We start from the raw sequence: 72,089 nt of genomic DNA on the forward strand, positions 1-72,089 counted from the left end.
CCATACTTGCTCCGGACACTGCGAGAGAGCTCAGCGGACACACCAGGAACCGCGGTGTTGGCCGTCGAATGACGCTAGCTGCGCAGCATTTGTGCACCGCCGCCGTCAGTGTCAGCCAGTTTGCCGTGGCATACGGTGCTCCATCGCAGTCTTTAACACTGGTAGCATGCCGCGACAGCGTGGACGTGAACCGTATGTGCAGTTGACGGACTTTGAGCGAGGGCGTATAGTGGGCATGCGGGAGGCCGGGTGGACGTACCGCCGAATTGCTCAACACGTGGGGCGTGAGGTCTCCACAGTACATCGATGTTGTCGCCAGTGGTCGGCGGAAGGTGCACGTGCCCGTCGACCTGGGACCGGACCGCAGCGACGCACGGATGCACGCCAAGACCGTAGGATCCTACGCAGTGCCGTAGGGGACCGCACCGCCACTTCCCAGCAAATTAGGGACACTGTTGCTCCTGGGGTATCGGCGAGGACCATTCGCACCCGTCTCCATGAAGCTGGGCTACGGTCCCGCACACCGTTCGGCTATCTTCCGCTCACGCCCCAACATCCTGCAGCCCGCCTCCAGTGGTGTCGCGACAGGCGTGAATGGAGGGACGAATGGAGACGTGTCGTCTTCAGCGATGAGAGTCGGTTCTGCCTTGGTGCCAATGATGGTCGTATGCGTGTTTGGCGCCGTGCAGGTGAGTGCCACAATCAGGACTGCATATGACCGAGGCACACAGGGCCAACACCCGGCATCATGGTGTGGGGAGCGATCTCCTACACTGGCCGTACACCTCTGGTGATCGTCGAGGGGACACTGAATAGTGCACGGTACATCCAAACCGTCATCGAACCCATCGTTCTACCATTCCTAGACCGGAAAGGGAACTGGCTGTTCCAACAGGACAATGCACGTCCGCATGTATCCCGTGCCACCCAACGTGCTTTAGAAGGTGTAAGTCAACTACCCTGGCCAGCAAGATCTCTGGATCTGTCCCCCATTGAGCATGTTTGGGACTGGTTGAAGCGTCGTCTCACACGGTCTGCACGTCCAGCACGAACGCTGGTCCAACTGAGGCGGAAATGGCATGGCAAGCCGTTCCACAGGACTACATCCAGCATCTCTACGATCGTCTCCATGGGAGAATAGCAGACTGCATTGGTGCGAAAGGTGGATATACACAGTACTAGTACCGACATTGTGCATGCACTGTTGCCTGTGTCTATGTGCCTGTGGTTCTGTCAGTGTGATCATGTGATGTATCTGACCCCAGGAATGTGTCAATAAAGTTTCCCCTTCCTAGGACAATGAATTCACGGTGTTCTTATTTCAATTTCCAGGAGTGTAGAAGGGCTGTATAACTGAAAGAGACTTTAAGACAATATCATGGAAAGGGAGAGGAAGCATATGAAGATAAAATGGGAGACGTGGCACTGCGAGACGAATTTGACAGAAGCAAGCCATCTGAAGTAGATGTTATTCCCCTCAGTATTATTAAGATATTTTGAAGAACCAAGTGCGACAAAATTGTTCCACTTGGATGCAAGATGTATGAGACAGGCGAAATACCCTAGACGTGATGGTGAATGTAATAATCCCAGTTGGAAAGAAGTCAAGTGCTGACGCTTGTGAAAATATTACCGAACCATTAATTAAATAATTCATGTTTGCAAAGTATTAACACGAATTATTTAAAGAAGAATGGAAAGACTGTTAGAAGGTGATCCCGCGGAAGATCTGTTTCGGTTCCTGAGAAATGATGGAAAGCGCGTAGTAAAACCCAGCTCACATTAATGTGAAAGGCCTGGTATTTCCATCAAATTCAGTGGTTTGTAATAACCCCTACTAAATGTGGCAAACGTACGTCATCGTGCAAACAGAACGATACATGTGTAGACTGCTGTGTACTATGTTTTTATAACAAAACCCTGTGCTATATAAGTTTGTTAAACCAGTAATGATTCTACATTAGGTAGATGTGGGAAAATTATGCGCTCATAAAACTGCAACCACCATAACGTTACGAAGAGCATTGGGGCTATGAAACAAAAATAACGAAACGCGACCATACACAAACAACGATTCAAATGTGCAGATGGAAACTAAAAGCCAACGAATGACGTCGGGTTAATTCGCGTTTAATCATTTTTTCCGGCTGGCTAATGGAACGACAAATGACGATGGCGGAGAATCTGACACAAATTATAGGATTTGGCTCTTGTTCGCCCTGGTTTAAAAACAGGAATGAAAGCCAATATGTATAATGCGAGTAACTGGAGGTGAAACGCCGAATATTAGCACTTCACGTTACACAAGTTAAAAAACGCAACGCACATGTTTTTGGAGCGGAAATACCGTAAACTGCCACCATTTTCCGAAGTTCGTTTCGTTAGTACTGCGTAAATGGCGGCAAAAATTGCTTCTAAAAATGGTCCGCAGCTCGTGGTCGTGCGGTAGCGTTCTCGCTTCCCGCGCCCGGGTTCGATTCCCGGCGGGGCCAGGGATTTTCTCTGCCTCGTGATGGCTGGGTGTTGTGTGATGTCCTTAGGTTAGTTAGGTTTAAGTAGTTCTAGGGAACTGATGACCATAGATGTTAAGTCCCATAGTGCTCAGAGCCATTTGAACCATTTCCAAAAAGAAGAAAGGATGGGTTCCACAAACTGGAGAAAAAGCTGGTGAAATTAATAATTTATTTTGCTAAACGGCTAATACGGTGCACAGTGACCTGGTCCCAACGAAGGGTTACCTATCTAACGTCTTCCAGCGGCAAAAAAGTTTGATTTTCAGTGTTCCATGTAGTTATTAACACAATTTAAAAATTCTAAATGCTGTCATAAGCTACGTAATAAGAGGTATAATATTACATTTAGTCAAGTATTACGGTTAGAAACTGTATGTGTCTGGAGATAGCGTAGCCCAGGACGTGCAAATTACTCAGACTCTATTCATCCAGTATTTGAGAGTGATGGCACTTGGCGCCTGCTCATACGACATCACTAATTTAAACAAGGAGCAAGTGATGTAGCAGCTCTATTTGACAGCTAAACGGCAAGTAACCAAGTGCGTGTTAACATATGCAGTGCAATGATACGCATGTAACAGAAGCCGTATCTGCAGAAAGTAACTCACTGTTACTGAGCGTTTTTTAAGGATCTACAGAAGTTAACTAATTCCTTATATCTTCGAGAATTCTGTGATGTTATTTAAGAACTGCTGCAGGAGTTCATCAAGGTAAGGACGGGGGAAGAATCGTCTCATATGAATTTATGTACTTATTATTTATTTTATTACGACTTACCTTAGACGAAAGATTAAGGAAAGGCAAACCTATGTTTCTAGCATTTAAAGACTTAGAGAAAGCTTTTGACAATGTTGACTGGAATACTCTCTTTCAAATTCTAAAGGTGGCAGGGGTAAAATACAGGGAGCGAAAGGCTACTTACAATTTTACAGAAACTAGGTGCCAGTTGTCAGTGTCCAAGAGCAGGAAAGGGAAGCAGTGGTTGGGAAGGGAGAGAGACAGGGTTGTAGCCTCTCCCCAATGTTATTCAATCTGTATATTGAGCCAGCAGTAAAGGAAACAAAAGAAAAATTCGGAGTAGGTATTAATATCCATGGAGAAGAAATAAAAACTTTGAGGTTCGCCGATGACATTGTAATTCTGTTAGAGACAGCAAAGGACTTGGAAGAGCAGTTGTAGGGAGTGGACAGTGTCTTGAAAGGAGGATATAAGATGAACACAACAAAAGAAAAACGAGGATAATGGAATGTAGTCGAATTAAGTCGGGTGATGCTGAGGGAATTAGATCAGGAAATGAGACACTTAAAGTAGTAAAGGAGTTTTGTTATTTGGAGAGCAAAATAACTGATGATCTTCGAAGTAGAGAAGCTATAAAATGTATACTGGCATTGGCAAGGAAAGCGATTCTAAAGAAGAGAAATTAGTTAACATCGAGTATAGATTTAAGTGTCAGGAAGTCGTTTCTGAAAGTATTTGTATGGAGTGTAGCCATGTATGGAAGTAAAACATGGACAATAAATAGTTCGGACAAGAAGAAGATAGAAGCTTTCGAAATGTGGTGCTACAGAAGAATGCTGAAGATTAGATGGGTAGATCACATAACTAATGAGGAGACACTGAATAGAATTGGGGAGAAGAGTTTGTGATACAACTTGACTAAAAAAAAGGATCGGTTGGTAGGACATGTTCTAAGGCATCAAGGGAACACAACTTTAGCATTGGAGGGCAGCGTGGAGAGTAAAAATCGTAGAGGAAGACCAAGAGATGAATACACTAAGCAGATTCAGAATGATGTAGGTTGCAGTAAGTACTGGGAGATGAAGAAGCTTGCACAGAATAGAGTAGCATGGAGAGCTGCATCAAACCAGTCTCAGGACTGAAGACCACAACAACAACAACATTATTTACTTTAGTAAGATATATTTTTAAAGTAATTATTGTAAGATCAAACAAGACATACTTTTAAAAGAAGACTTTATTACACATCGCCAAATGAAATCGAGATTATCGGCTGCCATTCCTGATGTAACAATGTCTGTTGGAAAATGTGTCGAGTTTAGTGACGAATGGGAAGCATGTCGTCGTGTTTCATTACGCCTTACCACTTCTTTTTCCGAGTTTAGTATATTCTGATAACATGTGATGCTTCCTCGATGAAAGTGAAGAGGAATTATGAATGTGTTGCCGGCCGTTGTGGCCGAGCGGTTCTAGGCGCTTCAGTCCGGAACCACGCGGCTGCTACGGCGCAGGTTCGATTCCTGTCTCGAGCATGGATGTGTGTGATGTCCTTAGGTTAGTTAGGTTTAAGTAGTTCTAAGTTTTAGGGAACTGATGACCTCAGAAGTCCCATGGTGCTCAGAGCCATTTGAACCATTGTTTGAACTAAATGTGTTGAATGGAATTAACAGTCTAATGAGTACAGAATATGGATTGATAGTACATGGAATAAATGGTTCAGATGGCTTTGAGAACTATGGGACTTAACTTCTGAGGTCATCAGTCCTTTAGAACTTAGAACTTAGAACTACTTATACCTAACTAACCTAAGGACATCACACACATCCATGCCCGAGGCAGGATTCGAAACTGCGACAGTATCGGTCGCGCAGTTCGAGACTTTAGCCCCTAGAACCGCTCGGCCACCTAGGCCGGCCACATGGAAGAAAGATGAAGGTAATGAGAAGTAGCAGAAATGAGAACAGCGATACATTTAACATCAAAATTGTGGAGCACGAAGTAAACGAAGTTACAGAATTCTACTACCTAGGCAGAAAAATAACCCATGATAGACGGAAAAAGAGGATACGAAACGCAGACAAGCACTGGGAAAGAGAAGTGTACTAGTATCAAACATAGGTCTGAATTTGAAGAAGAATTTTCTTAGAATCTACGTTTGGAGCACAGCATTGTATTGGTAGTGAGGCACTGACAGTGGGAAAAACGGAACAGTAGAGAATGGAAGCCTCTGCGATGTGGTACTACAAGTGAATGTTGAAAATCCGGTGGACTGATAAGATAAAGAATGACGAGGTTCGATTCTCCCGTAGAATCGGCGAGGAAAGTAACATATGTAAAATACTGACAAGAAGAAGGGGCAGTATGGTAAGACATCTATTAAAACATCAGGGAATAACTTCCAAGGTATTAGAGGGAGCTGCAGAGGATAAATACTGCAGAGGAAGAGAGGGATTGGAATACATTCAGCAAATAATTGAGGACGTAGGTTGCAGTTGTTACTCTGAGATGAAAAGTTTCGCACAGGAGAGGAATTCGTGGCGGGCCGCGTCAAACCAGTCAGAATAGTGGTGACACAAAAAAAGTGATGCTTCTCCATGCGAATCTACATCTACATTTACACTCCACAAGCCACCCAACGTTGTGTGGCGGAGGGCACTTTACGTGCCACTGTCATTACCTCTCTTTCCTGTTCCAGTCGCGTATGGTTCGCGGGAAGAACGACTGCCGGGAAGCCTCCGTGCGCCCTCGAATGTCTCTAATTTTACATTCGTGATCTGCTCGCGAGGTATAAGTAGGGGGAAGCAATATATTCGATACCTCATCTAGAAATGCACCCTCCCGAAACCTGGACAGGAAGCTACACCGCGATGCAGAGCGCCTCTCTTGCAGAGTCTGCCACTTGAGTTTGCAAAACGTCTCCGTAACACTATCACGCTTACCAAATAACCCTGTGACGAAACGCGCCGCTCTTCTTTAGATCTTCTCTATCTCCTCTGTCAACACGACCTGGTACAGATCTCACACTGGTGAGCAATACTGAAGGATAGGTCGAACGAGTGTTTTGTAAGCCACCTCCTTTGTTGATGGACTATATTTTCTAAGGACTCTCCCAATGAATATCAACCTGGCACCCGCCTTACCAACAATTAATTTTATACGATCATTCCACTTCAAATCGTTCCGTACGCATACTCCCAGATATTTTACAGAAGTAACTGCTACCAGTGTTTGTTCCGCTATCATATAATCATACAATAAAGGATCCTTCTTTCTATGTATTCGCAATACATTACATTTGTCTATGTTGAGGGTTAGTTACCACTCGCTGCACCAACTGCCTATCCGCTGCAGATCTTCCTGCATTTTTCTAATGCTCCAACTTCCCTGTATGTACAGCATCATCCGCGAAAAGCCGCATGGAACTTCCGACACTATCTATTAGGTGAAAAGGGGAGTCTCTCTCCCATGCCCAGAGCGCTTTCGGTGGAGTTGTTGCTTTCTTGACTTGGAGCATAAGGTGATGGCAAGCCCATCAAAGTGTGGGTGATGATGTCCATTCTGTTTTCCTCAATGCAGTTCTGTAATATTGTCAGCGAATCCTTTTTAGATACAGTTGGGTGTGCTCTTCCGCCTCCAGAGCCAATAACTATTGCTATTATTTTAGTTGGAGTGCAACTTGTTTCCCGCAAACATCAAACTCGGTTTCTTTAGACGAAAAGTTTAGATTCTCAGATATGTCTTTTAAATCGGAAACCATTTTATTTAGATTTTTTTTCTTGTTAGTCCCACTGACGTGTTTCGTTTGCAGAAAGTTGATGGCAGGCGAACAACTTGTTGCATTACCTACAATAGAAATAGAAGCTTCGTAGTGCTCTTCTGTATCGTCATCGTTTGTCTGAAAAAAATGTAAAAAGTGGTAGCATCTTATAACTACTACTCACGTTCTTACACATTGCTTCATGATTTCTGTGTAGAACTAAACTGCAGGTATACGGAAAGCAAGTCAAAGTGTAGAGCTTCAGTGTATTCTCGCCCGATGACTTCGATAACGCTTACATATTATGTTAATATTATAACAGTCATCGTAGCAGAGAATATTAGTATCATACACAGCTTTATTATTCAGTGAATTGCAGGCCATACGAATCGACACATTGTTGCAACATGCTTTTAGGTTACTGATGCAACTGAGTGGATTACTACTGATTATAGCTTTAGAAAACAATGGAGCTTCTCCAGGATGCTGTGGAGCTATTGATTGGAAACAATTGTCGTTAAGTACCCTCCTGATTAACGAAGGTTGTACTTCATCTACAAGAAAACAGTATCGTTTTAATGGAAGTTTTTGGTCATAACTAAGGTACTGCTTTTATGGACACTTCAAGCCTGGCATTTCCTACTTTGTCTGAGAAATTGTAAATAGAAGAAAAATTCATAAAAAGGGAGACGTTTTGCGGATAAAAAATAGCATAAAATTCCAAATTAAACTGCGAATATTATTTATTTGATTAAATGCTGCTCATTGTCATTTGCACAATTTGGAAGCCGAGTTGCGGTTTGAGTGCCACGAAATAAATCTATTTAACATATCATCTACATGTAGTTTATTGGTTATGTCGCAGTAAACATGAAAAACAGCGACATGACTATGTCGATCTTGCAACATTGTTGATCTTGAATAGATTTTGAGTCGACGTAAATAAGAAAAACTTAGGCCATTAGAACTTGATGATTCAGAAGTCGTAATAAGCAAAGTAACGCAGGGTTTAACTCTGGAATTAGTTCATTTGTCCATTCATATTTGTTAAATGCTCCACAGCTTCCCTTAAGTATCCTAACCGCTCATTTTATCTTTTTAGTACAAAAGATGACGTCTGTTCAAATTTCGCGCCAGTCGCATAACAGTGGCGCCAGTTGCACCACTGTGAAGAAGCAAATCAGGTTTGCTTTAAATACATCCTCAAAGGGTCGTGGGCGTTAGTTACCTTGGAAACTAGACGTGGTGAGTTGATGTTGCTCAAGAATACATTTAAGGCTACATAGACACCGTTATCAGTACCTCACTGAATTTGAACAGAGTCGTGTAATAGGGCTACATGAAGTTGGATGTTCCTTCAGTGACAATGCAGAAAGACTCGACAGGAATGCGGCCACCGTATATGACCGCTGGCAGCTGTTGTCACGAGAACACCGGGCTCCGCACCACCACGTGGAACTACTGAGAGTTCCGACCATCGTGTTCGGCTTATGGCTCTGGCGCATTGTACTACATCTGCAGCAGCAATTGCGCCGCAGGTGGAACCACAGTGACACTACCAACTGTCACAAATTGGTTACTTTAAGGACAGCTCCGAGCCAGATGTCCTGTAGTGTGGATACCTCTGGCCCCAACCACCGCCATTTACGAGTTCAGTGGTGTCAAGCCAGAGCTCAATGGAGAACAGTAAGGCTATCTGTTGTGTTTTCTGATGACAGCTGATCCTGCCTCGATGTCAGTGATGGCCGTGTATTAGTTAGAAGGAGGTCAAAAATGGCTCTGACCACTATGGGATTAACATCGATGGTCATCAGTCCCCTAGAACGTAGAACTACTTAAACCTAACTAACTTAAAGACATCACACAACACCCAGCCTTCACGAGGCAGAGAAAATCCCTGACCCCACCGGGAATCGAACCCGGGCGTGGGAAGCGAGAACGCTACCGCACGACCACGAGATGCGGGCAGAAGGAGGTCAGTTGAGGGTCTGCACACAAACTGCCTTCATGTTAGACACACTGTACCTACACCTCGAGTTTTGGTCTGGGATGCGATTTCGTATGACAGCAGGAGCACTCTCATGGTTGTCCCACGCACCCTGACTGCAAAGTTGTACGTCAGTCTGGTGATTCGATCTGTTGTGCTGCCATACATTAACAGCACACCAGAGGGTGTTTTCCAACACAATAATGCTCGCCCACCTACCGCTGTTGTAACCCAACATGCACAACAGAGTGGCAACACGTTGCCTTGGCCTGCTTCATCACCATATCTCTCTCCAATCGAGCATATGTGGGACATCATCGGACGACAACTCGAGCATCGTCACAACCAGCACGAACCGTCCCTGTATTGACCGACCAAGCTTAACAGTCATGGAATTCCATCGCACGAACTGTCATCTGGCACCTGTACAACACAACACATGCACGTTCGCATGCTTGCACTCAACACTCTACTGGTAACTCCAGATACTGATATACCAGCATATATATATACAGGGAGGTCAGAAAATGTGTGAAATGCTTGTAGGGATGTTACAGGGCAGGTTGTACTGAGGCATACATGTTAAGAAAGAATTTCGATACGTTGCGCCGTTTCCGAGTTATTTAGCATTGAAGTTAGCCAATCAGATAGTCGCGCGCGTAAATTTAAGTTTCTGCTAACCAAACAAAGCACTCGTTGGGCAACACTGCCCCTGGCAGGCCGCTAGAATGCGAGCGCGCGACGCCCCGATTGGCTAAATCCTATGCTAAATAACTCGGAAATGGAGAACTATCGAATTTCTTTCTTAACATTTATGTCTCAGTACAACCTGCCCTGTAACATCCCTACAAGCATTTCACACATTTCTGACCACCGTATGTGTGTGTGTGTGTGTGTGTGTGTGTGTGTGTGTGTGTGTGTTGTGTCTCTTCATTTGGGCATATCTGAAAGGAAAGGTACCCTGTCTGAACAACAGCTATATTACTAATTGTTCAAAGCTTTCACTAATATTAGCCACTTTTGAGCATTAAAATGAATCAGTCGTAATAGGTGAAAATTTGTTCCAGACCGGACTCAAACCCAAATTTCGCACTTCAAACGAGTAGTCACCTTAACCACTTCAGCCATCGAAGCATGCCTCTGCTCAGATTCAAATTCCCAGACTCTTACACACTGCGGATGTAGTGTTACCTAGCCATGAACCCCTTACCCACTGATCCATGATTCCCATAAGAGATCGGGCACAGTGTGCTTCTGTACTGAAAGAAAGGATCTTTGGACGCCATCACCTTGCTGATATACGAGGTGCATTCAAGTTCTAAGGCCTCCAATTGTTTTCTCCGGACTGGAAAGAGATAGAAACATGCGCATTGTTTTAAAATGAAGCCGTGTTCATTGTCAATACGTCCCAGAGATGGCAGCACCGTACGGCAGATGGAATTTTACCGCCAGCGGCGAGAATGAGAACTGTTTTAATACTTAAAATGGCGACGTTTTCCTTACTTGAATAGCGTGCAATCATTCCTTTTCTGAATTTGCGTGGTGTGAAATCAATTGAAATTCATCGACAGTTGAAGGAAACATGTGGTGATGGACTTATGGATGCGTTGAAAGTGCGTTCGTGGGTGCGACAGTTTAATGAAGGCAGAACATCGTGTGACAACAGACTGAAACAATCTCGGGCTCGCACAAGCCGGTCTGACGACATGATCGAGAAAGTGGAGAGAATTGTTTTGGGAGATTGCCGAATGACTGTTGAACAGATCGCCTCCAGAGTTGGCATTTCTGTGGGTTCTGTGCACACAATCCTGCATGACGACCTGAAAATGCGAAAAGTGTCATCCAGGTGGGTGCCACAAATGCTGACAGACGACCACATGGCTGCCCGTCTGGCATCTTGCCAAGCAATGTTGAATCGCAACGACAGCATGAATGGGACTTTTTTGCGCCGGTTGTGACAATGGATGAGACGTGGATGCCATTTTTCAATCCAGAAACAAAGCGCCAGTCAGTTCAATGGAAGCACACAGATTCACCGCCACCAAAAAAATTTCGGGTAACCGCCAGTGCTGAAAAAATGATGGTGTCCATGTTCTGGGACAGCGATGGCGTAACCCTTACCCATTGCTTTCCAAAGGGCACTACGGTAAGAGGTGCATCCTACGAAAATGTTTTGAAGAACAAATTCCTTCCTGCACTGCAACAAACAGGTCCGGGAAGGGCTGCGCGTTTGCTGTTTCACCAAGACAACGCACCCGCACATCGAGCTAACGTTACGCAACAGTTTCTTCGTGATCACAACTTTGAAGTGATTCTTCATGCTCCCTACCCACCTGACCTGGCTCCTAGTGACTTTTGGCTTTTTCCAACAATGAAATACACTCTCCGTGGCCGCACATTCACCAGCCGTGCTGCTATTGCCTCAGCGATTTTCCAGTGGTCAAAACAGACTCCCAAAGAAGCCTTCGCCGCTGCCATGGAATCATGGCGTCAGCGTTGTGAAAAATGTGTACGTCTGCAGGGTGATTACCTCGAGAAGTAACGCCAGTTTCATCGATTTCGGGTGAGTAGTTAATTAGGAAAAAAATCGGAGGCCTTAGAACTTGACTGCACCTCGTACATACATATATATACGGTGTCTATCCTTCTAGACATGTTCAAAAAGACAGACACCTTGTTTGATCATGCATATTCTCATAAATCAGGGATGCTGAATTCTTGCCAAACCGAACCCATTTTTCGTCAGATGTTGAAACTTCGCATCATCAGGATAGGCAGCTCTGGTGATATACATGTCCTCCTCACACAATGTATCAGCAAGTTTCTGAAGGGACATGTGCATGAAGTGAAGCAAATCCAGGAATCGGAGTGATACTCTTGGTGTTATACGCTGGGGGGGGGGGGGGGGGGGGGGGGAAAGTACTGTTCAAAGGTATCTGGAGTGACACCGAGTACATCATCCTTCAAACCGAAGCGCTGAACGAGAAAATGAGCACCATACCCATTCAAATTATGAAAGAAGATAAGTGGGTACCATGGCAGATTGTACTTCAAGTTCCATCTATTCTGATCTGCATTGCAGAACTTCCTCTTTAGATGACAATGGTCTCTACATAGAGTTTCCACTTTTCTATCCAATGGTAGCCCACAAATATTACACTCATTCTCCTGTGATTCGGTTATGAGAAACGTGACAGGATCTTGGTAGCCCACATTTGAGTTATTAGTGAGGACTTGTGAGATCCTGTCCCCATAAGCATCTTCAACCACAGCAGTCGCAGTCCAGTGTGTCTGCAGGACTTATTTGGTAATCCATAATAGAAACGGCAGGGGTAGTGCTGCTGCTGTTGCTGCTAGCTCCAAAGTGATGTTGAGCAGATGTTCAATACCACGAAGGTCCATGATGACTGAGAGATGCTCCAAGGCATAGCTGGAGTGGCAAACAAGCTGGCATCATCAACAATATCACATTGATGATGACGATGGATTCGGCTCCGGTGATGGTGTTTGTAGATGTGATGAGTACATCGTAGGCAAACTGGTCTGTGTGTAAGCGTAATGTAAGCAGTCTCTTTAATGACATGTTGCATTTTCTAAGTGTTTGTGGGAACATTGTTGTCATAAATTTCATCAATTTCCCAAGCAAGATTTTCGAGCTCAGAAAGCACCACCCTTGGAAGATTATCCCCAATGTAGGATGTAAGGTGTCAGGCAAATCCAACACCTTACATGAAAACCCTGACATGATAAGCAAATCCAGTAGTATGTCACATAGCTCGGAATAAATCGTGACATTAAATTAACCAAAGTAATACGAGTAACGAGTGAGCAAATGGAATACCACAGACTAACACAAGAATGCCTAAATGCATGTCGTACCTTCCCACCGTGAGGCAGACGCAGTTCCGAGGGGAGAAACGAGGACAGAAGCCGAGAGCAGAACCGTGTTAAGCTAGATAAGGGAGGGGCTGGGCACCCACGCCGCGAGCCTACCTGTACGACTATACAATCCGCACGTTTTAGCGTGAGACTGTTTCGCGTCTCAGCTACGTCAAGGACAGTCCCCAGACCACATTAAAAGCTAGAGCCCTCCAGAAAAGCAGTATAGATCTTACGGTAACACAAAAAGGGCCACTACCACCCGCAAGTTTTAGCGTGAGACTTTTTCGCGTGTCTGTTACATTAGGACAATCCTCCAGCCCATGTTAAAAGATAGAGCCCTCCAGAAGAGCAGTATAGATCTTACAATAACGCTAAAAGGACCACACTAGCTGCAGGTTTTAGCGTGAGACTTTTTAGCGTCTCTGTTACGTTGCAAACTTTAAAAACATTGCCCCACCACGAAAAGTATAACGTTTCTCATTGGATAGACAGAATTTTTGTAGGCGGAGCTTAAGGTTAACATTGAGACCCTGATTGGTCAGATGAAAACATAGCCAGATAGTTTTTTAAACTAACTTCGGTAAATTGTAGTAAGGAGAAGTTAGAGAAGAGTTGGTTCCGAGACGGCGAGCTGGATGGCTGCTGCGCCGGCCGCTGCCTTCCTGACGCTGCTTAAACACCGACAAGGTAATGAACGCACGCGATGCCGCATTTTTGAGCGCATAAGGCTTCGCTCAGAACTGCAGAAGTCTCATCTGTTACACCCCGTTTTTGCGTAATACTAGTATCGCTCATTAATTAAAACTCATGGTGTTCACATTTGCCACTTGAAGTAAAGATCTGAAACGCGATGATTTTTCTATTTTATAGTTATTGAGAAGCCGCATCAGCCACTGTAATTTACGACAAGTTAAATAAGTAATTGAAGATAATTGAGGGTCACTGTAGACCATTTTGATAGTTTTCTCTTTTGTGAAACTTAAATTAAACCTATATTATAGATGTGATATGGCATAGGTCATCCTTCGATCGATTTTAGAACTTGGAAACCCATTCAGGGAATATTCGTTCACATTTTTGTTGAATGCAGTTGGTTTTTACCATCCTGTATTAAAACATTTCCTTTTATCAATAGTGCAATTTATAAATGATGTTTTGTGAGTAGAATAAAGTTACCAATGGTAAACTTAACTGATTTTTCGACGTTATTTTACCAGCTAACTAAAAATAGGAAAGTCTTGAACCCTTTCCACTAAATTTAGTTAGTATTAAGATTCTTTTACAGGGAGTACAGTGGAGCTGACGCTGAGATCATTAAGCATTTGATTATATCATCGCCAGTCTCACTGAACTCTTCTGAATTCTACATGTCATGTGTGGTCTGGCGTCTCCTTACCAGCAACAGGTCCCAGGTTCAAACTAGTTCCCTAAAAAACACGCTCAGAGCGTCGTTGCGCGAAAGTTGTAGGGAGACACGATATAGTACAATCAGACACCACCATGAATGTTTAGAAGGATGTGAATTTGTTGCGACTAGAGTCATACAAGCATACAACTACAACTTGATATGATACCACGTACAGTATGCGTCATTGTGTGAATGGAGTATGGAAGGCAGACCGGCTGCCCCCTCAACTCACTACACAACAAGTAGGAGGCACTCAAAGTTTGTGTATCCAACCAACGGACATCATTCCAGGTGGTAGACACTCTGACACCTTACAAACTTTTTACTGTCGGTACGCATTTCCACACGTTCTGGTTCCTGGCTCAAGTAGTCAATGAGGTGCCTTTCAAGAATGCTCTCATGGTAAATGAGTTGAGGCACTATGGCAAAATGCTGTTTATATTCTTGTTTCCTCAGTTGTGCCGAAAAGAATCAGGACACGCTTTTCACCAATATGTAGTGTTACTTCTGGTCCTCAGAGAATAGCAACAAACTAACATATTTTGGCCACTGACAAGCTAATTTTGAAAAGTACGGAGATCTAAATCAGTTTTTGCTTAACTTCTTTACTCTACACAGGTCGTCTCCTGGTTTCTCATCATCCAGGATGTATAAATAAATTGAACAATCAGGATCCAGTATCTCGAATTTTCGTAGGTCCTGGGGTTATATAGGGAATTATATGCCTTTAAAATTGCATTGCTCTCCTCAGGATGACCTTATAATTTTTATCACTAACCCGAACAGACCATGCAAAGCAATATATATCTGTCTCATCTAAATCCTGGAGTTTAATGGATGCCTGTTTAGTAACAATATCTTTCAGAAAAGGGATGAAACTGGACCTCCCCCCTCCCCTTTTCAATAAGTGAATCATATACATGCAAGTATATATCGAAGTAGACTACATGGCTGAGTACCTTACTAAAGCCTGATTCCAACATTTTGCAAAATGTCTGAGTATGGCAATCTTGACAAAAGTTCCGAAACACTCTGTAACCAAATTGCGCTGTGACATCATAACAGTTCTCCCTAAAATTTGGACGATAGTCTTCTGATTGTCAGCATCACTGTCCTGTTTCAGGTTTGGATGAGTGCACAGTGTAGGGCTTTCTTACATTTAATGGCAGCATACTGTGGGTTGTTGACAATTTTGGGAAGCATCCCTTCCAAAACGCCTTGTTAGGCATTGAGGCATTGAGGAAAGTGGAAGGATCTTGGTAGTCTGCATTTGAGTTATCAGATAGGACTGGTGAGATCCTGTCCCCAAAATCGTCTGCAACCACAGCAGTCCAATCTACCTGCAGGACTTATTTGGTGATCCATAACAGAAATGGCAGGGGTAGTGCTGCTGCTGCTGCTAGCCCTAGAGTGATGTTGAAGAGATGTTCAATACCATGAAGGTCGATGATGATAGCAAGATGATCCAGGGCATAGCTGCAGTCGCAAACAACCTGGTGTCATCAGCAATACCACATTCATGATGATGAGGGATTGGGCTCTGACGATTGAGTTTGTAGATGCAGTGCGTACATCAAAGACAAAATGGGCAGTATATAAGCGTAATGTAATCAGTCTCTTTAATGACCTGTTGCATTTTCTAGGTGTTCTGCCAATAACTCACAGTCTTTTATTTGCTTTCCTCACAGCATTATGTACACTGCCAAAAAAAACATAGTACACCCTTTTAGAAGTCTCCAATTCACTCAAGATCTATTGTTGCAACAGTGCATAGGAATACATGAAATGATTACATTTACAGGAGGTAGGACGTCAAACGGGCCGACTTAGAACAGGACAGGCACCAAAGGGCATTTTAAATTCCACTGTCTATACTTCTGCACAGCATACAAATCATACTTACAGGTGTATGAAACTCTAGAATTTATTTAATTTGTAAAAAATGAATGAGCTGTTACATTTTAAACTTCATGTTTAGAAAAAACTCAAATTTTATAGTTAATTATCTCAATTTGTACCACAGTTTTTACTAGATTTGGAAAATTCTAGAGTTCCATACACATGCAAGCATGATTTGTCTGCTGTGCGACGTTAATCGAAGAAACTCTCTTACGTATGAAGAAAAGTCTACCTACAGCAACAAATGCAGCCAACAGTAAGTAAAAAAATGATGAAATTTCACATCTAAAAAAATTATTTTGTTATGTTTTTGAACTTCCACTGCTATGAGTGTGAATCCTGAAGCCTTCCTGGTCATGCTGACAAAGTTTTATGAATTTATTTGTGAATGTATAGACAGTGGAAATTAAAATGTCGTGTGGTGCCTCTCCTGCTCCAGGTCGGCCCGTCTGACGTCCTATCCTGCTTAGATATGTCACAGTAAACGCATGCTATACGAAAATTGGAGCCTCTTTGGATTGCAGAATAAAGGTTATAGTCAAAATGCTTTATGTACGTCAAATTCCCCCAATTTCTCTTACTTTCAATTTTATAAGAAGTCGCTTGTGAGGAACGTTGTAAATAGTGTTTAGGAAATAAAAAAATGTGAACTGAATTTGACGTCGTCTGTCGATAGCACTCATTACTCCGCGAGAATAAAGAACTAGCTGTGTTTCACAAGAACGATATTTCCTGAATTCGTGTTTGCTGTTTTCCAGTAAATTATTTTCTTCGAAGTAATCCACAATGTCCGAACACAGTTGTTGTTGTTGTGGTCTTCAGTCCTGAGACTGGTTTGATGCAGCTCTCCATGCTACTCTATCCTGTGCAAGCTTCTTCATCTCCCAGTACTTACTGCGACCTACATCCTTATGAATCTGCTTAGTGTATTCGACTCTTGGTCTCCCTCTACGATTTTTACCCTCCACGCCGCCCTCCAATACTAAATTGATGATCCCTCGATGTCTCAGAACATGTCCTGTCACTCGATCCCTTCTTCTAGTCAAGTTGTGCCACAGGCTCCTCTTCTCCCCAATTCTATTCAATAGCTCCTTATTAGTTATGTGATCTACCCATCTAATCTTCAGTATTCTTCTGTAGCACCACATTTCGAAAGCTGCTATTCTCTTCTTGTCTAAACTAGTTATCGTCTATGTTTCACTTCCATACATGGCTACACTCCATACAAATACTTTCAGAAACGACTCTCTGACTTTTAAATCTATACTCGATGTTAACAAATTTTTCTTCTTCAGAAACGCTTTCCTTGCAATTGGTAGTCTACTTCGATCGTCATCAGTTATTTTGCTCCCCAAATAGCAAAACTCCTTTACTACTGTAAGTGTCCCATTTCCTAATCTAATTCCCTCAGCATCACCTGACTTAATTCGTCTACATTCCATTATCCTCGTTTTGCTTGTGTTGATGTTCATCGTATACCCTCCTTTCAAGACACTGTCCATTCCGTTCAACTGCTCTTCTAAGTCCTTTGCTGTCTCTGACAGAATTACAATGTCACCGGCGAACTTCAAAGTTTTTATTTCTTCTTCATGGATTTTAATACCTCGTCCGAACTTTTCTTTTGTTTCCTTTATTGCTTGCTCAATATACAGATTGAATGACATTGGGGATATGTTCCAAAATACTACTACAAATTGACGTTAGTGATACATTTCTGTAATTCAAGATTACCCCTATTTTCTATCCTAAGTATTGGTGTGGCCTGCGCAACTTTCCAGACTTTAGGAATGGTTCTTTTAACAAGTGAGGTACTATATATGATTGCTGAGTGTGGAGCTATGGTAACGTCTTCATAGAACATCGCCTTCCGATCTCCTGGTAATGCCCACAGGCTCGTAATCAGGCTCTGTGCGATAGTGGTTGCCCAACACCTCTGGACGTTGTGCAAGGCCCTCGCTGGCAGATTAAAAAGATTATGCTTACTATCTTCCATTACTATCATTATTATTATTATTGTGGAAGTGGGCACGGAGCGATGTCGGACGATTACAGTGATGGCTCTCGTACCAGCTAGCGTCTGCAAATGGTGTGTAACTAAAATATGTATGGTATACTTTGACAGTGGCGCCTGATGAGTGGCTAGTGGGCTACAGATAACGGGCAAGGTGCGCAGAGCGTCTCAAAAGCATCAGTAATTCCTCTTCTGACTTTGAAGAGCAGAATCGGCGTTTTCGGGATGGATCATCGTGCGTACATGCATCGAAATACAGGGGGAGTCAAAAGTCCTTGAACACGTTCATAAGTTGGAAGATTAAACGGAAAATTGAAAGGTGATGATAGGAACATAGGTTTGATGTGGTGCCGCAACTTTTGGAGTGAAAGTCATTCATGGCCGCCATCTTGAAATCCGCCATTCTGGACTCAAGTCATTTTTTTTAATGGGAAGGGAGGTGTATGACACATCAAATAACACTCGCTTGAGCTCTGGAATTTAGTGGTGTAATTTGTTTTTGTCAATCTTGTACAGTTTAGAGGTTATTAATGTACACCTTATTAATGATCACCTGGAACAAAGAGAGACATGAGTCGGTATCAAGGTAACTTTATAATACAATAATAGACAAAAACAAATTGCACCACTCAATTCCAGAGCTCAAGCGAGTGTTGTGTCATACACCCCCCTCCCCATTTAAAAAAAATGACTTGAATCCAAAATGGCGAATTTCAAGATGGCGGTCATGAATGACATTCCCTCCAAAAGTTGCGGCCCCACGTCAAACCCATGTTCCCATCATCACATTGCAATTTTGCCTTTAATCTTCCAACTTATGAAGATGTCAAAAATGTTCCAATGTGTGTGTGAAATCTTATGGGACTTAACTGCTACGCATTCGGGAGGACGACGGTTCAATCCCGCGTCCGGCCATCCTGATTTAAGTTTTCCGTGATTTCCCTAAATCGCTCTGGGCAAATGCCGGGATGGTTCCTTTGAAAGGGCAGGGCCGACTTCCTTCCCCGTCGTTCCCTAATCCGATGAGTCCGATGACCTGGCTGTCTGGGCTCCTTCCACAAAAACAACAACAACAACTTAACTGCTAAGGTCATCAATGTGGCCGAGCGGTTCTAGGCGCTTCAGTCTGAAACCGCGCGACCGCTCCGGTCGCATGTTCGAATCCTGCCTCGAGCATGGATGTGTGTGATGTCCTTAGGTTAAGTTCTAGGGGACTGATGACCTAAGAAGTTGTCCCGTAGTGCTCAGAGCCATTTGAACCATTTTTCATCAGTCCCTAAGCTTACACACTACCTAACCTAAATCATCCTAAGGGCAAACACACACAACCAAGCCCGAGGGAGGACTCGAACCTCCACCGGGACCAGCCGCACAGTCCATGACTGTAGCGCCACAGACCGCTGGGCTAATCCCGCGCGGCTATGAAGATGTCTAAGGACTTTCGACTCTTCCTGTATAATCTATTATATCAGAATACCGGAGGAAGCTGTGTGAGATAGCCACCCTGCCTAAAACCACGTGACTAGAGATAAGTATACTCGGTTCCTACTAGCTGAAATAAGAAAAGGAAAGTTGCTTTCTGCCACTAATGTGAGCTGTTTCGGCGCGAGAGAACATTCCAGTCCCAGACTTTCTAGCACCAACGTCAACATTGCTCACAGAATCAGCAGAGATGAAACGGCGTTATGGAAACGATGATTCAACATCGATCCTGATTTGCTCCAGTAATACTACAAATATGTAAGTAGGATGATTTTATTTCTTTTTTTTCATGTTTATGTGCACTCATTGTAGCCGCATTCTGATGATTAATTTCTTCCTCTTAACAAATCTCTATTTGCAATGTGAATTGTGTCAGACATAGGGGATATAAGAATGAAAAAGCTGGCATAGTATTCTTACTTTCATTCCATAATGACATATGGGATTATTTTTTTGGGGTAATTCATCAACCCAAGCTAAAATTTTCCAGGCACAAAAACGTGCAGTAAGAGTTATATGTGGTGTGAGTTCAAGAACATCCTGCAGAAGCCTGTTTAGGGAACTAAGGGTACTAACTGCTGCTTCGCAATATATTTATTCCTTAATGAAATTTGTCATTAAAAATATATCACTTTTAGAAACCAACAGCTCAATTCATGGAATCAATATTAGAAATAAGAATGATCTTCACAAGGATTTAAAGTCACTTACTCTTGTACAAAAAGGTGTGCATTATTCAGGAACACACATTTTCAATAACTTGCCAACAGCCATAAAAAGCTGAACAGCCAATGAAATTTAGTTTAAGGGAACCCTAAAGGATTTATTGGTGGCCAACTCCTTCTACTCCATTGATGAATTTCTCAGTAGAACCAAGTGATTTATGTGTGTACAAAGTAGAATCTCCCCCCCCCCCCCCATGAACCATGGACCTTGCCGTTGGTGGGGAGGCTTGCGTGCCTCAGCGATACAGATGGCCGTACCGTAGGTGCAACCACAACGGAGGGGTATCTGTTGAGAGGCCAGACAAACGTGTGGTTCCTGAAGAGGGGCAGCAGCCTTTTCAGTAGTTGCAGGGGCAACAGTCTGGATGATTGACTGATCTGGCCTTCCAACATTAACCAAAACGGCCTTGCTGTGCTGATACTGCGAACGGCTGAAAGCAAGGGGAAACTACAGCCGTACTTTTTCCCGAGGACATGCAGCTTTACTGTATGATGAAATGATGATGGCATCCTCTTGGGTAAAATATTCCGGAGGTAAAATAGTCCCCCATTCGGATCTCCGGGCGGGGACTACTCAGGAGGACGTCGTTATCAGGAGAAAGAAAACTGGCGTTCTACGGATCGGAGCGTGGAATGTCAGATCCCTTAATCGGGCAGGTAGGTTAGAAAATTTAAAAAGGGAAATGGATAGGTTAAAGGTAGATATAGTGGGAATTAGTGAAGTTCGGTGGCAGGAGGAACAAGACTTCTGGTCAGGTGACTACAGGGTTATAAACACAAAATCAAATAGGGGTAATGCAGGAGTAGGTTTAATAATGAATAGGAAAATAGGAATGCGGGTAAGCTACTACAAACAGCATAGTGAACGCATTATTGTGGCCAAGATAGATACGAAGCCCACACCTACTACAGTAGTACAAGTTTATATGCCAACTAGCTGTGCAGATGATGAAGAAATTGAAGAAATGTACGATGAAATAAAAGAAATTATTCAGATAGTGAAGGGAGACGAAAATTTAATAGTAATGGGTGACTGGAATTCGAGTGTAGGAAAAGGGAGAGAAGGAAACATAGTAGGTGAATATGGATTGGGGCTAAGAAATGAAAGAGGAAGCCGCCTAGTAGAATTTTGCACAGAGCACAACTTAATCATAGCTAACACTTGGTTTAAGAATCATGAAAGAAGGTTGTATACGTGGCAGAACCCTGGAGATACTAAAAGATATGAGATAGATTATATAATGGTAAGACAGAGATTTAGGAACCAGGTTTTAAGTTGTAAGACATTTCCAGGGGCAGATGTGGACTCTGACCACAATCTATTGGTTATGACCTGTAGATTAAAACTGAAGAAACTGCAAAAATGTGGGAAATTAAGGAGATGGGACCTGGATAAACTGAAAGAACCAGAGGTTGTACAGAGTTTCAGGGAGAGCATAAGGGAACAATTGACAGGAATAGGGGAAAGAAATACAGTAGAAGAAGAATGGGTAGCTCTCAGGGATGTAGTAGTGAAGGCAGCAGAGGATAAAGTAGGTACTAAGACGAGGGCTGCTAGAAATCCTTGGGTAACAGAAGAAATATTGAATTTAATTGATGAAAGGAGAAAATATAAAAATGCAGTAAATGAAGCAGGCAAAAAGGAATACAAACGTCTCAAAAATGAGATCGACAGGAAGTGCAAAATGGCTAAACAGGGATGGCTAGAGGACAAATGTAAGGATGTAGAAGCTTATCTCACTAGGGGTAAGATAGATACTGCCTACAGGAAAATTAAAGAGACCTTTGGAGAGAAGAGAACCAAGTGTATGAATATCAAGAGCTCAGATGGCAGCCCAGTTCTAAGCAAAGAAGGGAAGGCAGAAAGGTGGAAGGACTATATAGAAGGTTTATACAAGGGCGATGTACTTGAGGACAATATTATGGAAATGGAAGAGGATGTAGATGAAGACGAAATGGGAGATACGATACTGCGTGAAGAGTTTGACAGAGCACTGAAAGACCTGAGTCGAAACAAGGCCCCCGGAGTAGACAACATTCCATTAGAACTACTGACGGCCTTGGGACAACCAGCCCTGACAAAACTCTACCAGCTGGTGAGCAAGATGTATGAGACAGGCGAAATACCCTCAGACTTCAAGAAGAATATAATAATTCCAATCCCAAAGAAAGCAGGTGCTGACAGATGTGAAAATTACCGAACTATCAGTTTAATAAGCCACGGCTGAAAAATACTAACGCGAATTCTTTACAGACGAATGGAAAAACTGGTAGATGCAGACCTCGAGGAGGATCAGTTTGGATTCCGTCGAAATGTTGGAACACGTGAGGCAATACTGACCTTACGACTTATCTTAGAAGAAAGATTAAGGAAGGGCAAACCTACGTTTCTAGCATTTGTAGACTTAGAGAAAGCTTTTGACAATGTTGACTGGAATACTCTTTTTCAAATTCTAAAGGTGGCAGGGGTAAAATACAGGGAGCGAAAGGCTATTTATAATTTGTACAGAAACCAGATGGCAGTCATAAGAGTCGAGGGACATGAAAGGGAAGCAGTGGTTGGGAAAGGAGTGAGACAGGGTTGTAGCCTCTCCCCGATGTTATTCAATCTGTATATTGAGCAAGCAGTAAAGGAAACAAAAGAAAAATTCGGGATAGGTATTAAAATTCATGGAGACGAAGTAAAAACTTTGAGGTTCGCCGATGACATTGTAATTCTGTCAGAGACGGCAAAGGACTTGGAAGAGCAGTTGAACGGAATGGACAGTGTCTTGAAAGGAGGATATAAGATGAACATTAACAAAAGCAAAACGAGGATAATGGAATGTAGTCAAATTAAATCGGGTGATGCTGAGGGAATTAGATTAGGAAATGAGACACTTAAAGTAGTAAAGGAGTTTTGCTATTTAGGAAGTAAAATAACTGATGATGGTCGAAGTAGAGAGGATATAAAATGTAGACTGGCAATGGCAAGGAAAGCGTTTCTGAAGAAGAGAAATTTGTTAACATCGAATATAGATTTATGGATCAGGAAGTCGTTTCTGAAAGTATTTGTTTGGAGTGTAGCCATGTATGGAAGTGAAACATGGACGATAACTAGTTTGGACAAGAAGAGAATAGAAGCTTTCGAAATGTGGTGCTACAGAAGAATACTGAAGATAAGGTGGATAGATCACGTAACTAATGAGGAGGTATTGAATAGGATTGGGGAGAAGAGAAGTTTGTGGCACAACTTGACTAGAAGAAGGGATCGGTTGGTAGGACATGTTTTGAGGCATCAAGGGATCACAAATTTAGCATTGGAGGGCAGCGTGGAGGGTAAAAATCGTATAGGGAGACCGAGAGATGAGTACACTACGCAGATTCAGAAGGATGTAGGTTGCAGTATGTACTGGGAGATGAAGCAGCTTGCACAGGATAGAGTAGCATGGAGAGCTGCATCAAACCAGTCTCAGGACTGAAGACAACAACAACAAAGTAGAATCTAAGTTCTGCACCATTTCAGTGCAATAATGTGTTCATTGTAAATAAGTGTGTGTGTGTGTGTGTGTGTGTGTGTGTGTGTGTGTGTGTGTGTGTGTGTGTGGTGGGTGGGTGTGTGGGTGGGTGGGTGTGTGGGTGGGTGGTTGGGTGGGAGTATGTGTGTGTGTGTGTGTGTGTGTGTGTGTGTGTGTGTGTGTGTAAGTACAATATAACTCCTTCACCATTTCAGTACAGTAATATGCTCATTGTAAATAAGTATTGTAGTAGTTTTTAATTTTAAATTCAGTGCATTAATGCGATCTCAGTAAATGAGTGTTTGTAAACTGATTTTGTTATATAGTGTTCATTAAAAGATGACGATCATTACACTTGGAACCTGTGGAAGGTACATTAGCTTATTTGTTTCAGTTGTAAATATTTGTCAGGTATTATTGTTTTTTTGCCATTTTCTACATGCTCGAGGACCTCCTCACTACGGATCAATTGGAATGAAAGTAAATGTAATCTAATATAATCTAATCTCTTCCTCCTCTGTTGGGGATGTGATGGGCGTGTGCAGAATCGGAGACGCACCTGTAACGACTATTCTACGACCTACCAAGATGATGACGCTTTCATTACGCTTGTCCGCCATGTTCTGGACTAGTGCTGTGCAGCGCGGAATCAGCACCAGATATGTTGCTGGAGGATACAGAAAAAGTTCTAAGAGGGGCACCTCGTTTCGTGTTATCGAGAAATAGGGCAGAGAGTGTCACAGGCATGATACAGGATATGGGGTGGCATTCATTAAAACAAAGGTGTTTTTCGTTGCGGCAGGATCTTCTCATGAAATTTCAATCACCAACTTTTTCCTCTGAGTGTGGAAATATTTTGTTGGCGCCGACCTACGTAGGGGAGAATCATAATAAAAAAAGAAGAGGAATCAGAGCTCGCACGAAAAGATTACAGTGTTCGCTTTTCGCTCTTTGTTCAAAAGTGGAATGGTCGAGCATTAGCTTGAAGGTGGTTCGATCAATCCCCTGCCATGCAATCTTGAGTTGTAGATGTAGTATATGATATAACTAGTCGGCACGTTGCATATTTTTCGGCGAGAAAGTGTACTAAAATTGTGAATCTGACTGATTTCACAAAATAGAGAGACGTCGCGGTTATGATTCGCGAAAAAATGTGAATTATTAACTAGCTATAAAATCATCTTGTATGTCTCAATGGAAAAAAAAATACAATACAAACTTTTTTGTGTCTCTTGCACAGCTGCGTCTTCCATTCTCTCCGTTGCGCCTTTCCCCTCCCACAGGCCAGCCCCCCCCCCCCACCTACCCCCCCCCCCCTCCGCAATGCTGATTATCCAGCCCCCAACCCCTCCCTCCCCCCTCGGCCAGCGAACATAACCCCCCACTATCTGTGAGAACGGTATTCTGCAGAAAGCGGTACACGCTTCCCTGTGAGTAACGAACTCAATTGGCTTTTATTAAATCGGACGGCCGATACACACACACTCACATACACACACACATACATACACACGTACACATATATATACTAGCTTGACGCGAAAAAGGGCTGAAAGGCACACGCTGCTGGCGCATGGTGTTGCCCTGCTACCCGGAAAAAAAATAAAAAGTTAAATAATACTGAGTTCGAATTTAATAAAGCCGGGGTCTAGTGTAATTAGCAGAGAAATCCTTTCTCCCCTTGCGAGGGAAAAAACAATAGCCGGGAAAACATAACAGAACAAAGATGAAAACGAAACTCGCCTCTATCACTGAGGGAAAATTAATTACTGCGTCAGGAGGGTAGCTTGTTGTGCCGAGGAATTGGGTGTTGGGCGAGCTGGCGAGGAAGGGGGAGGGGGGAAGAGGGGGGCGGGCAGATTGCTGAGGGAGGCACGAATTTTTCGGACATTCGAGCCAGACGTGTGGGCCCTCGGTAGACGCACCACAAGCTTCGCGGAAATGTACGCATCTTCCACTGCGTCCATTCTGGCTGGTAAATAATTAAGACATGGGTCGAAATTTCAGTGTGTTACACTCTTCAAGCTTAAATGCAGCCCAGTACGGATCACTGATCGCCTTAGGTTTCAGCTGCAATTATTTTTGCATGTTTCCCACGTATGTGTCCGCATCCGGTAACAGAAAATTGTTTTCTTTCTCTACAATGTATTTGTAGAGCCTGTTCTGGTAAGAAGAAGAAAGGCAAAAGACAGGCAAATAAAACGCACCCTGCTTCGTCCAGTAGCATCGATATTACCTGGACGCAAAACCCTGGTTTCTGGGAACAGAACTGACACGTTCTTGCGGGACCCCTGTGCTTTGCCACACCGAGGGAGGTGACGCAATGGTTAGAAACACTGGTCTTGTATTCGGAAGGACGACGGTTCGTATTCGTGTCCTGCCATCCAAATTTAAGTTTTCCGTGAGTTCCCTAAATCTGTCCAACCAAATTCCTGGATGATACTTTAACAAAGAGCACGGCCGATTTCTTTTCGCATCCTTGAAAGATTCGAGCTTGTGCTTCATCTCTAATGACGTTGATGTCGGTGGGATATTAAATCCTAATCTCCCTTCCTTTCTTTTTTTCTGCCATGTCATAGTTGAGCAAAAACTTCCCATCGACCTGTACGTGATTAAGGATTGAGGTTATAAACTCTATGCCATGGACTATAACAGGAACTGAAGCAGTCAAATGTCAGATCAGCAGGATTAGACTTTTGACATGAGAGGTTACATGAACAGGATTGCTACTCAAAACTCGGAGCACTGATATTCACTTTTTACAACTGTTACGGCGTTACGATTAACCCCACATTTAACAATCAACTCTACTCAGTAGTCGGCAAGTCAAATCAAAACTTTATTGGTGCACAGATAAATATGCAGAACCATTAAAAGTTGATGTTTGTAATGCGCCAAAAATTTTTGTTACGATTTTTTCGTTTCTCATTATGTAATAGAGCCGATTCAACTTAGTCTCGACAAGGAAATGGATGTTGAAACTTTGTAAAAGGTATGTCTTAATGTGTATTCCTTTGAGATGTTATAGTATCTAAAGACCGAGCGAAAAATCTGACGAAAAGCTGGTCGCAGTCAGAGACTGGAAAAGAGCACAGGCAGTCCCTGTCTTCAAGAAGGGTCGTCGAGCAGATAGGCAAAACTACAGACCTATATCTCTGACATCGATCTGTTGTAGAATTTTAGAACATGTTTTTTGCTCGCGTACCATGTCGTTTCTGGAAAGCCAGAATCTACTCTGTAGGAATTAACATGGATTCCGGAAACAGCGATCGTGTGGGACCCAACTCCCTTTATTTGTTCATGAGACCAAGAAAATTTTAGATACAGGCTCCCAGATAGATGCTTTTTCCTTGACTTCCGGAAGGCGTTCGATACAGTTCCGCACCTGATAAACAAAGTAAGAGCCTACGGAATATCAGACCAGCTGTGTGGCTGGATTGAAGAGTTTTTAGCAAACAGAACACAGCATGTTGTTCTCAATGGTGAGACGTCTACACACGTTAAAGTAACCTCTGGCGTGCCACAGGGGAGTGTTATGGGACCATTGCTTTTCACAATATATATAAATGACCTAGTAGATAGTGTCGGAAGTTCCATGCGGCTTTTCGCGGATGATGCTGTAGTATACAGAGAAGTTGCAGCATTAGAAAATTGTAGCGAAATGCAGAAAGATCTGCAGCGGAAAGGCACTTGGTGCAGGGAGTGGCAACTGACCCTTAACATAGACAAATGTAATGTATTGCGAATACATAGAAAGAAGGATCCTTCATTGTATGATTATATGATAGCGGAACACTGGTAGCAGTTACTTCTGTAAAATATCTGAGAGTATGCGTGCGGAACGATTTGAAGTGGAATATACACTCCTGGAAATTGAAATAAGAACACCGTGAATTCATTGTCCCAGGAAGGGGAAACTTTATTGACACATTCCTGGGGTCAGATACATCACATGATCACACTGACAGAACCACAGGCACATAGACACAGACAACAGAGCATGCACAATGTCGGCACTAGTACAGTGTATATCCACCTTTCGCAGCAATGCAGGCTGTTATTCTTCCATGGAGACGACCGTAGAGATGCTGGATGTAGTCCTGTGGAACGGCTTGCCATGCCATTTCCACCTGGCGCCTCAGTTGGACCAGCGTTCGTGCTGGACGTGCAGACCGCGTGAGACGACGCTTCATCCAATCCCAAACATGCTCAATGGGGGACAGATCCGGAGTGCTTGCTGGCCAGGGTGGTTGACTTACACCTTCTAGAGCACGTTGGGTGGCGCGGGATACATGCGGACGTGCATTGTCCTGTTGGAACAGCAAGTTCCCTTGCCGGTCTAGGAATGCTAGAACGATGGGTTCGATGACGGTTTGGATGTACCGTGCACTATTCAGTGTCCCCTCGACGATCACCAGAGGTGTACGGCCAGTGTAGGAGATCGCTCCCCACACCATGATGCCGGGTGTTGGCCCTGTGTGCCTCGGTCGTATGCAGTCCTGATTGTGTCGCTCACCTGCACGGTGCCAAACACGCATACGACCATCATTGGCACCAAGGCAGAAGCGACTCTCATCGCTGAAGGCGACACGTCTCCATTCGTCCCTCCATTCACGCCTGTAGCGACACCACTGGAGGCGGGCTGCACGATGTTGGGGCGTGAGCGGAAGACGGCCTAACGGTGTGCGGGACCGTAGCCCAGTTTCATGGAGACGGTTGCGAATGGTCCTCGCCGATACCCCAGGAGCAACAGTGTCCCTAATTTGCTGGGAAGTGGCGGTGCGGTCCCCTACGGCACTGCGTAGGATCCTACGGTCTTGGCGTGCATCCGTGCGTCGCTGCGGTCCGGTCCCAGGTTGACGGGCACGTGCACCTTCCGCCGACCACTGGCGACAACATCGATGTACTGTGGAGACCTCACGCCCCACGTGTTGAGCAATTCGGCGGTACGTCCACCCGGCCTCCCACATGCCCACTATACGCCCTCGCTCAAAGTCCGTCAACTGCACATACGGTTCACGTCCACGCTATCGCGGCATGCTACCAGTGTTAAAGACTGCGATGGAGCTCCGTATGGCACGGCAAACTGGCTGACACTGACGGCGGCGGTTGCACAAATGCTGCGCAGCTAGCGCCATTCGACGGCCAACACCGCGTTTCCTGGTGTGTCCTCTGTGCCGTGCATGTGATCATTGCTTGTACAGCCCTCTCGCAGTGTCCGGAGCAAGTATGGTGGGTCTGACTCACCGGTGTCAATGTGTTCTTTTTTCCATTTCCAGGAGTGTATATACCAGGTTGAGATTCATTGGGAGAGTCCTTAGAAAATGTAGTCCATCAAAAGGGGGTGGCTTACAAAACACTCGTTCGACCTATACTGGAGTATGTGGGATCCGTACCAGATCGGGTTGACGAAGGAGATAGAGAAGATCTAAAGAAGAGCGGCACGTTTTGTCACAGGGTTATATGGTAAGCGTGATAGCGTTGCGGAGATGTTTAGCAAACTCAAATGGCAGACTCTGCAAGAGAGGTGCTCTGCATCGCGGTGTAGCTTGCTGTCCAGGTTTCGAGAGGGTGCGTTTCTGGATGAGGTATCGAATATATTACTTCCCCCTACTCTTACCTCCCGAGGAGATCACGAATGTAAATTTAGAGAGATTCGAGGGCGCATGGAGGCTTCCCGGCAGTCGTTCTTCCCGTGGGGTTGACACTTTGGTTTTTTGTTTGTGTGGTTTTTTGTCTAGTTTGTTTTCCGATTCGAAGGGGAACAGTTTATATACAGCACTTGAACCAACCACTGTATAGCGTGACCACTGAGATTTTCAAGATAATAAAGTTTAAAACTCTATTCTGCATAAGTCACTTCTAGTACAGAGAAAGTACTGAAGAAAGTTTTCTTTCTTTTAATAAAGAGATAGAACGAGACAAAGAGGCTAAGATAAAGAAAGAAAGAGAGACAAAAGGTGATTTTTTCAGAGTTGCTTTAGGGAAAGTTAATTAAAATAGAGTTAATCCCATTCACTGGACTTGGCAAGGACCAAGAATATAATACAATACTTAAAGGTAGAAAACCAAAGATTTAGCTATACCTTATTTAAGACATATACAATAATAACCACAGTCTAACATATCAGTCGTGACACTCACTGCTGTAACTGCTGTTACAGTGTGACAGCTGGAGTGACACTAGCTTCAGATACGACGTAACCTTAAGTTTGTTTTGCACCCCTTTCCTACTTGATTTACGAAATACTTCAATTTTTTTTTTGCCTCCAAGTGTCTGTTTATTATCAGAAGACACAGATGCCTCTAAACATGATTCTAAAATAAGTGCAAGTAGGGATAAAAATCGTGAATCCAGTGGTAAATTAGAACAGATTCGTGAAGAAACACCTGTAACGTTGGCTAGAACTGCAACTTACCACGTTGATATCAACGGAATAGAAACAAATAGATTCACACATAAAGAAGCACAGACGTGTACCTCTATGTGCAAAAGCGTTCGACGCCCCATTTGTTGTTGGATAGGCCTACTGTGCTTTAGTCATTGTCGCCTGTTGCCACAAGTAAGGCCATCATCTCTGTATTATTCTAAGTGGGACGAACAACTGCCAGATAGTAGGAGAAATATACTCTGAGTGTAAGCCCCAGGTCCTCAAAACCAACAACACTGTCAGAAGTGCTGTCACATGTTAACACTTTCAAACTGCCCTCTTTACACCTGGCACTTGGCTGTGAACTGGCTTATTTAATGGATGTTTGACATTAGATTGCAAAGAACAGAAAAATGATAGGAATATGGTTCTTGCATTATTTAAAAGGAAAAAGTAAGAGCTTTACATGAATGTGAGTTTATTTTACAATATAAAATACAAATGGGTGTTGCAATTAAAAAAAGGAAACACCAAAGTGTCGTGGTCAAAAAAGTTTTACATGAACTCTCTCTTGAGTAATGCCATTATACTGTATCTAAGTTTTAAAAAATATCACTGGAATGTCTAACTGCAGGTACCTGTAAACTAGAGAATTTTAATAGTTCAGATGTAGTTAGACTTTGTGTGAAAAATCTTGGAAACACTGTGGGACGCAAAGGCCAACTTCACAGTCCTTGCACCACCATCTACTTTCCTTCCTGATGCGCTTACCGTCTCATTCTTCCCCCTGTCTGAACATACTTTGCAATACCTATTAGTATTCACCTTGTTTGTAGTGGGTGGGACCTTCACTGGAAAGTGCCTTGCAAATGCCTCTCAATTTGTGAGAATGAAGTGGCTTGTTGCTGAAAAATATTTCCGCCCTTCTCAGCCAATTTCTTCCCCACTTTGTGAATAAAGTCTACTAGGAATACGTTCCTCCTAGACTTCTCTTTATATAAAATAAAACTGTTGACATTTGACATGATAAAAAATGGGAAAACAGCTTTTTTCCACCACTTCAAAGTTTTTCGGGAAAACGGATAATAGCTGGAGAACTGATCTGCTCTGTCAACCCCAGCTTTATTCTTATTGTAATCAATAACAATGTCTGGCTTTACAGTTTCTGCTGTTCCACCTTTGGCCCTCACTTGAATACTAGTGCTGGTAGACTTATGCTTTGTGGAAAGAAAAAAACATCTCGTTTTGACCTCCACTTCACTGCCAAGAGATGGTGTTTACTTTGAAAAACTATCTGACCTTTCTTTAGTTTTAGTGTTTTGAATAGTCGTGGCAAACCTTTCCTGTTTTTCATTACAGTTCCCACTCCAAGAGTTTTATTTTCCCACAACATGTCCAAAAGAGATGGACTGGTGTAGTACTTATCCATATAAATGCAATGTCCTTTGCCAAAGTACTGCGAACACAACATTTTTACAAGGCCCTGGATACTATTGTCAACATTCCCTGCAGAACCTGTATATACATCACAGTTTAGCATATAACCAGTTGATGAATCGCAGAGATCATACAATTTTATCCCATATTTATTGGATTTGTTTTTCATGTATACTCTGAAGCCTATTCTACCACGAAACGGACACATTGCCTCATCTATTGTCAGATTCATGCCTGGATAAAAACTACTTTTGCTTTTATTCACAAAGAAATCAAACAAAGGTCTCACTTTGTGAAGTGGGTCGTGCTTTTCTTCGCCTCTGCTAATGAGCGTAGCATTGTCATTCAAGTGTAACATCGACAATATAACGCAAAATCGATCGCGACTCAACAGTTTACTCCCTAATCACATCTGCAAAAACGGGTGTGTTGACCAATAATCACTGATTTTCGGCAATTTGACGACGCACAAACGCAAAATAATACTGAAAAACCAGTAAATCTCTTGCAATTTTAATGCAGACCACTTATGCCAAATAGAGTTTATTTTCAGGCTACCTTTGCGTTGCATTGCCGTAATAATGTTACAAGCGTACCGATCAGTTTCACTTTTGATGAGCCGAATAATGTCATTATCAAAGAAAAAACTAAAATATTGAAGCTCCTCAGTAGCATCTGAAAAATGCGATGCTACGCCGACTACTTCCTGGAAATCCGGCAGTGCTGGCTGATCGTCTGGTTCCGGCCAATCTTTCTCTTTTTGCTCAGTGAAGCACACACGACCAGGTACCACAGAAGGTGACTGATGGTCTGTACCACTGTCTGCATAGAAAAATATAATGCTAAGATTGGTACTAAGAAGCACTAAATTCAAGTGAAGTAATGAACATTATTCACAATACAAAATGCGGCAATGAACTCTTCATTTTACAAACAATTGAGACATACACATACCTGAATCATCACTTGTACTTTCGTCTGGAGAGTACGAATCTTCTTTGTCAGAATCGTCAATTTCAGATCCTGCATCTCCATAAAGAATATCTAAGATCTCGGCATCCGTCAACTCGCTGCGCGCCATTCTCACGATCGTAAACACCTGTGAATGAACTGCAGATAACTTCGTCTTTGCAGTGCTCAAAACCGCTTCCATGATGAGGTAGTCGATAAATGCTGGCCTCTTGCGGAAGAAGAATGAACTACCTCCACATTAGTTGACGAAACTGCTTCGGAGACCCGCTAAACGCGCTTAAGGAGCCAAATAAAGGCTCGCCCGTACGGTACGGGGGCTGCTATATATATTTCTGGCCTAGGCAACACTAAGTGTTGCCAGGTGCAATCTGACATTTCCATTGGAAAGTTTGACAGTTTTTAGCATAAATGTACTCAGAACTTTTTGACTTACGACAATTTTTTTTTCTTTTATAGGGACTTGAAGAAATCAATTTGGCACAAAAATGGAATTAACTCGTGAACATTTTCGTGCGATCATTTTTCACAACTTTCGACGTGGATTATCACGACAAGAGTGCATCGATGAACTTAAATCTTTGTATGGCGACGAAGCACCATCCTATAGCACTGTGAAAAACTGGTACAACGAATTCAACCGTGGCCGACGTTCGCTCAAAGACGAATTCCGTGAAGGTCGTCCAAAAACAGCCGTTGTGCCAGAAAACATCGATGCCGTACGTGAACTGATAATGCAAGACCGTCATGTGACATACCGTGAGATAGAGGCATGCCTAGGCATTTCTCCCACCAGCATACATTCGATATTGCATGAACACCTGGCTGTAAAAAAGGTTTGTTCTCGTTGGATCCCGCACAATTTGACAATCGCTCAAAAGAAAGCTCGTGTGGATTGGTGTAAAGAAATGCTGAAAAAATACGATCGCGGTGCTTCAAAAGACGTTTATAAGATCGTCACAGGTGACGAATCATGGATCTATGCGTATGAGCCCGAAACAAAACAGCAATCGACCGTGTGGGTCTTCCAAGACGAGCCAAATCCAACGAAAGTTGTTCGTGGAAGAAGCACTTCGAAGCAAATGGTCGCCTGTTTCTTCGGCAAAACTGGTCATGTGGCGACTGTTCCGCTTGAGCAACGTAGGACGGTCAATTCTGAGTGGTACACCACCATTTGTTTGCCTGAAGTCTTCGGAGAAATTCGAAAAATGAACAAGAGAAGATGAATCATTGTGCACCATGACAATGCGAGCTGTCACACATCGGCTCAAACCAGCGCCTTTTTGACCGGCCAAAACGTCGAAGTGATGGGTCATCCGCCGTACAGCCCTGACTTGGCACCCAATGACTTCTTTTTATTCCCATACATCAAGAAAAAAATGCGTGGTCTACGATTTTCGTCGCCAGAAGATGCTGTTGCAGCATTCAAAAACCATGTTTTGGAGGTGTCTCAATCGGAGTGGAAAAAGTGCTTCGAAAATTGGTTTGAGCGCATGCAAAAGTGTATAAATCTTGATGGAGAATATTCTGAAAAACAATAAACCATTTTCGTTGATAAATATTCGTATTTTCATTATTAGGCCAGAAATATATATAGCAGCCCTCCTATACGGGCGCCGTCGCCGACGTCAGGGCGGCCGCGGCCGTATGGCATACGGGCACCGTGCTGTGAGTGTTAAATTTCCCATTAGAGACTTTTCATCCAGTGACATATGCACTAGTTTATCAGCATTGGCGAAATTCTGTACCTCCTGCACTGAAAGATGGAACATATTGTTACTTATCCCAAATTTTATTTTTATGTCTTCCATATACCTTTGTAATGTACGCACTGATGGAAATATAAAACAGCAAACAGCTTATTTTTGTCTTTCCATCTTGCAGATGGCACACTAACCTCACTTAACAACACGTCAAGGGCATCTTTTTTTTAAATATCGGTATCCTATAGCCTTCAAAATTTGTTTGTCCTTCTCCATTTGATCCATCTGATACAGTTTCTGTTGCTGTCTGTACTTTAAATGGTAGGCATTTTCCTAGTCCCGTAACAGTTTTGTATGAAGTCTTGCGATCTGCACATTCTGATACCCCACACTCTTTTTCTAGACGCAAATAACTACACTTAATTTTACCACTTCATCGTCAAAGAAGGTCCGAGTTGGCGATTCAGATAAATCTAACACTGATATATGGAGAGCTTAACTGGCTGCTTCTGTGCCGTAGGAGCGTTGTACAGCTTCAGACGGATTGTCGAATCTTTGTGGCAGTTTCCTCTTCATCATCAGTTGAGATGGATTATTTGAAATGTCAGTGTGGTTAACTGCATTCCACATGAGTTTATTATTGTCTGCATTCATGAACTGGTTTTGTTCGACGTGTAGCGGACAAAACTTAACATTATTACGAAGGTAAACAGAATATTTCTTCATAAGATGTTATCGTCTGCTATTCACTATCCATCTTCTACTCCTAACACGAAACATTAAACATCAATATAAACGTAGTTTGCAAGAGAATCCTGACAATACAGTTTAGTAACATGATGCTATATACCTCTCAGGGTCCTTATGAAACCTAAAAAAAAGAGAGATTTGGTATCTTCTTCTTTATTGCGCTACGCTACTTTTCCATTTGTTAAAATCACTGTACAAAACAAAATAAACAACTACTATTCGCTTTCGCCGAACTCAACAGTTTAACTTACTGGCCGCTTGGCACGCTTCTGGCGCAGTAGGCAACAAAATCGAGACGAAGTGTTGCGATTGTTGTTTTAGACTGTGTAATAACTGTATTGAGTCAAACTTGGGCAAAAGAACGCACCAAACCAATTATTATTTCTGATGCAAGTACAAATTACTTGCACTAACATAAAAATATATAAAGTTATTGTTTTTATTTTGTACTCAATAGAACGTTATTAATCACGATCAAATGTAAGAGTTTCTTTTTATTATTGATGAACGCGAAAGTTGTTTATGAATAACAGAAACATTTTGGACGAAGTACTGAAGAAGTGTTTGATATATTGTTGTTTTGCAATTGTTTTATTTTATATTTTTGTTGAGGAAATTGCTTCTTCTAGTGCTATACGATAAATCCGTATCGATTCCTTTATTTTTACTACAACATCACTCTGTTTCGCGTTACAGATGAACAGTTTTCGAATAATACCTGAATCCAACATTGACAACTTCAGTGTTGCTCTAAATACTCTTTATTTTTAAATAATAGACAGGAGGATAACTTTGTAGAACAAAAATGTTCTGCAGATTAGCCGGCCGTTTATATATCCTCACTCAGGTTCTAGACGATTCACTACTTCCGGCTTTAAGGCGAATCTAGCAAGACACTTACCGCATTTGTAAAGAAAGAGATCGTTATGAGGTAACACCCGGTAACTATGCAACACACCTGGCATACAGATAACATTGGTATTATATTTTCCCTGTTTCACACTGGAGGACTGTAGACTGTCATAAGTAAGTGTAGACTACAGTTTAGACTGACCACAGCTGCTAGGAAAGTTACTGTAGTCTACACTTACTTATGATGGTCTACAGTCCTCCAGTGTGAAACATGGTAGATGTTTGAACCTGACGGCGGTCGTGTTAAGTGGCGGAAGAGGGGCCGGGAGGGAGGGGGGGGGGGGGGGGGTTGGTTGACACAGTGTTCCGTTCTGCCCCGTACCTTTTCTTCCTGTATATCAATGATCTGCTACTAAACATGACAGTGACTGAATAATTTCTTCTGTATAGATGACACCAGTGTTATTGAGAAAGACACGGAACATACGAGGGTTATTGATTTATTAAGGTCTGATCAGTATATATATATTCCCTGTGGTCCATGCACGCCGTCCTACGTTGACGTTAGTTAATCCCATGTACTACAGATGCCAAGGGGTTTGCCTAAGCAGAATAGCGAAGGGGACTCCACACCACCAGAGAGGACAGACTGCTAAATGCTAAGATCAGCGCTTCAAAACAAATCCTTTACATCTATAACTGGTCCTACAGCTCGTCGCTAGAAAACTTTCTTGCTGTAGGATGAGTGCTGGATTCGGTTCCTGGGCTCACGGAAGGTGTCTGTGTAGAAGAATGGTTGTCTTTCATCAAAACAATACGCTGAAGGGCCAAGGCATATTAATCATCTGTTTCGAGCCGTATCAACGTACGACAGCTAATTTATTGACAACACATAATGCACCAATTTGTGCTTCACAGTTGGCAGTATTACATAAACTCTATCATATCTTCGATTGCAATGAAGAACAATGAATGTAATAAATATCTTAAATGATGTTCCTTTAAACCTACGTTATAGACTGACAGATCTTTGTAACATCATTGCCGGCCGCTGTGGCCGAGCGGTTCTAGGCGCTGCTGCTACAGTCGCAGGTTCGAATCCTGTGATGTCCTTAGGTTAGTTAGGTTTATGGGGACTGATGACCTCAGAAGTTAAGTCCCATAGTGCTCAGAGCCTTTTGAACCACTTGAAACTGGTCCAGTGATGTGGTCTCCTACAATGCCGCACCATACGTTAATGTCCCAGTGCGCTTGTGTGTTATGTGGTCGCAATCAGTGAGGATTTGCAGGAGAGCAATAATGTAGATAGAGTCTATTGACAGTGCCGTCATTCGCGAAATAGCATCCATCTCCACATAAAATCTGCCAGATGAAATCCGTATTTACGGCTACTTTATTTTGGAGACATCTGAAGAACGATATCCGAGTTTGCAAATCGTTTCCATATAGCTGTTGCTGTAGGTACAGCTTAAAGGGATGCCATTTTCGATGCTCCAGAGTTCTCTGTACCGAAGACCTCAGTATTTCCAGGTCCGCTACACCCCTTCTTTGTCCTAATTCCGATGAGAAATAGGTACCGCTTGGCGACAGCTAATGACTTTCATAATATTACTAATAATGACCATAATACTATTATTATTATTATTATTGTTATAGGTACAAATAACACTGCAACCTCAATAGCACGATAACACTTTTGTTTATACTTACTTGCAGACATGTTTATACTTACCGTGCACAGATGTGTTCCAAAATAATCAGTATCGTTTCAGGTAATATCGTGTGCGCCGCGGATTGGTCTTTCCACGACACGTACCTGGAAAGCTACCAGCTACCTCGGTTCTAAAACGCATCTCCCTGAGTCTAAAAACAAGCACAGAAGGTAGACATCGCGTTGGAAAACGTGGGTACAGTGTTCGGGCCTCAGCTGCAGTATCATATCGCTGTAGTCTTCGCTGGAGTACATTGCAGTTGTTACCTGTTTGACTGTAAGAACTGACCCGAACTACAAACAGACGGCCACGCTAACTTATCAGACAGGAATCGGGAGAAGAACGCACGCAGATGGCGACAATGCTCGATGGAGATTCGCTTGTGACTCCACTTCCCCTTCGGACGGCAGCGATGAGACAACCTGTCCTGCACCGATGTAAGCAGGAAACATAAAATTACAGAGGACGGCTTATTTCATATATATATATATATATATATATATATATATATATATATATATATATATATATATATATATATATACAATCAAAAGTATTAGGACACCTGGCTGAAAATGGCTTACAAGTTCGAGGCGCCCTCCGTCGTTAATTCTGGAATTCAGTATGGTGTTGGCCCACCCTTAGCCTTGATGACAGCTTCCACTCTCGCAGGCATACGTTCTATCAGGTGCTGGAAGATATCTTGGAAAATATCAGCCCATTCTTCAAGGAGTGCTGCATTGGGGAGATGTATCGAAGTCGGTGGCTGACGCCTCGTATGAAGTCGGCGTTCCAAAACATCGCAGAGGTGTTATATAGGATTCGGGTCAGGACTCTGTGCAGGCCAGTCCGTTACACGGATGTTATTGTTGTGTAACCACTCCGCCACAAGCTCCATCGTGTTGAAAGATGCAATCGCCATCGCCGAATTGCACTTCAACGGTGGGAAGCAAGAAGGTGCTTAAATCATCAGTGTAGGCCTGTGCTGTGGTAGTGACACGCAAAACAATAAGGGGTGCAAGACCCCCTCCATGAAAAACACGACCACATCATAACACCAGCGCCTCCGAATTTTACTGTTGGCACTACACTCGCTGGCAGATGACGTTCACCGGACATTCGCCATACCCACACCCTGCCATCGGATCGCAACGTTGTGTACCGTGATTCGTCACTCCACACAACGTTTTTCCGCTGTTCAATCGTCCAATGTTTACGCTCCTTACAACACGTCAGGCGTCGTTTGGCATTTACCGGCATTATGTTTGGCTTATGAGCAGCCGCTCGATCATGAAATCCAAGTTTACTCACCTCAGCCAAACTGTCATAGTACATGCAGTGCATCCTGGTGCAGTTTGGAATTTCTGTGTGATGGTCTGGACAGATGCCTCTCTATTACACAATCCTACCTTCTTCAACCGTCGGCGGTCTCTGTCAGTCAACAGACGAGGACAGCCTGTACGCTTTTGTGCTGTAAATGTCCCTTCACGTTTCCACTTCACTATCACATCGGGAACAGTGGACCTACATCTACATCTACATCTACATCTACATGACTACTCTGCAATTCACATTTAAGTGCTTGGCAGAGGGTTCATCTAACCACAATCATACTATCTCTCTACTATTCCACTCCCGAACAGCGAGCGGGAAAAACGAACACCTAAACCTTTCTGTTCGAGCTCTGATTTCTCTCATTTTATTTTGATGATCATTCCTACCTATGTAGGTTGGGCTCAACAAAATATTTTCGCATTCGGAAGAGAAAGTTGGTGACTGAAATTTCGTAAAAAGCTCTCGCCGCGACGAAAAACGTCTATGCTGTAATGACTTCCATCCCAACTCGTGTATCATATCTGCCACACTCTCTCCCCTATAACGCGATAATACAAAACGAGCTGCCCTTCTTTGCACCCTCTCGATGTCCTCCGTCAATCCCACCTGGTAAGGATCCCACACCGCGCAGCAATATTCTAACAGAGGACGAACGAGTGTAGTGTAAGCTGTCTCTTTAGTGGACTTGTTGCATCTTCTAAGTGTCCTGCCAATGAAACGCAACCTTTGGCTCCCCTTCCCGACAATATTATCTATGTGGTCCTTCCAACTGAAGTTGTTCGTAATTTTAACACCCAGGTACTTAGTTGAATTGACAGCCTTGAGAATTGTACTATTTATCGAGTAATCGAATTCCAACGGATTTCTTTTGGAACTCATGTGGATCATCTCACACTTTTCGTTATTTAGCGTCAACTGCCATCTGACACACCATACAGCAATCTTTTCTAAATCGCTTTGCAGCTGATACTGGTCTTCGGATGACCTTACTAGACGGTAAATTACAGCATCATCTGCGAACAGTCTAAGAGAACTGCTCAGATTGTCACCCAGGTCATTTATATAGATCAGGAACAGTAGAGGTCCCAGGACGCTTCCCTGGGGAACAGCTGATATCACTTCAGTTTTACTCGATGATTTGCCGTCTATTACTACGAACTGCGACCTTCCTGACAGGAAATCACGAATCCAGTCGCACAACTGAGACGATACCCCATAGCTCCGCAGCTTGATTAGAAGTCGCTTGTGAGGAACGGTGTCAAAAGCTTTCCGGAAATCTAGAAATACGGAATCTACTTGAGATCCCCTGTCGATAGCGGCCATTACTTCGTGCGAATATAGAGCTAGCTGCGTTGCACAAGAGCGGTGTTTTCTGAAGCCATGGTGATTACGTGTCAATAGATCGTTCCCTTCGAGGTGATTCATAATGTTTGAATACAGTATATGCTCCAAAACCCTACTGCAAACCGACGTCAATGATATAGGTCTGTAGTTAAATGGATTACCCCTACTACCCTTCTTGAACACTGGTGCGACCTGCGCAATTTTCCAATCTGTAGGTACAGATCTATCGGTGAGCGAGCGGTTGTATATGAGTGCTAAGTAGGGAGCTATAGTATCAGCGTAATCTGAAAGGAAACTAATCGGTATACAATCTGGACCTGAAGACTTACCCGTATCAAGCGATTTGAGTTGCTTCGCAACCCCTAAGGTATCTACTTCTAAGAAACTCATGCTAGCAGATGTTCGTGTTTCAAATTCTGGAATATTCCATTCGTCTTCCCTGGTGAAGGAATTTCGGAAAACTGCGTTCAATAACTCCGCTTTAGCGGCACAGTCGTCGATAACAGTACCATCGGCACTGCGCAGCGAAGGTATTGACTGCGTCTTGCCGCTTGTGTACTTTACATACGACCAGAATTTCTTCGGATTTTCTACCAAATTTCGAGACAATGTTTCGTTGTGGAACCTATTAAAGGCATCTCGCATCGAAGTACGTGCCAAATTTCGCGCGTCTGTAAATTTTAGCCCATCTTCAGGATTTCGCGTTCTTCTGAACTTCGCATGCTTTTTCCGTTGCCTCTGCAACAGCGTTCGGACCTTTTTTGTGTACCATGGGGGATCCGTTCCATCTCTTACCAATTTATGAGGTATGAATATCTCAATTGCTGTTGCTACTATATCTTTGAATTTGAGCCACATCTCGTCTACATTCGCATAGTCAGTTCGAAAGGAATGGAAATTGTCTTTTAGGAAGGCTTCTAGTGGCACTTTATAAATTATTTTGCGTTTGTTTCTGATGGATTTGGAAGAAATGGTATTGAGCCTAGCTACAATGACCTTGTGATCACTAATCCCTGTATCAGTCATGATGCTCTCTATCAGCTCTGGATTGTTTGTGGCCAAGAGGTCAAGTGTGTTTTCGCAGCCATTTACAATTCGCGTGGGTTCGTGGACTAACTGCTCGAAATAATTTTCGGAGAATGCATTTAGGACAATCTCGGAAGACGTTTTCTGCCTACCACCGGTTTTGAACAAGTATTTTTGCCAACATGCCGAGGGTAGGTTGAAGTCCCCACCAACTATAACCGTATGAGTGGGGTATTTATTTGTTACGAGACTCAAACTTTCTCTGAACTGTTCCGCAACTGTATCATCGGAGTCTGCGGGTCGGTAGAAGGAGCCAATTATTAACTTAATTCGGCTGTTAAGTATAACCTCCACCCACACCAATTCGCACGGAGTATCTACTTCGACTTCACTACAAGATAAACCACTACTGACAGACACAAACACTCCACCACCAATTCTGCCTAAACTATGTTTCCTGAACACCGTGTGAGACTTCGTAAAAATTTCTGCAGAACTTATTTCAGGCTTTAGCCAGCTTTCTGTGCCTATAACGATATCAGCTTCTGTGCTTTCTCTTAGCGCTTGAAGCTCAGGGACTTTTCCAGCGCAACTACAACAATTTACAACTAAAATTCCGACTGTTCCTTGATCCAAGCACGTCCTGTAATTGCCAAGCACCCTTTGACATTGCAGCCCATCCCGCACTTTCCCGAGGCCTTCTAACCTAAAAAACCGCCCAGTCCACGCCACACAGCCTCCGCTACCCGTGTAGCCGCCAGCTGAGTGTAGTGAACTCCTGACCTATTCAGCGAACCCGAAACCCCACCACCCTATGGCGCAAGTCTAGGAATGTTTAGGAGTGTGGAAATCCCGCGTACATACGTATGACACATTGGAAGTCCGTGAGTTCCGCGGAGCGCCCCATTCTGCTCTCTCACGATGTCTCATGACTGCTGAGGTCGCTGATATGGAGTACCTGGCAGTAGGTGGCAGCACAATGCACCTAATATGAAAAAGTATGTTTTAGGTGGTGTTCGGATACCTTTGATCAGATAGTGTATTTTGATGTAACATATATCTCATGACATACACTCCTGGAAATGGAAAAAAAGAACACATTGACACCGGTGTGTCAAACCCACCATACTTGCTCCGGACACTGCGAGAGGGCTGTACAAGCAATGATCACACGCACGGCACAGCGGACACACCAGGAACCACGGTGTTGGCCGTCGAATGGCGCTAGCTGCGCAGCATTTGTGCACCGCCGCCGTCAGTGTCAGCCAGTTTGCCGTGGCATACGGAGCTCCATCGCAGTCTTTAACACTTGTAGCATGCCGCGACAGCGTGGACGTGAACCGTATGTGCAGTTGACGGACTTTGAGCGAGGGTGTATAGTGGGCATGCGGAAGGCCGGGTGGACGTACCGCTGAATTGCTCAACACGTGGGGCGTGAGGTCTCCACAGTACATCGATGTTGTCGCCAGTGGTCGGCGGAAGGTGCACGTGCCCGTCGACCTGGGACCGGACCGCAGCGACGCACGGATGCACGCCAAGACCGTAGGATCCTACGCAGTGCCGTAGGGGACCGCACCGCCACTTCCCAGCAAATTAGGGACACTGTTGCTCCTGGGGTATCGGCGAGGACCATTCGCAACCGTCTCCACGTAGCTGGGGTACGGTCCCGCACACCGTTAGGCCGTCTTCCGCTCACGCCCCAACATCATGCAGCCCGCCTCCAGTGGTGTTGCGACAGGCGTGAATGGAGGGACGAATGGAGACGTGTCGTCTTCAGCGATGAGATTCGCTTCTGCCTTGGTGCCAATGATGGTCGTATGCGTGTTTGGCGCCGTGCAGGTGAGCGCCACAATCAGGACTGCATACGACCGAGGCACACAGGGCCAACACCCGGCATCATGGTGTGGGGAGCGATCTCCTACACTGGCCGTACACCTCTGGTGATCGTCGAGGGGACACTGAATAGTGCACGGTACATCCAAACCGTCATCGAACCCATCGTTCTACCATTCCTAGACCGGCAAGGGAACTGGCTGTTCCAACAGGACAATGCACGTCCGCATGTATCCCGTGCCACCCAACGTGCTCTAGAAGGTGTAAGTCAACTACCCTGGCCAGCAAAATCTCCGGATCTGTCCCCCATTGAGCATGTTTGGGACTGTATGAAGCGTTGTCTCACGCGGTCTGCACGTCCAGCACGAACGCTGGTCCAACTGAGGCGCCAGGTGGAAATGGCATGGCAAGCCGTTCCACAGGACTACATCCAGCATCTCTACGATAGTCTCCATGGGAGAATAGCAGCCTGCATTGCTGCGAAAGGTGGATATACACTGTACTAGTGCCGACATTGTGCATGCTCTGTTGCCTGTGTCTATGTGCCTGTGGTTCTGTCAGTGTGATCATGTGATGTATCTGACCCCATGAATGTGTCAATAAAGTTTCCCCTTCCTGGGACAATGAATTCACGGTGTTCTTATTTCAATTTCCAGGAGTGTAATATGCACTGATGAACCAAAACGTTATGACCACGTGCTTAATAGCTTGTTTCTCCGTCCTTGCAACAGATTCTGTGTATCACGATCCGACAGTCTGTTGATAGCTTTGTGAGGTATGTAGCATTAGATGTTTACGCATAGGTCATGGAGTTCGCGTAAATAACGGGTCACTAATTTGCGTACGTGGTGATGGTGCCTGTTAGCGATCCATAAGGGGTCCATAGGATTTACATTAGGCAAATTTGGTCCCCGATATATCAACGTGAGTTCGCCATAATGCTCCTCAAACCACTGTAGCATGTTTTGGGCTCAGAGACACGGACAATTATATAGCTGAAAGATGACATCTCTGTCGAGGGAGGCATCAAGCATGAAGCAATGCAAGTGGTTCACAGCTGTCAGCGTGTCTTCAAGAGCAGGAGAATGTCTCAGACAACGTAATACTGCTCCCACGGCCTACAAGGGGCGTTTGAAAAGTCCCTGCAAAAATAAAACCTACTTACGTGTTTGGGGTAAATCTTTTCTATTTTACGACATAGTCTCCTTTTAGACTTATACACTTCGTCCAACGCTGTTCTGATTTGTTGATCCCTTCCTAATAACAGGAATTGTCAAAGTCTGCAAAATCGCTATTAGTTGCTGCAATCACCTCCTCGTTTGAATAAAATCTTTGTCTCGCCAGCCATTTTTTCAAATTGGGGAACATATAGTAATCTGCGGGAGCCAAGTCTGGAGAATAGGGGGGATGTGAAACGAGTTGGAATCCTATTTCCATTAATTTTGCGACCACAACTTCTGAGGTGTGTGCTGGTGCATTGTCGTGATGGAAAAGGACATTTTTGCGGTCCAATCGCCGGCGTTTTTCTTGCAGATCGGTTTTCGAACGGTCCAATAACGACGAATAATATTCACCTGTAATGGTTTTACCCTTTTCCAGATAGTCGATGATGATTATTCCTTGCGAATCGCAGAAGAATGTGGAAGAAAAGCAAAAGGAATGGTGTTCGCTTTTTTGGTGCGGATTCGCCCTTGGTAACTCATTGTTTAGATTGTTGTTTTCTCAGGAGTATAGTAATGTATCCATGTTTCATCCACAGTGACGAAAGACCCTTAAAGTCGTGTGGATTCTTCCTGAACAGCTGCAAACCATCCTTGCAACACTTCACACGATTCTGTTTTTGGTCAAGCGTGAGCAATCGCGGAACCGATCTTGCCGATAGCTTTCTCATGTCCAAATATTTATGCAAAATACTATGTACCCGTTCATTCGAGATGCTCACAGCACTAGCAATCTCACGCACCTTGACTCTTCTGTCATCCATCACCATATCATGGATTTTATCAATGGAGTCGTAACCTCCACACGGCGTCCAGAACGTTCATCATCATTCGTGTCCATATTGTAAGGTGTCAGGCAAATCCAACACCTTCCATGAAAACCCTGACATGATAAGCAAATCCAGTAGTATGTCACATAGATCGGAATAAATCGTGACATTAAATTAACCAAAGTAATACGAGTAACGAGTGAGCAAATGGAATACCACAGACTAATACAAGAAAGCCTAAATGCATGTCGTACCTTCCCACCGTGAGGCAGACGCAGTTCTGAGGGGAGAAACGAGAACAGAAGCCGAGAGCAGAACCGTGTTAAGCTAGAAGGCCCTACGATAAGGGACGGACTGGACACCCACGTCGCCAGCCTTCCTCTAAGACTATCACCCGCATGTTTTAGCGTGAGACTTTTTCGCATCCCTGTTACGTCAAGGACCACCCCCCAGCCCATGTTAAAAGCTAGAGCCCTCCAGAAAAACAGTATAGATCTTACGATAACACAAAAAGGGCCACTACCACCCGCAAGTTTTAGCGTGAGCCTGTTTCGCGTCTCAGGTACGTCAAGGACCACCCCCCAGCCCATGTTAAAAGATAGAGCCCTCCAGAAGAACAGTATAGATCTTACGATAACGCTAAAAGGACCACACGAGCTACAGGTTTTAGCGTGAGACTTTTTAGCGTCTCTGTTACGTTGCAAACTTTAAAAACATTGCCCCACCACGAAAAGTATAACGTTTCTCATTGGATAGACAGAATCTTTGTAGGCGGAGCTTAAGGTTAATATTGAGACCCTGATTGGTCAGATGAAAACACAGCCAGATAGTTTTTTTTTAAACCAACTTCGGTAAATTGTAGTAAGGAGAAGATGAGAGTTGCTCCCGAGATGGCGAGGTGAGCGGAGCTGTGCTGCCCGCCACTGCCCTGACGCTGCCTAAACACCGACAAGGTAATGAACGCACGCGATGCCGAATTTTTGAGCGCATAAGGCTTCACTCAGAACTGCAGAAGTCTCATCTGTTATACCCCCCCTTTTTTTGCGCAATACTAGTGTCGATCGTCAATTAAATCACATGGTGTTCACATTTGCCACTTGAAGTAACGATCTGAAACGCGATGATTTTTCAGTTATATAGTTATTGAGAAGCCACATCAGCCACTGTAATTACGACAAGTTAGATAAGTAATTAAAGATAATTGAGGGTCACTGTAGACCATTTTGATAGTTTTCTCTTTTGTGAAACTTAATTTAAACCTAGATTATAGATGTGATATGGCATAGGTCATCCTTCGATCCATTGTAGAACTTGGAAACCCACTCAGGGAATATTCGTACAAATTTTTGTTGAACGCAGTTGGTTTTTACCATCCTGTATTAAAACATTTCCTTTTATCAATAGTGCAATTTATAAACGATGTTTTGTGATTAGAATAAATTTCCAATGGTAAACTTAACTGCTTTTTCGACGTTATTTTACCAGCTAACTAAAAATAGGAAAGCCTTGAACCCCTTCCACTAAATTTAGTTAGTATTAAGATTCTTTTACAGGGAGTGCAGTGGAGCTGACGCTGAGATCATTAAGTATTTGGTTATATCATCGCTAGTCTCACTGAACTCTTCTGAATTCTACATGTCATGTAGGCGTCTGTGGAGACGACTGTCGATCCCGTGTAGGAAAAATCGGATTCACCCGAAGAGTCGACACATTTCCATTGATCGACGGTCGAATCGCAATGGCCCCGTGACCACTGCAATGTAATTAACGATGTCGTTAGGTCAACACGTGAACACGTAGGGGTGGTTTGCTGCGGAGCTCCGTGTTCAACAACGTTCGATGAACGGTGTGCTCTGAAACACTTCAGCTTGCACCAGTATTGTGCGCTTTCGACAGAGACGCCACAGACGACCATCTATCTCACTTTGCAGAACAGACAAGCCTTCGAAACCCACGTTCTGTCAAGAGTCGTGTACCTCCAACCATTTAACGTCTAGTGGTAGTTTCATTGCACTTCTACCTCTTTCTATAAATTCTCACAGCAGTAGCACGTAAACATTCGACCAGCTTCGCCTTTTCGAGATAGTCGTTCACAGGGCCTGCGTAATAATAATCTGCCCTCTGTTGACGTCGCTTATCTCAATTGACTTCCCCATTTGCATCCCATATCTTCGCTAGGGTGATCCCCCATCGGTGTGTGCTTCGCTTACGTACTTTGCTTACCGCGACACGTACCCACGTCACCAGGCAGCATCCACCATCGCGGGGGAAGTAGTCATAATGTTTCTGCTTGTCAGTATAATGCTAACGCTGCGAAGTGGAACATCTTCATGTTTACCAGCAGAAACAGAGACTTTGGGTATTCCACAGTAACTGGTGAAATCTTCTTTTGTTACTTGACCAGTGGAAGCGTCGTCTTGAAGGAACATTTCAACGAAATTCCTTCTCGTTATCTTCAGCTGAAGATGATAGGCAGAGAAGATTTCTCCTGTGACGTCACTGAGAAATGCTACATTCTCTTATCAATAATTACCTTCTAAACTATTGGTCGACTTGCAAGACCATCGTCACGCGATTTTTGCTTTTCGGTACCAAAGACGACAGATTGTGGCTGATCACTATTAGGAAAGATATTACATTTGAACGTTGTACTGTCAAAACTACAGAGTAAAAGTCATCTTTGGTAGTAGCCCAATCGCGGATCCATAGTTCGGTTCTGAGGCGAGGAAGGATGAGATTGGGGGGGGGGGGGCTTGTTCAATTTCCCCCCCCCCCCCCCCCCCCCCGCTGTAAGGAGTACAACCACGGGTATCCACAGATAACACAGGATGGGCGAGAGTCTAAGACTACCATTTTTGACATAAATGAAGTGGTTAGTTTCAAAATGTATCATGCCATAAGAAATAAATTTTGCAGTTGACACAAAAATGTGAATCCCTGTGAATCACAGTTTGTAGTAATTGAGGAAAGTCATCGAGTAAAACAGAAGTGATTTCTGGCGTTCCCCAAGGTAGTGTTATAGGCCCTTTGCTGTTCCTTATCTATATAAACGATTTGGGAGACAATCTGAGCAGCCGTCTTCGGTTGTTTGCAGATGACGCTGTCGTTTATCGACTAATAAAGTCATCAGAAGATCAAAACAAACTGCAAAACGATTTAGAAAAAATAACTGAATAGTGGCGAAAAGTGGCAGTTGACCCTAAATAACGAAAAGTGTGAGGTCATCCACATGAGTGCTAAAAGGAACTCGTTAAACTTCGGTTACACGATAAATCAGTCTAATCTAAAAGCCATAAATTCAACTAAATACCTAGGTATTACAATTACGAACGACTTAAATTGGAAGGAACACATAGAAAATGTTGTGGGAAGGTTAACCAAAGACTGCGTTTTATTGGCAGCACACTTAGAAAATGAAACAGACCTACTAAGCAGACTGCCTACACTACGCTTGTCCGTCCTCTTTAGGAATACTGCTGCGGTGTATGGGATCCATACCAGATACTAGTCACGGAGTACATTGAAAAAGTTCAAAGGAGGGCAGCACGTTTTGTATTATGGCGAAATATGGGAGAGAGTGTCACAGAAAAGATACAGGATTTGGGCTGGAAATCATTAAAAGAAAGGCGTTTTTCGTTGCGACCGAATCTTCTCCCGAAATTCCAATCACCAACATTTTTTCTCCGAATGCGAAAATATTTTGTTGACACCGACCTACATAGGGAGGAACGATCACCACGATAAAAGAAGGGAAATCAGAGCTCGTACGGAAAGATGTAGGTGTTCATTTTTTCCGCGCGCTATACGAGATTGGAATAATAGAGAATTGTGGTTCAAATGGCTCTGAACACTATGGGACTTAACATCTGAGGTCATCAGTTCCCTATAACTTAGAACTACTTAAACCTAAGTAACCTAAGGACATCACACACACCCATGCCCGAGGCAAGATTCGAACCTGCGACCGTAACGGTGGCGCGTTCCCAGATTGTAGCGCCTAGAACCGCTCGGCCACAAGGGTCGGCAGAGAATTGTGAAGGTGGTTCGAAAAAACTCTCTGCCAGGGATTTAAATGTGATGTGATGTAGATGTAGATGAATTAATAGTTATCGACTCACTTCTTGGAGTGTTTGAGAATTCTGTAATTAATAAGAACTCTGTACTCCAGATTCCAGGATGTAGGTTGCAGTAGGTACTGGGAGATGAAGAAGCTTGCACAGGATAGAATAGCATGGAGAGCTGCATCAAACCAGACTCAGGACTGAAGACCACAACAACAACAAGTACTCCAGATTCCAGTGGCAGTAAATGCCCCTTTTGCCTTTCCCTCCCCTTCTTATGAGCGCCTCTAGGTACCAGTAACTACTGTCAATAGAGCTATGATGTAGCATAAGGGGCAATCATAAAGTTTTCTTTTGATGGCGCTGCTGCAGCGTGTGCGTAGCGTTGCGCGACTCCGATGAGGGTATACAAGCATCGAAATGAAGGCAAGGGATTCGTGCCTTTCCGACGTACGTGCGGTAAATGCGGGAACGTGAACTAAGATGACGTTATTACCAAATGCTTCCAAATAGAATCAACATGTTGTTATTCTTTTCGTGGCTGCCAAAGGACAAACACGACTGACATCCATCGTAGAATGAAGAATGTGTACGGGACTGCAGCAACTCTGTCGAAAATCGCCATTGTGGAATGGTGCGCCAAGCTCCGTGCCGGTCGCGATGCTATACAAGACTTAGGTCGATGTGAGAGGCCAGCCTTATCCGTTATGCCAACTCAGGTGTGGGACACTTGAGCAACCGCTCTGTAGTCCTCACCTCTCCTCCTCCGACTATCACGCCTCCGCTCCCTTCACCCTCGCACTACTGGGTGAGAGTTTTTTATGCCCATCATTTGAAAAAAAAAGTGTGATCTAATCAGTTACATTGAAAGATTACCGTCAAACCTCCTTGCCTAGGGACGCCAGATGAAAGTTGATGTCGTCAAGCCCTGAATGAAAATTACGCAACGGATAACTGGGGAGGGGGGCTTGAGAGCGCTACCTAGAGAGCGTGCCCTTTCTGTACGATACTAGGCAAGGGGCTGGAGGGGCTCACACGCTGATGTGTAGGTCCCTGCATTCTGTATCTTTTATTTTAAATGAATTCCTTTAACTTGACTCCTTTGTGATTTTTAGGGTATGCTAAAGATCGATGACAATTGATTACCTATTTATTTTGAACATTATCACTCGACTTTACAGCGATTGCAGCAATTGTTCCAGTTTACAGATGTTATAATTTTACAACTTATAGCTCGGGTGTATTATATACTAATCTGCACGCACATTTCTAAGGGCAAGACGGACTTGCGATGGCCAAATGTATATCGCCAAAGTCTCCCAATATTTTACATGGGACATCCACTATGTGAGGAGGATAACGGGCAAACTGGGGACCAGATACCTTAACACAGGGGGTCAAATTTCCGAAATTAAACAAGAACATTCATTTCCTTACAGAATCCGAAGCTGGAAATAAAAGAAGTAGTGCAAATATTCAAATACCTCTCTTCCACGCGTGAACATCGAGATAGACGCATTGAGGGCACGTCTGCTCACTTACCCGTCTTCTGTAACACTCCCAGAATATCGCGGGCACCCGGAGGTCTTCATGGACCCCGGTGGAGGGGATGGTCGAACCACTTGGCCGTTACCAACCTCTCCACCCCAAATCTTGTGACGCTGGAACGTCTTTGACTTCGTCCCTGCTTGTGCTGTCTCTCTGATCCCCTACCCAGGAGTAAGGTTGGCACGCTTTATAGAAAGATATGGCCACGCTTTATGGAAAGGTATGAGGAGGTTTAGGAAAGTTCATGTGCAGATTCACATTCACGTACAAGAAATGCATAATACACGACACATATAAATACGTATTATGAAGCCTGACATATTTCTTTACACCCGTCCACATGGGTTCTGTTGCACCCGCGGCCGGCCGCGCCGTGCAATAAAATTGGCGGCGGAGCCGCCTCCGTTTCTATTTCCCGGTGCGAGCGAGCAGCGAAACCTGCTGCTTATGGAGCAGAAACTACTGTACCGTTTCAACCTTACATTTTAAAATAAAAAAAAGATTTACTGTTTTTAATTATTTCTTCTAACAGGTCCCATTTATGTTTTAAATTTTTCAGTTAAATTAACTCCAAAAATTTAAGTTTCTGTAGCAGATGTCACTTTCCCTAGTGAATTTTGTATTCAGTATTTCTAGGTTCAGAGCCTTAGCTACACATCAAAATTTCTTTAAGAAGTATATCGAAAGTAAAAGTCAACAAAAATGAACGACATTTTCATTTACAAAATTTCTTATGGTGGTCATGAAATCAGTAGAACAGGTAACTGAAAGTGCATTGTTATTGCTAAGAGGGTACTAAAAGGTATGTTCAGGTTCTGCACAATACTTACACGTCAGTACCTCTTTAATAAGTACGTTACAATATAACAGGACAGCAATTAACGAATTTTTTAAAAAAAAGTCTTGTATGTGCATTAAGTAACCTACCCTTGGTAATGCGAGTTATAAAAAATACATTCGGATTGCTAGAGTTAAAAAAGGCCTCTAATTGCCGACGATTAATATTGGACGAAGACGCGCAGCAGGCAGTCACGGACTTCTTCACGGAACAGGACATGGTGCTTTACAAAACAGTTATCTTCAACCTGGTGCGTCTATGGCATGATGGCCTGATTGACGTACCGCCCCCTATAAAGCGCGCCGTTGACGCGTCGTTGGTTCCCTGCAACTTTCGGCGCTGCGCATGCCTTTTCACCCAGCAGCAGTATTGTATCACACTTTTACGTTTAACGATGCCGAAGCGCTAGCGACCACGTGATACGAGGACGTACGACAGAGTCGTCGTTCGGGTTTCGCCCGGAAAGACAGCGCGAAGTTACGTCGCAAAAAATTTTTTGTACTAAATTGCTGATGCTAGAAAATCTGAACCTGGAATTTTTTTCGTCGAATGGTATGCCAACAGCTAGTGAATACACAGTTTTTTCGTGGAGAAAGCGTGTAATCGCACGCGAAGTCAATGGATAAAACAGTATCGCCTTGCTTAGCCCGCAGCATCTGTTGACGGCAAATGATTACTCGAAAAGTTATGAAGACCGCTGTGGACTACCATAGCGTGAAAGACTGATATGGAAAAGCTATACAGGAACGGCAAAATTTCAGTGTGAAAGGGAAATTAAAATTTAACTGTCAGTACGAGTACGATTGGGTGTTGGCAATTTTAGAACTGTGCAACTGATGAAGTCAAATAAAATGGTATGGGCTGTTATCCTTCCAAAGCGACAATGTTGCCCCTGAATTTGAGGAACATCAATATTCATAATGTAATGAGAAATGTTTTCGAGGAAAGGCTATTTTTATTTTATGTTGGAACAAAAGGTTCATTTGCGTGTAGACATAACAATAGTGTTCGCACAAATGACAACACACCACATCAACTGCCAACAAGACTACTTAAACTTTGCAGTCTGTCTTCTCTGCCCACAGAAACCGCTAAAATAGTATAAGAAGTGGGTTAAGAGTCGATCCAGCACGCCTCACTGCAAGAAATTGCAAGGGTTATTTGCTTTTTAAATTAGAAAGACAGTGTCAAGAATATTCAGAACAAATTTACATCCCAGCTAAATAAAATTCCGGAGACGCTGGGAACAGAAGCCAAAAAAAGGAACTGTCCCGTTTTCTTTACGAGACGAAATCCAGCCGGCAGGTGTGCTTCTACTGTTCATTGACAACAGACAAATAGGCGACAATGAAATTAAATTATTCTGCATCGTCGTTCTCTCATAGCACAGTTTCGTCGAGTAATCCGAGTTGGTTAGTTCATCGCTCCGTGTTTAAAGGAAAAATCTTTGTGCTCGTGTGCTGAGTTTAAAGTAAAAAGCTTTGTGCTCATGTGCGGTATAATATGATTGGAACTGGATACAGTCTTCCGTTTTACGGTTTTTTTTCTTTGTTTTAACTTTTAGTTGACAATTTTGTAAGTCCTCTAACATGAATAACGGTGAAAAAAGCAAACGTGCAAAATTAAGTGGAGCGGCATTTCGGAAATTATCGAAGGAAAGGCGAGAGCGAGAAGCCAATGTTCTAAAACCGCTCGGCAGAGTAGATAATTTTTTTGCTAAAAATGTTGCTGGTTCGAGTTCAAGTAGTACGGATTATATTTCTGGCACTGCAGCTGTTGTGGTGGATCAAGTTTGCGTGCTTTTCTTGTATACTACTGTAGCACCGGTGCTATTTTATGTGCACCGAGTAAATTTTCGGAGGTAAGGCAGCCATTGCTACTAATAGTTCTCATAATGAGAATACAAAGGCTGTATACATGAAAGAAGCCTGGAGATAATGACAGGTATCAGATAGAATATATAATGGTAAGACAGAGATTTAGGAACCAGGTTTTAAATTGTAAGACATTTCCAGGGGCAGATGTGGACTCTGACCACAATCTATTGCTTAAGGCCTGTAGATTAAAACTGAAGAAACTGCCAAAAGGTGGGAATTTAAGGAGATGGAACCTGGATAAACTGACTAAACCACATGTTGTACATAGTTTCAGGCAGAGCATAATGGAACAATTGACAGGAATGGGGGAAAGAAATACAGTAGAAGAAGAATGAGTAGCTCCGAGGGATGAAGTAGTGAAGGCAGCAGAGGATCAAGTAGGTACAAAGACGAGGGCTAGTAGAAATCCTTAGGTAACAGAAGAAATATTGAATTTAACTGATGAAAGGAAAAAATATAAAAATGCAGTAAATGAAGCAGGCAAAAAGGAATACAAACGTCTCAAAAACGATATTGACAGGAAGTGCAAAATGGCTAAAAAGGGATGGCTAGAGCACAAATGTAAGGATGTAGAGCCTTATCTCACTAGTGGTAAGATAGATACTGCCTACAGGAAAATTAAAGACACCTTTGGAGTTAAGAGAACCACTTGCATGAACATCAAGAGCTCAGATGGAAACCCAGTTCTAAGCAAAGAAGGGAAAGCAGAAAGGTGGAAGGAGTATATAGAGGGTCTACACAAGGGTGATGTACTTGAGGACAATATTATGGAAATGGAAGAGGATGTAGATGAAGATGGAATGGGAGATATGATACTGAGTGAAGAGTTTGACAGAGCACTGAAAGACCTGAGTCGAAACAAGGCCCCCGGAGTAGACAACATTTCATTGGAACTACTGACGGACTTGGGGAGCCAGTTCTGCAAGACTCTACCATCTGGTGGGCAAGATATATGAAACAAGCGAAATACCCTCTGACTTCAAGAAGAATATAATAATTCCAATCCCAAAGAAAGGAGGTGTTGACAGACGTGAAAATTACCGAACTATCAGTTTAATAAGTCACAGCTGCAAAATACTAACACGAATTCTTTACAGACGAATGGAAAAAATAGTAGAAGCCGACCTCGTGGAAGATCAGTTTGGATTCCGTAGAAATGTTGGAACATGTGAGGCAATACTGACCCTACGACTTATCTTGAAAGCTAGATTAAGGAAGGGCAAACCTACGTTTCTAGTATTTGTAGACTTAGAGAAAGCTTTTGAAAATGTTGACTGGAATACTCTCTTTCAAATTCTAAAGGTGGCAGGGGTAAAATACAGGGAGCGAAAGGCTATTTACAATTTGTACAGAAACCAGATGGCAGTTATAAGAATCGAAGGGCACAAAAGGGAAGCAGTGGTTGGGAAGGGAGTGAGATAGGGTTGTAGTCTTTCCCCGATGTTATTCAATCTCTATATTGAGCAAGCAGTGAAGGAAACAAAAGAAAAATTCGGAGTAGGTATTAAAATCCATGGTGAAGAAATAAAAACTTTGAGGTTCGCCGATGACATTGTAATTGTGTCAGAGACAGCAAAGGACTTAGAAGAGCAGTTGAACGGAATGGATAGTGTCTTGAAAGGAGGATATAAGATGAACGTCAACAAAAGCAAAACGAGGATAATGGAATGTAGTCGAATTAAGTCGAGTGATGCTGAGGGAATTAGATTAGGAAATGAGACACTTAAAGTAGTAAAGGAGTTTTGCTATTTGGGGAGCGAAATAACTGATGATGGTGGAAGTAGAGAGGACATAAAATGTAGACTGACAATGGCAAGGAAAGCGTTTCTGAAGACGAGAAATTTGTTAACATCGAGTATAGATTTAAGTGTCAGGAAGTCATTTCTGAAAGTATCTGTATGGAGTGTAGCCATGTATGGAAGTGAAACATGGACGATAATAGTTTGGACAAGAGGAGAATAAAAGCTTTTGAAATGTGGTGCTACAGAAGAATGCTGAAGATTAGATGGTTAGATCACATAACTAATAAGGAGCTATTGAATAGAATTGGGGAGAAGAGGAGCTTGTGGCACAACTTGACTAGAAGAAGGGATCGAGTGGCAGGACATGTTCTGAGACATCGAGGGATCATCAATTTAGTATTGGAGGGTGGCGTGGAGGTTAAAAATCGTAGAGGGAGACCAAGAGAGGAATACACTAAGCAGATTCAGAAGGATGTAGGTTGCAGTAGGTACTGGGAGATGAAGAAGCTTGCACAGGACAGAGTAGAATGCAGAGCTGCATCAAACTAGTCTCAGGACTGAAGACCACAACAACAACAATGAGAATACACTTGAACACAAAAATTCTGAGTTTTCACTCCAACAAGAAAAACGTTTCTTGGAACAACAGATAACCATTTCGAGTCTTATGTTGAGACAGAAAGCATGTACTGGCGCAGTGTGTTGAAATGGGTGTCCGCATTAGTGAAGAAGCTAACAAGTCGCGGACTTCCCCTACGTGGACATGTTGAAAGATTCCATTCATTATATAATGGTCTATTTATGATGTCCCTTGAACTTATAACCGAGTTTGATCCTTTTCTCGCAAGGAACATTGAACGATATGGAAACCCAGGGCAGGGACATACAAGTTATCTTTCTTCAACAATCTGTGAGGAAATAATCGAGCTTCTTTCTGAACGAATAAAAAGAATTATCATAAGTGAAATAAAACAGGCCAAATAGTAAATTTTACTGTGGACATTTCACATATTGATCAATTATCTTTCATATTAAGAAATGTGAACGAGAATGGTGAATCTGTTGAACGTTTCCTTCTGTTTTTACCAAACCCGGGATACAATTCCAAAACTTAGCCGTGGCCGTACTAAAAGTCCTGTCCACAAATTCCATTGATATTACTGACTGTAGAGGCCAGTCATATGACAGCGCAAGCAATATGTCACGAACATACACTGGTTTGCAGGCACGCATTAAAGAATGAAATCCGAAAGCGCATTATGTGCCTTGTGCAGCACATTCTTTGAATTTAGTTGACTCTAGTGCTGCAAACTGTTGTTGGGAAGCATGTTCGTTTTTCAGTGTAGTGCAAACCTTTACAATTTTTTCTCTGTTTCTACACAGCGCTGGGGTAACTTTCTTTCATGAAACCAGGAAGCAAAACGGTAAAAAGTTTATCAAAAACACGGTACCAAGAGATGAAGCGTGTGTAAGTCTATATGAAAACTGTATGGCGTTATCAATGCCCCACACATATTGCCAATAATACGTTCGAAAAGGCACTTGAGCGAAATGAGGCTTCAGCTTTATTGAATCAACTCAGCAGACTAGAAACAGTATTCATACTCCAGAGATTTAATAATGTAAATCTGAAATTGCAAAGTGTAAATATTGATACTAAAATAATGGACGAATTATATGAATCACTTGTTGGATTTATTGCATCTATTCATAGCATGTCGACTATTGTGAAAATAGATCCATGCAAACTGTGTCTGATATAGACTACGAATGCGTCTAAAAAAATCACGAAAAAGCAAACTTCATGATGACGAAGAAGCGGACTCTGAAGAAGTTTTTCTGACTGGAAGGGAAAAATATAGAGTCGAAACATTTCTCCCAGTACTTGACAACTCGTACGCCGAATTAGTGAAGAGGCAGGAAAGCTACAAAATACTGTTGGACTCCTTCACAGTTTTCAGTACACTTAAGAACAGTTCACTGACGATCTTTCTGAATGTGCAGCAAAACTCCAAGCATCATACGACACAGATTTAAAGCCTTCCTTCCCTAGTGAAAGTCTACATTTCGCTAAACTTTTAAAATCTTCTGAGATTAGCGATGTATCAGTCGAAATGTGTATATTTTTACGAAAAGAGAGGTTACTGTTCGTGTTTCCGAATGTTGACATTGCTCTTAAAATATTTCGAGGGAAGATGTAGTTCATCTGTAAAGGAGACCGCTTATAAAACACTAATACGACCTATTCTTGAGTACTGCTCGAGCGTTTGGGATCCCTATCAGGTCGGATTGAAGGAGGACATAGAAGAAATTCAGAGGCGGGTTGCTAGATTTGGTACTGGTAGGTTTGATCGTCACGCGAGTGTTACGGAAACGCTTCAGGAACTCGGGTGGGAGTCTCTGGAGGAAAGGACGCGTTCTTTTCGTGAATCGCTACTGAGGAAATTTAGAGAACCAGCATTTGAGGCTGACTGCAGTACAATTTTACTGCCGCCAACTTATATTTCGCGGAAAGACCACAAAAATAAGATAAGAGAGTTTAGGGCTCGTACAGAGGCATATAGGCAGTCATTTTTCCCTCGTTCTGTTTGGGAGTGGAACAGGGAGAGAAGATGCTAGTTGTGGTACGAGGTACCCTACGCCACCCACCGTATGGTGGATTCCGGAGTATGTATCTAGATGTAGACGTATGGCACTTACAAATGGTTCAGCAGAACGTTCCTTTTCGGCTCTTAAAAGACTGAAAACGTACCTACGTTCTACGTTGTCTGAGGAGAGATTGAACGCCTTGTTCATTCTTCACATCGAAACCAACCTCCTAACTGATAACCGCCTGAACTATGAAGATATTATCAACGAGTCCTCTGTCGTCAAAGCAAGACGCAAACTTTGCTAACTGGTGAGTTTGTTTTCCAATTGCCGATGGCAGAACGCGGAACTAAACCTCGTTTACGTGCAGCGTGCTGACGTGACCGAAGGTGCCCGACAACACTACACAAATACACTAATGACCCTCCGGCCGGAGTGGCCGTGCGGTTCTAGGCGCTACAGTCTGGAGCCGAGCGACCGCTCCGCTCGCAGGTTCGACTCCTGCCTGGGGCATGGATGTGTGTGCAGTCCTTAGGTTAGTTAGGTTTAATTAGTTCTCAGTTCTAGGCGACTGATGACCTCAGAAGTTAAGTCGCATAGTGCTCAGAGCCATTTGAATCATTTGAACCCACTAATGACCCTGGCCGCTCGGCGCTGTGCAGTCAGTTCATACTGATATTGTAGTGTATAACAATTGATGTTTATTCTTGGCGTGTGCTGAAATGTCTAGTTATCGCGGAAATATACGTTATCGGAGAGTACGCTCAGATGAAAAAGTGCTAATAAGTAACGTAGTTTAGTTCTGTCGATAAATACTAAATAGCTTTGCTAATACTGTTAGAAAGGGCTATGTTGAGAGCAGTAGCTATAGTACAAAACGGTTCAGCTCTTACATGAAATATCATACAGCATCTATCTACACAGACCCTAATGTTTTACACGTTAACTATTAGATTGTAAAACAAATTTGATTTTTCCACAACAGTCTGTAAAATTACGTAATAGCAAATACAGTTGTTCGTCTATATTTAGTTATTAATTCGTGCACCGAAATCTCTGTTTCATTTTCATTTCTTACTCATTCCTATAGATTCACGTATTAATACCGAACGTGTGTTTTTATCTGCTACACATTCAAGTTATTAGATCGTAAAACGACATTTTAATTTTGAACGCATCCCTGTAAAAGTATGTATTAATTTCTAATGTATGACACGTCCACTTTCAATTTTTAGTCCGTAATTTTTCAACAGTTTCATGTAAAATAACATAAAAGTGAATCTATAACAAAAACCCATTGTCTCCTACACGCTCTGCTGAATTTTAGGCCAAAAAGAAAAGTTATTCTCCTTGTGTTCCTTTCTGTTGTCTTTCGAAAGAAGAATGTGTTAACACGATGCAGTTTTAAGTTTGTTTTATCTGCTGCCGTACACCAAGTACAGTGCAGAAACCATATTACATCTTGATTGAGCACGACTAAACCTCTGATGCGTCCTTCAAAACAACGAATAGCAGAGTACGGAAACAGCTCACAGCGCCCCACCGAAAACGGCAATTGTGAAGTGATCGGGTAATAGTTATTATTTAAAATGTGTTTTTTTTGGGGGGGGGAGGCATATAATTTGGTGTGCCTAAGGGGACAACATTTTTAAATCCGACAGTGATTGTATAGATATGTTGTCTGTTCTTTCAGCAATGTCTGATAGAACAAACATCACTTTTATGTAACTATCAATAAGGTACGACTACCGAAGACCCATTTTTTTCAATATGGATGCAAACGAAGACCGATATATTGCGGGAATATGAGATGTTGAGTGAGGGGGTCCATTGGCTGGTGAAGCTACGCTAGTTGAGAGGAACGGGCTGGGTTGGATAGGAAGCGGGCTGCGGTGGCCGAGCTGTTAAGGCGATCGCTCGCGTTAGGCGGGAGATCCGGGTTCGACTCCCAGACCGATGAAAAATTTTCACTTGTAGCCTTGATTCATTTCAGTGCCCGAAAGTGACTGCTGTCAGTAAATATCTTTGAATAGATGTCGTTGGGATAAATTGAAGAGAGTTCGTTTTTTATTAGTCTATATTTTCCGGAAATAATAGCGGAAGCAGAACTGACATAGTTCATAATTATGACGTCAAGGTCAAAAATCTAAATGAGCTCAGACGAAGCAACCACACCAAATGACTTGAGTGCGGGAAGTCAGGTAGCTGAAGTCTAACCAGCTAGTTCTACAGAGTACAGCGGGAGCATGGAGATAAATCACAGGATCACAGACCAACCACCGACCAAACAGGAATGAAATAAGGATCTGATAACCCAATCGACTGCTAGTTGCGACGGTAGCCCCACAACGTGAATCTACGATTGCATCAATTGTCGAATCGATCGTGCGAAGTCGAAAACAAATTAAATGTCGAAGCATACGGATCTATAAACAGAATATATGATTCACAATTTTTACAGATGCGAGAAAAACTTTGCCAAACATATGAAAGATCTACTGAAAGAAAATGCTCAAAAATTAAGGTTTAAAGAACACTCACAGCCACGGAACAAAACTGCTTTGGGACAGCATTTATCTGAAACTGGTCATTCCCTAGGGAGCACTGATAATTGCATGCGAATTCTTCACAGAGTGGAAAAAGGTCATGCTCTTAATTTGTCAGAGGAGCTTGAAATTTATAAAGCAAAAGAACCAACAAAACTGCTGAAATAGCAGACTCACTTTATGCCCAATGCCTACTTTGCATTATCTGACAATGTTTTACCCTAATCACTTTTTTTCTTTATTGTGGTTTTGATCATCTTATTACAAGGCGGGCTGTCAGCAGCAGAGTACGCCGCTCTTCAGCCTTGAGTTTGACAATAAGTATTTACATGAAGGAGGCACAGAGAAGACAATCATAACGGCGGGCAAAAAATGAAGACACTAAAAATACAAAAAATCATGGAGCCGTTCACACTGGACGAGAAACATCATGAACACTAGTTGACACTGTGCACATAACACGAATGACGGCGACGGTACACGTGAACAGTGGTGGCGTGACGGCGGTAGAACACTGAACATATCGAAGGCACACACACGAGACACTGATGATGATGATCTCCTGCGCGCGAATGTTCACTGAGTGAGTGCGAGTCCGGGGACCTGCCAAGGGAGGGGGAGGAGGAAGGGGAGGGGGACAGGGAGAGGGGAGGGCAGATGCCATGGGCAAGGGAGATAGGGGGAGGGGAGGAAAAAAGGGGGGAGCCCGAGGGAAGAGGGGTGGAGGAAGGGGATGGGGGAAAAGGAAAGAGAAGGGACGGAGGGTACCTAGAGGAGAGGACACAGGAAGTGGGGGCGGGGAGGATCAAAGTTGATAGGAGGGGTAGATGGAGGGGAGGAGGACATCATCAGGAAGGGGGAGCTGGCGAAAGCCACCTTGGGAGAGGGTAAGGAGTGTGGAGAGATGGAGACTGGGTGGGACGTGGGAATACAAGTGCGGCAGCAGCGGGTGGGAGAGGATGGGCGAGACAAGCAGGTGAGGAGGGTCGAGTTTGCAGGAGGTGTGCAGGATCCATATCCTTTCAAGGAAAAGGAGGAGGTGGGGGAAAGGAATGAGATCGTGCACGATCTGTGTGGGGGAGGGGAGACGGATGCGATAGGCGAGGCGGAGAACATGGCATTCAAGGATTTGAAGGGATTTATAAAAGGTAGGGGGGCGGAGATCCAGGCCGGATGGGCATAGCAAAGGATAGGGCGGATGAGGGATTTATAGGTGTGGAGGATGGTGGAGGGGTCCAGACCCCATGTACGGGCTGAAAGGAGCTTGAGGAGACGGAGTTGGGAGTGTGACTTGGCCTGGATTCTCCGGAGATGGAGGGGTCCAGGAGAGGCGACGGTCGAGGGTGACGCCAAGGTACCTGAGGGTGGGAGTGAGGGCGATAGGGCGGCCATAGACGGTGAGATAGAAATCAAGGAGGCGGAAGGAAGGGGTGGTTTTGCCCACAATGATCGCCCGGGGTTTGGAGGGATTGACCTTGAGCAACCTCTGGTTGCACGAAGTAGTGAACCGGTCAAGATGGGATTGGAGAAGATGTTGGGAGAGCTGCAGTGTGGGGGCGAGGGCAAGGAAGGCGGTGTCATCGGCAAACTGGAGAAGGTGGACGGGGGGTGACGGCGGCGGCATGTCCACCGTATACAAAAGGTACAGAAGGGGGGACAGGGCAGAGCCTTGGGGCACACCGGAAAAAAGGTGTAGGAATCCGTGTTATGGATGGTGACGTACGAAGGATGGTGGGAAGGAAAGGAGAAAATCATACGGACGTAGTTAATGTGAAGGGCGAAGGTTTGGAGCTTGAAGAGGAGACCGGAATGCCATACGCAGTCATAAGCTCGTTTGAGGTCCAGGGAGAGGAAGATAGCGGAGCGACGGGAATTAAACTGGTTGGATAGGAGATGAGTGAGGTGAAGGAGAAGGTCGTCGGAAGAGAAGGACGGCCGAAAGCCACACTGGGTAACGGGAAGGAGGTGGTGCTGGCGGAGATGCTGGTGGATACGTCGGGTGAGGATAGGTTCCAGGACCTTGCTGAAGGCCGAGGTAAGGCTGATGGGACGGTAGGAAGAGACAGCGGTATGCCAGGTTTAAGGAACATCAGGATATGGGAGGTTTTCCACAGGTCAGGGTAGTAACCGGTGGACAGGACTACATGGTAGAGCCTGGCCAAGGTGGAGAGGAAAGAGACAGGAGCTTCACGAAGGTGATGGTAGGTGACCAGGAGCGGTGTTGCGTTTTGTGCGGAGTGTAGCAATGAGATCCTGTGTAGTGATAGGGACATTGAGTTCCGTGTGTGCAATGTTGTCCAAGTACTGGAAACTAGGTGTGAGGGGAGGGAAAGAGGTGTCAGTTCGATCGCGGGCACCCGTGAAGAGGGAGTAATCGAACTGGGGATCATCAGGGATGGAAAAGACATCAGACAGGTAGGAGGCAAAGTGATTGGCCTTACTAAGGGTATCAGGGAAGGGGTGATCATCATGGAGCAGAGGATAGTAGGGGGAGGGTTTAGTTCTGGTAAGGCGACGGAAGGCTGACCAGAACTTAGAAGAGTTGATAGGTAGGGTAGCAGTTAAACGGGTGCATGTCTGTCGCCAGTCCCGGCGTTTCTTGGCCACAAGCAAATTACGAATGTGTCGCTGGAGTTGCCGGTGGCGTCGTAGTGTGTCCGGGTCACGCATGTGGAGGAAGGCACGGTACAGACGGCGGGATTCACAGAGGAGGAAGACGGCCTGTGGGGGTAAGGTAGGACGGTGGGGGTGGATAGCGACAGTAGGGACGTGGGCCTCCACGGCCTCAGACAAGGTCTGCTGGAGAAAGGAGGCGGCTTGGGTTACATCTTCAGGATGGCGGTAGGTGAAGAGGTGGCTATCGACATGGGTGGAGAGGGTATCCCGGTAGGGATTCCAGTTGGCACGGGAATAGTCATGGAAGTACTTAGGGGGAGGGTCATTACGAGGGTCTGGACGGGGGCGACGACCGTCTGAAACGGTGAGGAGGACAGGGAGATGGTCGCTACCAATAGGCTCCAGGACATCCACCGTTATGCGGCCAAGGAGGTTGGCAGAGGAAAGGACAACATCAGGAGTGGAGTTGGGTTCGGGACGAGTGTGCTGAGGGATGGGATGAGGTTGCCTTGAAGGGAGGAGAGGAACCGATGCCACCGCTGTAACTGGGCGGCGGAGCGACTGTGGATGTTGAGGTCGGCGGCGATCACGTAGGAGGAGAAGGTGCGGTCAACGTGGGAGACGAAGTCGAAGGGAATAGGGGCGTTAGGGCGGACATAGATGGTGGCGCAGGTAACGGTAAGGCCGGGGAAGAAGAGACTAAGGATCAGGTGTTCAGTGGGGTCGAGAAGGAGAGGTTGGAGCCAAACAAGGATCTGGCGGTGGTGACCAATGGCAACTCTGGCATGCGCAATCGGGAGGAGATTATCGTAACGGTGAAGGAGGTAGGGCGAAGTGTGGACGGTGTGGTGCGGTTGGAGGAAGGTTTCATTGAGGAGGAAGGCATCCACGCGGTGGGCAGCAAGGGTGTGCAGGAAGAGGTTCTTGTTGACGGGAAGGGAGTGGATGTTGTTGAAAAGGATGCGGTGCTGTCGCGCCATGAGCGGGATTTAGACAAGGGTGTCACGGCGGGAGAAGGTGAAATGAGCCTGGTTGTTGGAGTAGGTGGCGTACATTTTTACGTGGAAAACGGAACGGGCGGCGAGGGATATCTGTTGGATGGTGTGAGGTCGCTGAAAAGGATGAACATTCTGAAGGACGATGGTGAGGAATCTGATGATGTCCTCAGCGGTAGGGGGTGGACAAAGGGAATTGCCGGGAGGGGTGGGGGCGTCCAGGGGGTGGACAGGAACGGTGAGATCAGGAGTGGTAGTAGGGGGTCGGGCCTTACATTTCTGGAAGTAAGTAGGATGAGGGAGGTTACAGGTATTACAGGAGGGGGGACTGGAGATTGGGGCACTGTCTTAGAAAGTGGGCTTGCCTACAGTGCGGGCAGGTGGAAGCCTCGTGGCACTGTGATGTTGGGTGTGCATTATACCACAAGCACCTTTGGCAGCGGAGGGATTGAGGAGGGGAACGGGAAGGATCAACTTGGTAGCGGCTGTGAAAGAGAAGGGCACCCTCCTTCAGGAGACGGTCGATGGAGGGGGCATGTTCGGAAAAGACGCGCATAAGGTGGGTGGGACCAGCAGAGTTATGGATGCACCTTGAGCTCCGCCAGCACCTCCTCATCTGTGATTGCCGGACTAAGCCAAGTGATCACAGCGGTGAGGGTCGGCGGGCGATGCGGGGGTTGGGATTGGCGGGAGGGAGACAGGGAAGGAGCAGGGGTGAGGGAGGCATTAGGGCCAAAGCAATTGACAGGGATGCGGGAAAGGAGGTCCGTGTGGAGCGTAGGGCTAGGGGAGAAGATGAGCACCGAATCACGGCGAGGAGTGAGGAGGAAGATGGGGGCACCAGGAAAATGCTGGCGAAGGAAGAAGGTGAGGTTCCGGGCTTCAAGAAAGGAGGGATCAGGACGTGAGAGGAGGTAGCGGTAGGAGGAGGGGGTGGAGGAGGAGGAGGAGGAGGGGGGCAGGTGGGGAGACATCCATGGCATCATGGGTTGGGTAAGGGGACGAGGCGGAGCCTTTTTGGGAGTAGAGGAGGCAGGGGTGACACTGGGGCGCTTGACGACGGCGCAGGTGGTGTGGGGGATGAAAGCGACTGGAATGTGGTGGGGAGTTACAGGTCCCGGTGCTGGAGTCGGCGCCGGAGATGGTGAGGGCAATGGCGAAGGCGCCGGTGAAGATGATGACGAAGGCGATGGGGAGAGTTGAGCATGAGCCGTAGCCCGCCGGGCAACCACTCTAGCGGGGGCCGCAGAAACGGAAGGAGCAGAGGGAGGGAGGGGAGGGGAGGGAAGGGATCAGAGGAGGCACTGGAGGGAGCAGACAGGGATGGGGTGACAAACAGGGAGGGACATGGGAGAGTGAGGAGTGGGGGGATGGACTGAGGCGGGAGTGATGTGGCACACCATGTGATAGAGGTGGCAGTGGCTGAGGGGGAGGTGTAGACAATGGCAGTGGTGGTGGCTGTAGAAGAGGTGGTGGGGTTTGACATTATGATGAGAGGAAAAACACAGGACAAGACAAGGAAGCAAATGAGAGACAGGCAGGGCGACGAGAGACACAGAGTAGAAGGTGACGGAGAATGACGAAGGAGACTGGGGCCAAAGCCCCACTCTGCTGTCACTGGCGGTGGGGGCGACCCAGCTGGCTGGCCGGTGGAGACGCCTCCGCTGCTGCTGCTGCTGCTGCTGCTGCTGCTACTGCTACTGCTACTGCTGTAGACAGTTAGGATCATTGCTTGCTTGCCGGCTTGCCGGCTGGCCGGCTCGCCGGCTCGCCGGCACCTGCAACACCTATCGTTTCGATTGGTACCGCAACAGCACAATCGAAGGGCGGTATTCAAGCGAATTGCCGCCGGAGATGCCCTGATCACTCCACGCCTATGTTATATATAGTGTGTTGAGAATTTGACCTAGTACTGAGTGCCTCACATAGTTACTTCGTGTTCGTACGTTTTACGCATGACTCTAGTATGTTGTTCTTTCTTCTCTGTTCATTTCATAGACTGCATTAACCAGATGATGTGGGTCATCCACTGCTACGTAATTTTATCATTCTTTTCTCACAATGGAGTGCCGCAGGGTATGAGGGGCCCTTTGGTGGTCACGTTCCTCCAACCACTTCCTGCTTTCGCGGAATTATGGCGTTAGCGCCAACAGAGGGCGCTGATTATGTGCAGCACTATGGTTTCTTTCATTTGTGGAGTCCTTAGCGATTTGTTTATGGCTGTTTAATATTATCCGGTGCACTATCAAAGGTGTTTAATATTTATGTCATTATCTAGAATATTTGCACTAGAGCATATGTCAACTACTGTTTCTTAACTCTTCCTCTTTTTAACAATCTTACTTTTGTCGTGTTCCTTTTATTACTTTTTATTACTGTAATGCCTTTTATACGCTATGAGCTTATTACAGACTTCAACTATCGTATCCTGCTTCATTTTCGCTGTTCAATTAATTATTGAAAACTAGTGTATGCCGACATTAGCGACATCTGGTGAACTTACAACACAAACATCTTGTGGCTACTGTACGGCAGCTTGATTTGAACAGCAGTGCTCCTGAAACATGACTCATGCATATGATGTTATTTATATGTATTTGACGATGCTTGTGCTGATTCTGCATTTAACATTTGACGATACCACTATGGCTGCAGTACATCAGGACTTTGTTTTTATGAAACAGGTATGCCTCTTCATACTTTAAACGCACACATTCATATATTGTCAGTAGAATTTTCATTATGGTCTATGTATTGTTTTTAAGCTGTAGACAATCTGCGAGTGTATTTATGTTCTTTTCCTATTTTTTGCTGCAGATCTGATGATGGTCATTATCGACCGAAATCGGTAATCTGTTAACAAAAAGTTTGTGCTCATAGACGTACAGTAAAGGAAACTTATGCTCAAAAGTTCTTGCAAGTTTCACATTGAAACTTATCTATTTAAAAGGAGAGTTGAAAACAAGAAAGCGAGGGTAATATGTCGAAATAAAAGAGTGGAGGCTAATAGAAAGAGTGAATGCTAGCAAAAAATTAATCCTTCGATAATGTGGGTCAAGTTAACGATACCTCTGCACTAACAAGTAATATGTGATATGAGGAAGATGTAAGAGGAGATGATTGTGATGAAGGATACCGTTGCGAATGAACGTGGTGGAACCCCCGAAAACGTTCCCAGCAAGGAGTAGGGGCGGGCAGGGCGTCTGCTCCCTCCTTCTCCCCCCACCCCCACCCCCACCCCCACCCACTATACCCCAGAATAAAATACTTGCAAACTGGACTCTCATCCTGTTATCCTGCTCCTCCAAACAGAAATACGTATCAATTCAGAGTTAGTAGCAAGTGCACCCGGAGCCATTTGACGTGAAGTCTGAAAACTGTTTCGTCATTCACGCCGAAATTAAAATGCGTCTTTCCAAAGGAAGACTGCGGCATCATACACATATCAAAAAAAGTTTTGCTTCACCTCGGTTCCGAGAGCTCCGAAACCCGTTAGAAAACTGGGATAGAGATCAACATAAGCATCATTTCAGCCCTTTTTATTGCTCATGAAAACCACACATTGCATGTTGTACCACCGTACAGCAAGATCTTCAGAGGTGGTGGTCCAGATTGCTGTACACACCGGTACCTCTAATACCCAGTAGCGCGTCCTCTTGCATTGATGCATGCCTGTATTCGTCGTGGCATACTATCCACAAGTTCATCAAGGTACTGTTGGTCCAGATTGTCCTACTCCTCAACGGCGATCCGGCGTAGATCCCTCAGAGTGGTTGGTGGGTCACGTCGTCCGTAAACAGCCCTTTTCAGTCTATTCCAGGCATGTTCGATAGGGTTCATGTCTGGAGAACATGCTGGCTACTCGAGTCGAGCGATGTCGTTATCGCCGGCCGGGCTGGCCGAGCGGTTCTAGGCGCTACAGTCGAGAGCCGCGCGACCGCTACGGTCGCAGGTTCCAATCCTGCCTCGGGCATGGATGTGTGTTACGCCCTTAGGTTAGTTCGGTTTAAGTAGTTCTAAGTTCTAGGAGACTGATGACCTCAGGTGTTAAGTCCCATACTGCTCAGAGCCATTTTTTTTTAATAACGTTACCTTTCTGTAAGCGAATTATTGTAACAAATGGTTTGGCGATTAATAATTTTCCACCTAGTTCGTTCCACATTCCTCTTTATAGTAGAGTATCCAACCACCTCTGGTGTTATATTAAAAATAATGCACATTGAGTTAAATTCGTCACTGCACGGTTGTATTGCCTTATGGCACGGTTACTAGAATATACGGCGGGGATCAAGAGGCGTAAGCGCAGTAGCAAACCTCGCCGCTGACGTCGAAGTGAATCAAACCCGCTTCAACAGCTCGCAGTTGCGATAATGCATTGTGTCGTAATTGCGTTTACGAGCAGAAACGAGATTGTTTACGGTAGCGTGAATTTTTATTAGTGACTGGCAATTCAGTACAGAGTTACACCGAATTATCAGTTCATTGGGGGATTCTTTCGAGTACGTTCTTAAGTGAAAAAAATGATCTGCTGCGCGATCGTCAGTTGTACTAACCACAGCAGACAAGTAAGTTAGATATTAAGTTATATTTTCTAATAACAACGACACGGGGCGAAGACAGACATATGCTTGTAAACGAGCACGTTCGTTTTCAGTTGAAAATATTAGCATCTGCACAATACATTTTACTGATTCGGACTGTGAAATTGATTTGAAAAGAGAACTGTCAAATAATTCTACGAAATACAAGTTGAAGACTGAAGCTGTTTCAGCTCTAAAACTACCATTCAACAGTGCTGATTTATGGCGTAATAATGGCCTATTAATGAGACAAGTAAATAAGAAGATATTTTATGGGCAGATATATTATCAACTAATGAATAAATTAGTGTCAGGATAAACGTTAACTGTGAAAATAAACGGTGCTGCGAATCCGACAATGCGTACTTACGCCAGTAACTGGAAATTGTGGAAACAGAAATCAATGGCCTTGTGGACAGGAATGCAGATTTACAGGATCGTCTGTCGATGTAGCACTGAGATACTGAAATTGAAACATGTTCAGAAAGTGATTCAGGGATCTTTTTATTCTGCCAACAGCAGGTGGTTACGAGAGGACTATGTGGTTATCTGAGTATATTGCAAAGTCTGGGACTTTACGTTGCCTATTTACGGCATGGGACCCTTACGTGGCCTTCATTTATCGTTAATCTCTCCACACAAAGTCCCAAGTGACTGGAAAAAAACGTAGGTGACACCAGTATATAAATAATGTAAAAGACGGGCCCGCAAAATTACAGACCAATATCCCTGACTTCAATTTTCCGCAGAATCATAGAGCATGTTCTCAATTCCAATACAACAAACTTTCTTTGAGACCGAGAAGCTTATGACCACGAAGCTGCATAGTTTCAGAAAGCATTGCCGGTTAGAAACTCAGCTTGCCCTTTTCTCACATGATACACTGAGAACTATGGATGAAGGGCAACAGGCAGATTCCGTATTTCTAGATTTCCGGGCAGCGTTTGACACCGTGTCCCATTGCAGGCTGTTAACGAAGGTTCGAGCATATGCGATAAGTAGACAGATATGTGAGTGGCTCGAAGACTCCTTAAAGCCCGCATCTCGTAGTCGTGCGGTAGCGTTCTTGCTTCCCACGCCCGGGTTGCCGGGTTCGATTCCCGGCGGAGTCAGGGATTTTCTCTGCCTCGTGATGTCTGGGTGTTGTGTGCTGTCCTTAGGTTAGTTAAGTTTAAGTAGTTCTAAGTTCTAGGGGACTGATGACCATAGATGTTAAGTCCCATAGTGCTCGGAGCCATTTTTTGACTTCTTAAATAACAAAACCCAGTATGTTGCCCTCGACGGCGAGGGTTCATCAGAGACAAGGGTATCGTCAGGAACCACCACCACCACCTAGAGACTTTGACTTTACAGTTTCTTCATTGTCGTGGTATACGAGATATTAACCACTGTGGGTGTTATTATGCCAGCACATATTAAGACTGTGTCATTGCAGGTAACGCTGAATGAGGATCTTGAGATAGCACAAATTTCATGTTTGAATAGAAGAACAACTACAAATGCATGCCCCACAAAAAAAAGTCACAGGGAGTCAAATCCGGCGAATATGGAGGTCAATCCATGCCTGTACCAGTAAATTTGGGATATTCCAAACCAATGACTCGATTCCCGAAGTATTCCTCAAGAAAGCGAAACACTTGTTCGGTCCGTTGTGGTCGGGCTCCATCTTGCATAAACCACTCAGTACCTGGTCGATCCTCTAAAGCTTGCTGTGTGGCGGCAAATCGTTCCAAAATTGCAACGTAACGTGCACCACTGGCCGTTTCTCGAATGAAAAAAGGGCCAATCATGCCTCTGGTGCATACTGCAGCCCACACAGTAACTTTAGGAGAATACAGGGGTTTCGCTTCACACCAATATGGCTTTTCGGAACCCGAAAATCGCCGGTTCTGCTTATTCACGTATCCATTCAGGTGGAAGTGTGCTTCATCTGTAAACTAGATGCAGCCAACATCAAATCCTTCACTATCAATCACTGTGAGCATCTGATTAGCAAAGGCAACCCTTTGTTGCACAGCTCGTACGGGTATGGCCTGGTGCGTTTGAATTTTGAATGGAAACATGTGTAGGCTCTTTCTCAGTATTTTCTGCGTGCTGGAACGCTTCAAATCGGTCTCAGATGCAATTTTACCGACGGATGACATTGGAGTTCTCTTAATATTTCCAGAAACTGTGGCGATATTTTTAGGCGTAACTGCGGTTTGCTTGCGGCCAACATGCCCCACTAGATAATCAGTTACGCTGCCTGTTCGTTGAAATTTTGCGAAGAGCGCGCGAATGGTTTTCGCAACGGGTCCTTTTGGAACATTAAATCGTGCTTGAAAACTTCGCCTTGTTGCCGTAGGACTCTCTTCTAACCTGTGGTACTCCAGCACCAGAAAAACGCGTTTTTCAATGGAGTACATGGTTTTAATTTCTTCCTTCGGTACGCTAACCTCCTTTCACGTTTCAATAGTGGAGCTGATCGCTCTTTTTTTTTTGTGGTGGTGCTGAAGTCTGATCAGCTTCGTTGATTTTTACTTCTCTAGGGAATGGAAGGGGTAAAAATTTTCTCTTTATTTATTTATTCTTCTTTCAGCTTTAGTTTGGACACACAGAAGGGTCCTTTAACTCGCTGCTTTTGGTGTGTGTTTGAAAACGTGTGTAGAAGTGCTAAAGGACTATATGTCCTTAATTTATGGAGAATTACGTAGGGATATCGTTTACGGAGGCTCAAATACTATCGCCTTCGGTACTTTATATTTGTGGTTGCGTAAGGGTTCTACCGTACCTACTGTGGTGAGTTGTGGTGTACGGTCACGTATCATGTCCAACTTCCGAAATAAGGTTCGTGCCTTCTCCTTGACCTTGTCTGAGAGGTAAGATTCGCTTAAAACTCGATGAATGTCATGATTTCGGATCCACCATTGGGCGCCAGTGATCCATCGTAGGCATCTGCTTTGTAGAACCTGCAACTTGTTGTAATTAGTGGCACACGTAGTACCCCAAGAGGTCGATCCATACAGAATAGATGGTTCGACTGTGGCATGGTACAACTGGAGTTTCGTGCGTTGGCTGAGGTATGAACTCTTCAGAAATGGGAGGAGAGCTCCCAGCATTTTGAGCGATCGCTCTGGACTTCGGATCACTATTTATACTAGGCATTACGTATGGCGATTACAGCGCCATCTGTTAGCAGCTTTTGTAACTATTATTTCAAACTGCTGTATAAACTTCTTACAGCTTTCACGATAAACATACCGTTTACTGCATTCCTCTATAGATCTTTGTTTTCGAGATATTTAATTTTGAAATCAGGGAGTCCTTTTCTGGACACTGTGTATGTTCACAGTAGATTCTCTATAATCGCTAGTTTTAAGCACGAATGTAGCACTCGATCCAACAAACATGTAGATAAACAAACGCTTCGAAACACAAAATGGTGTCCCGCTTGGAGTGACGTCACGACCTGCTATGAATTTCGCGCCGCGGCTTTG

This window comes from Schistocerca gregaria, chromosome 8 (genome assembly GCF_023897955.1).
Source record: "Schistocerca gregaria isolate iqSchGreg1 chromosome 8, iqSchGreg1.2, whole genome shotgun sequence".
Taxonomy (NCBI): domain Eukaryota; kingdom Metazoa; phylum Arthropoda; class Insecta; order Orthoptera; family Acrididae; genus Schistocerca; species Schistocerca gregaria.